This window comes from Arvicola amphibius, chromosome 7, assembly GCF_903992535.2.
Source record: "Arvicola amphibius chromosome 7, mArvAmp1.2, whole genome shotgun sequence".
NCBI lineage: Eukaryota > Metazoa > Chordata > Mammalia > Rodentia > Cricetidae > Arvicola > Arvicola amphibius.
The window spans coordinates 134,569,392-134,633,859 of record NC_052053.1 but is presented as its reverse complement, the minus strand read 5'-3'; the positions used below and the strand labels follow the sequence as shown (position 1 = coordinate 134,633,859).

Here is a 64,468-nt window from a genome sequence, read left to right as displayed (position 1 = left end):
TTCAGAAATCCTCAGCAGCTTTCACAGTTTCCTTTCCCGTCATCGGTATCTGGAAGTCATTAGGTCCAGTTTCCTAAGGAAATCTGAGTGCAAACTTTATACATTCAGAACCTGAGATGATAAAGAAAATAGAGTACAGATCTGAGTGCAAACTTTATACATTGAGAACCTGAGATGATAAAGAAAATAGAATACAGATAGACAATGGAATTCTACACAGCCACAGGAAAATTGAAATCAAGATTTATAGGTAAATTGATGCAACTGGAGGTCATTACATTAAGCAAAATAAGGCAGACTCAGGAAGATGAATACTATACATGTTTTCTCTTAAATGCAGAATCTAAATTTAAAACTTTGCATATATGCATATATAGGCATGCACACACATAGCACAGGTGTGTGTTCTTACATGTGTATGGTTGCTAGTCATGGAATTAGGGATCATGAGAGGCAAAGATGAGATCTTACAGGACGTAGGAAGCAGAGAAAGTATTGAAGTACATGTAACAGGGAAGTAGATAAAAATCTGTGTATTTGTTTAGAATATTAAAATCAAATCTCATGCTAATAGTTTGTTGATTAAAATAACAGAAATCATGTTGTTAGTGCTCATTCTTATATTTTTAAAAGAGCTCAATTATTTCATATGGAAAAATTTTATAGAAAATCTACATTTTGTGCCGTTGAAGTAATCAATTATATTGGTGGTCTTAGAAAGCTATCTAATTCAACAAATTTCTTAGCATTTACAGTAATTAGTAGAATTACTTGCCTTTCATCTGGCAACACAACGTAAGACGGGAACAATGGAAAACTGACTTAACTGTAATGAAGAGCCAGTTCTAAAATGACATCCTAAATGTCCCCTGGTTGAGACTCCTTCTCCTCCATCATGCAGTCTAGAGGACAAGGGTAACAAGCAAATGGAACATCTTCCTATACAGTGAACAGAAAGCTCAGTCTCGAAATGATGACGAGTCCTAAAGAAAGTGAATGTGAGAAGTTCTGTTTGCTTTCTGGGCTGGCCAAGCGCTGAGGACAGAGCTAGGCTATTACGGGTGACTCACAGAAACAGGCAGACAGGAGCACGCTGAGGAACACAGACGTGTTACTCTTTCATTGGTATTCAACATCGGGGATAAACTTGGACAGAAAAAGAGTTCTGAAAAGATCAAGTTGTGAATAAAGGAGTATATTTCTTTTAAAATTAATTTAACTGATACATAAAAATCACACATACACACACATATATGGTACCTACCATGTGATGTTTTGGGCATATGCATGCATTATACAATCAGATTGAATATCTGTCTTAAGTATTTATTACTTATGACAGCAACATTCAAAATTCTTTCTTCTAGTTTTTTGGTACACTCACCAGTGGGGTCACTATAGATTGTGGTTGTTCACTGAGCACACCAGACCTAATTGCACACACATGGTAAAATATTAATTTTTAAAAAGCAGCCAAAACCTATTACCCATTGGTCAACCTTGCAATTTTTGTTGTTGTTATTGCTAGCCATTTAATCCAAAAGTTATCCAAGCTCAATTTTTTAAGCCAGTTCTCTCACTTGCAGAATCAGCAGAGATAAACATATCAGAAAAACAGAATCAGAGATAAACATAAATACACGCCATGGAAACAAATTTAGAATCATGGGTTCCTGAAAAGTTAGTTTGTTCTTCTAAGAAATATTATGCACACAGATAATGAGGTCTTGAAAAATTACTTATACCCATATCACAGACAACAAAAAATACTTCCATGCATGGCATGGTGTCACACACCTTTACTACCTTGGGAAGTAGATGCAATGGGATAAGTAATTCAAGGTCATCCTGTGCTACATGGTAAGTTTGATATTAGCATGGGTTACATAAGACCCTGTCTCAAAGAGAAGAAAAAAAGACTTCAAACAACAAATATATACTACATAACATCTTATTTCGTATGTTATATTTGTCCAGGTAGCATTGATATATGATACACCTGTCATTTCCATCCTAGGTTGGTATTCATTTACCAATATTTGATGGTACATGGCATTTTGCTATACGGGACTAGAGGATAATACAGAAAACATCAGTCATAACCACAAGACAATCACATAATACTGGATAGGAAAATTATGACATCTTTTAAAGAAACAAGGTGGATGGGTGGATGGATGGACGGACAGATGGACGGACGGACGGACGGACGGATGGACACACAGACAGGCAGACAAATGGGTAGATAGGTGGGAAACCTCATAAAACTAAGTCAAAGCAGGGCTACAGCACAGGCAGTACTGCTCTTTCCACAGTCACTGCAGGCAGGAAGGAGTGAGAGTCCCTGACAGCCGCTCTGCTTGCTCAGCGCCCCACCCTAAGGAGTGTATTTGTCTGCTCACAATGTCAACTCCAGGGCCGACTCCAACTGCTAAGGACACGTTGCCTTAATGTGCATTGTGCTGCCTCTCATCTGCAGCCAAGGTCATTAGCAGACCCAGATTCAAATCTGCTGGGCTTCATTAGGAGCACAGCGCTCCTAGCATTCCAAGCATCTGCTGGATGCTTTCAAATTCTAAAAGATGCTACCTGTCTTTCTTACAAATGCTCAGAGACTTGGGAAGCAGTGAGAAGAGGGTCCCTTCCAGATCAGGACAAGGCGTAAAAGTTCTGGGATAGCCAAGAATAAATATTAGATTATTCTATAAGTCAAGAGAAGAGAGCTGAGTGTCAAACTCTAACGTTGTGGCCTCCCTGAGAACTTCAACATGAGAACATGGCCGGGGTCCTGGACTGGATTCAGAATGAGACAGAACCCAGTGGGATAATTGTTAAACCATCTTTCTACAAAAATAAGGACAGTTCTCCTAGCAAGCCTACAGATTCCAGGCCATCAAGGTTGGGTGTTCGGGTAAATGTGTTTGCTGCCAAGTCTAAAAACCTGAGTTTGACCCTTGGAACGCACAAAATTGAAAGAGAACAGACTCTCCCAAGCTGTCTTCTGACCTCCAAGGTCATGTCGTGGTACATGCTTCTGCACACACACCACAATGCATAAATAGCTTAAGTTTACAGATTTGATCAAGACTATATTATTTATTGTTGAAATCATGGTACTTTTCAGAAAGAAAGACAATGTTCTCGGTGATTACAGTCAAGAACAGGCTTCCCCGCAGGCCATCCTCAGCAGCCATCCTGACACCCAGAAACACACTGCTCCACATGATTTGGTCTTCCATGACTTCAGCCCACACAGCATGCATCGATTAGGACTTAAGGCAACTGATTTTTACCTAGCCGAAGATAGTCTCACGTGTCTGGCTCTGAGCTACCTATCCCTGCATCTTACTGGTTCCTGATCTGTGCCTCTCCAGTCCTTTGAAGCTGGGACTTGGAGCCATAGCACATTCTGTGGTCTTTCTATCCATTTCTGTATCGGTGCTCTGGAAATAGCCCCTTTCTCTGTCTCTCGAGTGAGGGGTTACTGCCACAGTTTAACACTGGACCTTCTGTTCCACATTTTGCCACAAGAAACTCATCTGTTTGTGTGACATGAATGTCAGCCATTGACTGTCATTATGGTCCCAAATCACAACAGTGCATGGAGCGGTATATTACTGGGGGTCAAAAAGAAGGTCACGTCCAAATCAAGGAACCTTGACTCAACACAGAAGTAACCCTGTTCCTCTCTAGATTGTTACAGGTGTGAAAGGGATGATGGGTGACATTGCATCTATAAATGGGGACGTCCTACTAAGCTTTGAAAACACTGCAGTAACTTCAACGCATCTACAATCCTGGCATTGAAAGGTGGCTGGACTGAAAGAAACATCGGGTTTCTCAGCAGCAGCAACAAGGAACTGTGGGTCCTCTCTCCACTTGTTAGCTCTGCCTTTGGCCTACTTGTGACTAGTTATCTGATCAACTTTATTTTTAGGAAAATTATGAAGTCTAGTGACGTCGTTACTGTGGCAAATAATGATGTGTTGAACATTTAAGCCTTGAGACACGCCTCAACCCTAAAGTGGCTGAGAGTCTGCAAGGGAAGCTCCTGGATTGAGAGAGCTCTTGCTGCTTTTCCAGCGGTTCCAAGTTCAGTTCCCAGCACCCACATCAGGTGGCTCATGACTAGCTGTATCTCCGGTTCCAGGAGATTCACTACTGAAAATACCCACACATACATACACACTCAACCAACCAATGACAGTAATACCAGTAGTAACACAATAATACCAGTAGAAACACAATAATACCAGTAGTAACACAATAATACCAGTAGTAACACAATAATACCAGTAGTAATACAATAATACCAGTAGTAACAATCATTTTAAAGTAAGTAAGATTCTTGAGTCCTGGAGCTGACAGTCTGGAAGTGAATTATACATTATTTATTAATAATTAATATATTGATTACCTACTCTATGCTATTGATTTTATTTCCTTTTGTAAATATGCCTTTATTTCATTGTATTTGTATGGATGCTTTTCTTGTGTGTATGTCTGTGTCCCACATGTGTACCTGGCACCAATGGAGGCTGGAAGAGGACGCTGGATCTCCTGGAACTGAAGTTGCAGATGGTTGGGAGCTGCCGTGTGCAGCAAATGCTGTTAAAGTCTGAGCACTGCGAGCAGCACCAAATTTATCTCTTTACAACCTTTTACATATCCTATAAAGTATGACCTGCTAGCTCATTTCCCAGACTGGATGACCAGAGCACAAAGATTCCATCATGCCCCTTGGTTAATACGGTGTGCGATGCCATCCAGCTAGGTCTGAACTCCAATCAAATCACACTGACAGCTTGCTTTTCAACCACCACACAATTCCTCATGGGAAGTCTGAATAATATAATAATATGAACAAATATGAACAAATGTTCATAGTATTATACATTAATAGTATAGTAAAAGGTCTCACTCAGGCAAATAGCCCTAAGACATCTTTCTGTCTGAGCTACTCAGATGGGCTCTCTCCAGCCAAACTCATCCAGTAAATATCCCATGCAAATTTTCAACACCGTTTCATAGAAAAATCTTGTGCACTAATTTGCACTCCTAATAGATGGCTTTATGTCCCCTGAAAGGTAATTCCTGAAGTCTGCACCACTTCCTGGTCCTTCTTCATGCTCATCTTATGTGGATGGTTAATATTTCATGTGGTTCTATCCTTTTCCTTCAATCAGATTATTAGTGACTGAAGGCAGGGGCAATATCATAAGCTTCCATTTGCTCTCCCCAGGGCATGCTGGTGGAATCCCCCCTGAATTTCAACTATCTATGCCTGTCCCTGTCTAACTCCCTAACAGACCATAACGTCTCTACCTTTATATTTTAATGTCTGGCATAGGATTTGCTGCTTAGTATTGTTGATTCTATGATGAAGGCTAAAAACGTAGGCTGGGGTGATGGGTTAGTGGATCAAATGTTGGTCACACAAGCCTAACACTTGCGTTTCCAGAACCTGCACAGAAATTGATGCTGTTCCACAGATGCCTGTAATCCAGCTCATCTAAAACCAGATGGGGGTAGAGGCAGGGGGATTCCCTAGTTTATTCAGCTGTGAACAAAACAGACCTTATCTCAAATAAAGTAGAAGGGGAGGAGGCCTCTCCACAGGCCATGACACACACATACAATAAATAATAAATGAAACAATACACTAGACACTCAATAATGGCTGGTTGTTACGCGTTTTCAGCTTTTATCCAAAATAAGAAATAACCTACTTAGAAATACGGTTGTGGGTGAGGAAGCTGACTTTCTCCCTCACCAATTGCAGCATCGGGAAAGTGGACCCTTGCGTGGGTAGCACAGTTAGGGCTGACCCTACTGACCGGGGTTTGGGTGCAACAGGTTGACAGGTGAGAGATGCCCTCTCCTTCCTGCCCCCTCATGCCCCTCATGGCCCAGAACCAGGGTTATGAGTTGTGCCACCACATCTGTGATCTGCTGGAGCATGTGCAGGGGCCAGTCCTAGAACCAAAGCTGCAGGACCCTGACACAGGTTAGAACAAGATATCCAGAAGGAGTCTCAGTGAGGGCCCAGCATCAATAGTGTAGGATAGCATAGCAGAAACCAGAGACCTCAAACAAGGTCAAAGATTCTTTGCAATGAACACTTGCACGTAAAGAAATATGGATAAAGGGTTTACTGCATGACTCACTATCTCACACTAGAGCTTCCATGATGAGACCAATTTTTCCTTTTTTTTTTCCTTTTTTACCTCTTAAATTTCATTTTATTTTATTTGGGGAGGTGGGGTTGCAAGGGCAGAAGGAGGGCATGAAAGGATGGGGAAATGAGCGAGATCAGGTTACACGGTAAAACACAAAGAATAAGTGAAAAGAAAGTTAAAAAAATAATGTTCTTTCTTGAAAAAGAGAAAGATATGGTTGTATAAAAGCCTTTAAACTGACAGCACAAACATTTCAAGCATAAACACCCTCATTATGGTAGCCCTAAGCATCATTGTTATCAACCTTAGTTCTACTTATTTGGAATTATCAAGTCCCTACTCATAGAAATCCTGATATAACTCAGTTATTATCAAAACTATGTACGAAGCAATAACTTACTTTTACAACATCAGGGGATGACAAAGGGTGGCCACACAACTATGCCTTAGCATAAAAGAACAACCCTCCCCTGCCCATCTCAAAGCTACCGTAGACATTTGCTGCACTTCGGGATGGCTGCACCAAGGATGGCACAGGGTATGGAGGATGTCATGATAATTACTTCCTCCTTCCTGTACCATCACCGCCACGGCAAACACAGGTTCTTTACCAGCACGAGATTAGGCACTGTTAAATAATTACAATTAATTTTATCAAATCAGAGGTGCCTTTAATTGTCAAGAGATTTGACCGAGATGTGTCTCAGAAGAATCCATGTGTTGAAGTCCTCAGTACCTCAGAAGGTGACTGTACATAGAGGGGTCGTAGAGAGGAAGTAGGCTAAGCTCTCATGGTGTGGGAGGAACACTTGCTAAGCTTGGACGAGGCTCTCAGTTTGAGCCTAAGTAGCACAGTAAGTAAATAAAGTACAAACAGGTCATTAGACTGGATTCAGATCAAACATGACTGAAAATTAGGTCACAGACGGGGACAGAGGGTATAGGCACATGAAGATTTTGTCTATAGGCTAAGGACAGAAGTCTTAGAAGACCCCAACCCTGCTGACACACCGATGGTGACAGGGAGTCTCTAGAACCGTGAGAATCTCTGGTGCATCAGCCTCCAGGGCTGAACTGTTCCTGTCGAGTCAATCCTAAGAGTCCAACACGCCAAGTCCCTTCTCCTCCCTTAGTCCACTCTACACTCACATTGTGTATGTCACTCAGATGGGGTGTGTTCCCTCCATTGCAGACACACAGAGTGTCATTGCAGAGGCGTTCAATGCCATCTCTGACATCAACAACCAGTGAGCAGAAGCAGGATGCTGACTGAAACCTCGCCGCTCAGTCCCATCCACCTTCCAATGTCCAGGATGATGGAATCAACAAGCCCTGGCTTTGCTCCGAGCTGTACCCACAACTGGTTTCAGGGCCTTCAGAAAGCCCTTGTCTGTTTGCTCGCTTGCTTGGTGTCTTCATGGTAAAATCTGTAAAATGGAGGTTTGAATTGAACTAAGGGCTAAATAGTAAGAGCCTATGTGAGAGCAATTCCAGTCTCAAGGCTTTAGCGCAAATCATTTTTTTTTAAAATCTAACTTTAAAAAATGATCTATGTAGACTTTTGTAAAAATCAACGGCAAAGACAATTATTTTGAGAGTTGCTAGCCCACAGAGTCCAAGCCTCTGCTGAAATATTTTTAGGCATGGGAAAGTTAATTCATTTCAACTGTTACTCTGTAGACAGTTTATCCCTCGGGCTCTTTCCCGTTGAAGATTTCTCTGTTCTGAATTTGTTTTTTAAGAATTGCATACGGATTTGTGAGCAAAGCTGAATTTTTCCAAGAGAAAACTTGAATTCCAGTTTTTAATTTCTCAGTAATTAGATACTCGAAGAGGGGATGAATTCTGGACATTTGTATGAAAAACGAGGTAAGTGGCTTCCTGTTTGTCTTCCTAACAGAAAAGTTTTCCACTAAATAAAAAATATCTCTGGAGTATCTTTAAACTCCGTGGAGGAAACTTGTTGCACACACACACACACACACACACACACACACACACATCAGGAGGCCAATTATTAGCGCACAGTGTTAACCTATCTTTTTCTCTTCAATAACCTCTTAAAATCTGAACTAGTCCATGGGTAGATGATTTGTGTTTCTTTTACCTGTAGTTAAAACATTCTTTGAAAGAGGCAGGCACACTGTGGAAAACAATCTGCGTGGTAACCGAGTACAGCCAGCTCTTTGACTGTAAGCAGGGTTGGAATTGTGAATCATCATTTTTAAGCTCAATAAATGCCTTCTGCCCAAGAGAGAGGAAATGAATATCTATAAACCCCAACTTCCATCCAATCACATACAGACAAATCAACCTTCAGACAAATCAGATGTCTTCATTTAGCGCTTACCTGGACTTGGCACACTGCCCAGCTTCTCCAAAACTACTGAAAATAATACGTTCACTAACAGTACGCTTACAAAAAAAAAAAGAAAAAGAAAGCAAAAAAGAGAAAGAAAAAAGCTTGTGCTATGAATACTTTTTAAACAAGGAACTTTTTACCAGAAAAGACAATTGCTTAGGAGAAGGAATGTTTGCTTCTGAGTTAGCAGCTTGTGGAAACAGGATTAGTGGGTGGGATTGGGGTGTGCTCTGCCCATAAATAGAGGCTCAGGGCTCTGCTGGCACACTCCGAAGCTTGGACGGCAACCCGGGCAGCTCACACATCGCAGGAGGGTGGGGAGCCCAGGTAAGATAACTGACAATGGCTTTGGCAGCGCACCCGCTAGAGTAAGCTATGGCCTCTGATTGCTGTGCACAGATGCAGGCAGTCAACCGACAGGATCCAAGCAAGGTTCCCAGGGCAGGAAGCAGGCCCTGGAAGGAGTATCACCCAAGCCACAGAGGCTTGCTGAGGCCTTTCTTTGGCCAAAGTAGTGGAGTATCGTGTTCCTGCCTAGGCTCAGGGTGGTGCCTTGCCCATCAGGAAACTGGAGGTTTGTGGGTGGGTGCATGGGTGCGTGGGTGAACTGAAGAGTTTTCAAACCTGTGTTAGGGTGCAGGACATCCCGTGCCAGTTCCTACTCCTCTCCCACTAGGTAACACAAAGGCCACAGGCTCCTCCACTCTGAAGACTCAGCTCAGATTCTCCTCTGGGAATATATTATTACAAAGCAGAAAACATTTTTTTCTTTATGCTTCTGCGGTTTTTAAGGCGGTCAGAGGGGAGAGCTGGGCACTTTCTGAAGTAACAGAGACAGAGTCCCGGGAACCTCCAGCAAGGACATTCACTGACACAAGATGGGGACAGAGGGAGGGTGAAAGACACCAGTTCCAGGGAAGCAGTGGTCCAGGGTGGGGAGGGCCGCGAATTATCGAAACCTTGCAAAGACTTCAAGCATCGGGCTCTGTGCGCTTTGAGGGGCTTATGCAAATGTTTGTAGAGTAGAATCTTTGCAGAACAGACCGTTTTCATCATGAGAACTCAGTAGAGTGGATCCCAGAAAGCCGTCTCAGAGTGGGATGTTTGTACAGCAGTTATGTTAGCCCTCCTTGAAGCATCCTGTCATAAAACACACGTGACATCACTAGCACCAGCCCGTGATCCGCACGGCTACTGCAGGGAGTCCTGCGAGACATTTGCACAGCAAGAACTGGCAGTGGATTAAATGCAGCACTTGGCCACCGACTTGCTTTATATTTTCAATATATGCAAATGCTTATACAAACAATATATATTCAATATTTGTTGATAACGTCAAAGAAGTTTATCTGTACTTCTGAATCAGCTTGTATTCCAGAAATGCAATAATCCTCACATGAGGCACCTCATCCATTTTTAAATATTGAACAGAAGACACAATACTAAGAGAACTGCTGGGCACCGCTAGCTTCTAGTATGCTTGAGTTGCTATTGCAGAATTGCGGGAGACAAAAATTGTTATTAGCACTCCTGCATCCTGAGGAATGTAGAAATTGATGACCTGGTATCCCTGCTTTAGCTCGTATCTTTTCTGAGCTGCTGTGTGTCTGTACACTATGGCTCAGATAACCATTGGCCAGTTTTTAAGGCATCACTTGGGTTGGTAACAGGGACATCTTTTTAATCATCAGGTGTCTAGCAAGAGTTTCTGTTCAAGTTCACGAATGATAAGGATCTTCCCTCTTAGCAGTTAAACCGTGACCGTCTACCCTGCTTCCTTTGTTGTGTCTATTGGACTTCATCAAGAACTATCCAGATACTAGCAGGGGGCTCTGTACCTCTGCATTGCTTTCTGGGGAAACTTTATTTAGCATCAGGCTTTTCTAGAACTGAAGTCTGCTGCTGCAGCCCGTGGTGTAGCCTGTAGGTACTTGGAGTGAAAAACATCCTACGTGGCCTTCCTCCCTCCTCTCATGAAATGTGTCTGGTCATTTAGAGCCCTATTTGTGATCATCTGCTGCAGCTTTTCCTAGTAGTTAACTGTCAAATAGCAGAAGGAGAGAAAGGGGAATTTAAGAAACCCTGGGTTTTATTCTCCGTGTCGTGCACATCACAGAGCACATCCGTGCACTGGCGTGTATGCCCTCCCCTGCCACATAGGCCCAGACAAGGGCAGAGAATGTTCATTGTATGAGTCTTAGTTTGGTCATAACAAATACCATTTGTGCAGATCCCCAGTAGGGAATGGGGGTGAGTCTTCTGAGAAGCAGCAAAGCTAGCATGCTCTAAACGAAGTAAGAATGTGACTGTGTCATTCATATCCAGTCCTCAAGGACAGTGTGCCCATTTCCTCAGAAGGGCAAAGACGTCTATGCGTCGGGTGCCTGTTTCAGGGAGGGGAGATGGGAGCCGGCACTTCCACTCTGAGCTCATCCCCGAAATCTTCTCAGCTCTCTGAGAAAGAAGAACTTCAGAGTCTTCATCTACACAGTGAGAAATCAGGGAAGGGGGAAGCAGAGGTACCACCAAATTACCTACCAACAATATGCTTTTTTAGTATGACTTTAAACGTGTATTTCCTCAGCTGCAAAGTATATACATCTACCTAGTTATATATTTTCTTAAAATCTATATATCATTCTATTATAAGATAAGATACAACAAATATTGTACACCCACTGATCCGGAAAGTGGAAACTGGTGGCAGATAGACAATAAATGGGTGGACACCACGGTAAGTTTCCCCGGGAAGCTCCTGCTTTCCACTCTGGTCTCAAGTCTTATCTCGATGTAACCTGGTTCCCAGTGCTGTCCACCGCCGTGAAACACTATGCAGATTCCAATTCCTTTCTGTTTCTTTCCCGTGTAGATTTGCCATGGAGAAAATGTCAGTGTCAGCATTCCTGCTTCTTGTGGCCCTCTCCTATACTCTGGCCAAAGACACCACCGTGAAAGCTGGAGCCAAAAAGGACTCTAAGCCCAAACTGCCCCAGACCCTCTCCAGAGGTACAAGTCTAATTTTTGTTGCCTCCCACCTGCAATTTAAGTCCTAAAGACTCTCTGACTCCTGGTAATAAATGTGTACACTGAAGATAAGTGGGGGTTGGTTTTTTTTTTCTTTCTAGATTTAGCATAGTTAATAATCTGGTCTCCTTGCTCCGGAGATTTTTGTTCTTTAGTACTAAGGACATTTTATCCAGGTCTTTATCATTACTTTCAGAAGATTTGTAATGGATTTAATGATACCAACTTCTCTTATTCTAGGTTGGGGCGATCAACTCATCTGGACTCAGACTTATGAAGAAGCCCTATACAAATCCAAGACTAGGTAAGGCTGCCCGTTGCGCGGAGCGCCCTCGAGCCTCTCGTGAGCGCCATCTAGTGATGCCTATCAGATGTTCATGGCACGCTATTAAACATCCCATCTCCTTCTCTCTCTCTCTCTCTCTCTCTCTCTCTCTCTCTCTCTCTCTCTCTCTCTCTCTCTCTCTCTCTCTCTCTCTCTCGCAGCAACAGACCCTTGATGATAATTCACCACCTGGACGAATGCCCACACAGTCAAGGTAATCTGATCTTCTACATTTTCTCTAGAGGCTTTTATGTCAGGTCAGGGTTCGGATGGTTCATTGTTGCACATTCCTAGAGCCTAGCCAAGGGAGACGATTTTAAATACTTTAAAACAAGAAAGAATATTTAAAGAGAAATGTGGACGCTTCCATGTTTTGAACTAACTACTGGTGCATATTCTGAGTAAGAAATGCTGGGGTCCATGCTCAACTTCTTCCATCTTTTTCCATCCCATACATCAACAAACACCAGACAGCTTCACACACATGCAGCCTGCCTGGTTGTACAGGCTCCACATGTTTGATGTAAGGAGCTCATCACAGTCTTCACCTAATGAGTCTAGCCGGGGGCTCCTTGGCTCACTGTCCACCAGTCTCTGGGTATTAGGTAGCCCTTCTTGCCCAATTCCAGCCTTGCCTCCATGCTACCGCCGTAGTCTAAGCCCGCACCACACCTTGTCCACAAGACTACAGCTGATCACACCAGTCTGCCTTCTACACAGAAGCCAGCCTGAAGCTGTTCAACACAAATCAGACGCTTCCCTCCTGGGGCCCAGTGGCTTCTCATCACAAGCAAAATTAAAGCTGGGTTCCTGGCTGTGGCCTTCAAGGCTGGACCCCATCTGGTCAGGGCATGGTTTTCCTGTCCTGTCAGGATCACTCATTCCCACACTAATGCAGTTCATCCCTATTCACCAAGGCGATTGCTCTTACAGCGCCCTCTGCTGGCAGATAGTCTGGGCACCCTGGGCCCCAAGTAAACCTCTGTGACCTCAGTATCTAACGCCTCCTAGAAGAGATCTGCCACGAAAAACAAGCGGCTCTTCAAGCCTTTGCTTCACTTTATGTTTCCCCTATGTATGTATCCATACATGAAAATTACATATATGGTACGCACCAGTTTATGCTGTGATTCCCACATAAGCATCTGAACTCTGGAAGTTGCGTGTGCTTTTCCACTCAAGGTATTTTCCCTAGTATATAAAATCCTGCCTGCTACAATGTAGTTATTCAGTAACACCACACATCATTTGCTGGAGGGGCAACGTCGGTATTGTATTAAAAAACATTGTCCACATTAAAAGACAACAGAAAGTAAGGGCTCTCACCAAAAACGAGATAAATGCTCAAGGACCCTTTTCTTCTTCTTCTTCTTATATTACAGCTTTAAAGAAAGTGTTTGCTGAAAGTAAGGAAATCCAGAAATTGGCGGACCAGTTTGTTCTCCTCAACCTGGTTGTAAGTGTCCCCTCACCACCACCTGCATCTCTGGGTTCCATGTCTGATTCACTTTTTCCTGTGCATCTCAGTCTTGCTGCATTAACGAGCATCTCTTCCAAGTACCTATCTCCCAGATGAGAAACCTAGAATCCTCTACTTCGTTAATAATCTGTTTTTGAAACCTTTGCTTTTCTGGAATTGAGGCCAGCACCTGGCACATGCTGAGGAATGCTCTACCACTGAGCCATGTCCGCAGCCTGTTTCTTAGCATGGCACACTTACATTTTAATGTGGTAGTTAATAATCTTATCTGAAAAATATACTCAGTGGTCCAGATTTCTGTGCTGGCTTTTAGTAACTGGTTTTTCTGTTCTGCCCATCTTCTCCAGTCCTGGCTCACTGGTTCCTGTCACTTCTTTCTCTCCATGGGAGACAGCTCTGGTTGCCCAGATCTACCCACATGTCCCGGGTGTCAGCTCCATGCCTCCTGTCTCATTTCCTCCTCACCAGCCCTCCTGCCTTAGCCACATTCCTCCTCTGTAACAACGGCCTCCTACCCATCCAGTCACAGCTCCCCCGAGTCTTCCCCTAGGCTTGCTGTGTTCTCTGAGCAGCACATCTGTTAGCTGCCTGCCTCCGGTCCTGTATCACACACATACAGCTCTTTGTACTCTGTGATGCTTCTTCTAGCTTGTTGTGGAATCTTTGGAGAAGAGACTCCCTGGCAGTGCCTCAGGCCATGGTGCACCAAGAGTCATATTCTCTTTCCTGATTAGTTTTTTAAATTAGTTTAAAAAGTCATGGATTCCACTGTGACATTTTCATATGCAGTTTGTGTTTGTGCCCCCACCCTCGTGAGCCCCTTGGCTCATCCCTAAAGCCCTCCTTCTGTTTGCCTATTCTACAGCCCTTTTCCAGATGCCCCCTCTCCCAACCCTCTCTTAATAACGGTTTCCCTGCTCACAGTGCCCTTTCTAGCTCCAGGAAAATCTAACAAACACATTTTTGCATTGGCAAGTTCGAAAATACCTAAAGAATAAACAAGCAGCTGTGTTTTGTTTTGTTTTTTGACCACAGTATGAAACGACAGACAAGCACCTCTCTCCCGATGGCCAGTATGTCCCCAGAATTCTGTTTGTGGGTAAGTGGGGGTCCCAGTGACATAAGACACACTGAAGATCGCGCAACTACAACCACATCCTCTCTCCCCCACATCAGACCTCCCCATCCATGTCCCCAACCTCACCTGTCGCTCCACTAGAAGCAAGGTCACCAAGGAGCATGCCATTCTTGGCAGGATAGCGCTAAGTCTCGCAATACTACACGTTCGCCAGAAAGTGTCAATGAACTACTATCTCCACAAATTACTTCTTTCCTCCAGACAAGTAAATCTCTGATTCTGGAAATTCATTATCTGTTGGTCCTGGTCCAGCATTCTACAGGACGTCTACAGGATGAGACAGACTGCAAACACCCAGCTGGTTCTCACATGCCATCTCCCCAGGATATTCATTCGGTTACCCCTCTTTACTCAGTCTTAGGCATCCAACTCATGGCCGTGTGCACACCTGGCAAATGCTTTACCATCAAGCCAAGCCCCACCCCCCCAGCCACCCTTTTTAAAACCTACTGCCTCTGCCTGTCCACACTCCCTTTCCGTTCTTCTGGATTGGATGAACCACACCTTTAAAGTGTCTTTTCTCATTAGTTACATAGTTTCAACTTACATAAAAGAGCGACAGAATGACTGAAATTGTTTGGGGGTTTCCTCGTTGTCTTTTGTTTTTTGAGATGGTTTCATGTAGTCCAGGCTAGCCTCAAACTCTCTACATGGCCAAGAATAACCTTGAGTCTCTGATCCTCCTACCTCCAGGTACCAAGTGCTGGGATTACTGGCATGCACCACCATGCTCAGTGTGGTAGATGGATTTAAACCTGGGGGAATATTTAAAGAGAGATAAAAGAAAAAATTCAGCTGGGCGGTGGTGGCACATGCCTTTAATCCCAGCACTCGGGAGGCAGAGGCAGGCGGATCTCTGTGAGTTCGAGACCAGCCTGGTCTACAAGAGCTAGCTCCAGGACAGGCTCTAAAGCTGCAGAGAAACCCTGTCTCGAAAAACAAACAAACAAACAAAAAAACAAAAAAAAAAGAAATAAAATAAAATAAATAAAAAAAGAAAAAATTCATACCTCTATTTTTAAAATGCAGCTGATTAACCCCAAATATTAAAAGAAAATAAAAGTGTAAGGCGCGATGTGGTTATCTGATCCTGCCGTACTTAGGGACTTTCATTATTTTTGTCTAAAGAAGGAAAAGGACTGGGGATGCAGCGCAGTAGGCAGGTGCCTATCCAGGATGCACAAGCCTTGGGTTTCATTGTATAAACTGTGCATGGTGACACAGACCCAAAATTCCAGCACTCGGGAGGCTGAGTCAGGAAAATTGTAATGATTTGGTGCCAACCTGGTGTACGTAGTGGATTTCTTGCTAGCCTGGGCTACAGAGTGGAGACACTGTCCAAAACAAACAAGCAAACAAAAAATTAATGAAGATAAACAAATAAAAAGAGAATCAATCTGATCCAGGCTAACCTTTTATGTCCCCATCACCCATCACCACCACCCCCTCCTGAGCAAATCGCAGGCTTTATTGCAGCCCTCTCTTTCAAATGCGTCCATGGAGGATAAGCGTACCCAGATACCAGCATTAGAAGTATCCAATTACCAAGCAACGAAACCCTTTAAAATTCTCACGGTAGTTCTATAATACAGAATACGACGTTTTCACCAAGAAAACCCACAAAAACAAGCACTCTCCTTATTTTCGGGGCACCGAGGAAGGCAGGGCCGGACACCTTTTCCATAAACGGCACCGTGCAGCTGTTGAATGTTCCCTGCAGTGTTCTATAGTGCTAGGGTGAAAACTCCCGGGGAGGGTAGCAAAATGGACGAGCGGGGCGCCACACTGCAGGGCATGAGCACACAATATAGGCTCCCTGGAAGCAAAAACGTGTTCCATCTTTGTTCTTTATCTCCGCAGACCCATCCCTGACAGTGAGGGCAGACATCACTGGAAGATACTCAAACCGTCTCTACGCTTACGAACCTTCTGACACTGCTCTGTGTAAGTCCGAGATCCCTATTGCTGTAGTGCCAGGGAGAGGCCCCGACTGAGGTGGGCTAGACCTCTGCCCAGGGGTGCGAGAGAATCAGTATGACCCAAACTTTTTGCCCTTCGGCAAACCATATTCCCCACTCCACTCACTTTGTAAACATCTCGATGAAGGATAAATCATTCAGTCGCGGTACCGGCTCCTCCAGGAGAACGTAGCAGCATGCGGTCTGCCTGTTAAACTTTTCTCCCTTCACAACCGCACATGAACCGCTCTGTCACAGACCTGACGGGAGAAGTCACAGAGGGTTTCTTCGATCCCATCCCCCCAAATAATGAAAAGGGGAATTATTTAGTCCGTGTTGCGGTGGTGAAACTGAGATCATGGGCAAATGATCCGGAGAGTGGCTTATTCACAGTGTCGGCTGTCACTAGTGAGGGGCCGGGAGAGATGAGGGAGAGGGAAAGAGGCTGATTTATGGCAGATGAGGCCGACAATTCAAGAACTGTGACACCTGACTAGTTCCTCTGGGGGGAAAAATGAATTTTGTCTTAGGATCAGTCCTAGTCTCTGGCAGGGGCTCCTAGAACTTTCCTATCTGAACCCCAGTCATCACCCACATGCTTCATGGGCTTTTGAAACTCAAAGCCTGCAACAAGTGGCAGGCCTCCAACAAGGCCACGCCTCCTAGTCCTTCCCAAACAGTTTCACCAACTGGGGACCAAGCATTCAAATAGTTGAGCCCATGGGGGCCACGCTCATTTGAACCACAATACCCTTTTTAATAGTCACTTGATTGTCCTGATTTTCCATCCCTCAGTGCTGGACAACATGAAGAAAGCACTCAAGCTGCTGAAGACAGAATTGTAGAGCCAGCTGTGCAGGGCGCCCAGCGACGGGAAGGCAGAAGCACTGTGAAGAGCTGACGACATCACAGTTGAATGTTACGACAGGTGTATTTTTTAAACACCCATACATGGGAAGATATTCTTATCTACTACAGTGAAGCGTGGTTTTCTAAAAAATAAAGTCTTGTGAGTACTCCAACCGGAGAGTTGTTTTAGTTTTTCATAGTAAAGCCATTTGGACCAGCCTGGCACAGCAGCCCGTGGCTAAGCTCCCCTTAGAGGTAGGACCACTGTACTGACCTAGAGGCAAGCTTGAACTGCAGAGACAGGTGTTGTCTCAAAATTCAAACTATTTTTTTTCAAATGAAAAAAGGAAGGAAGGGAGGGAAGGTGGGAGGGAGGGTGGGAGGGTGGCAAAAAGGGAAAGAAAGGAAAGGTTACTTGGTTTCGGTTTTACTCACTAAACAGGAACATTGAACACACACAAAATGCTCATAAAGGAACAAGAGAAAGCTAACTCAGACAACTAAGACAGAAGCCATCAAGACTGCTGCCGCCATCCTGACACATTATACGGTACTCTTGATGAGACACGAGCTCACCCGTGGAAGCATACACAGCACGTGTTTTCCTGTTAAAGATAACACAGGAAGGCACCCCTCACAGTCCCCCACAAAATGGAATCTCATGTAGAAGCAGCCATTCCCAGACTAGCTAGAAACCCCTACGACACACTTAGTAACTCAATTATAGGCAGGTTTTTCCTCCACTCGGTGATCTCAGAGAAAGCCTCCAGCACATCAGATGCTGTCTCCAGGGGCCTCTCCCACTAGAATAGTCACTAGTGGGCCTGTTCTTAGCCCGCACAATGAGACCACCTTGGAGAAGCCGAGAAGTGCCCTTGAACAGGCGCGATCTGGAGGAGCCAGAAAGCAGGTCTTGAGAGGGCTCAGACTGATTGCCGCAGCTCGTCTGCCTGTGCTGGGGAGGAAGCAAAGGGCAGTGAGAGTCAGCGGGTGCGGTTGAGGTCAGAGGTCACTACTGTCTGGAGAAGGGAGGAGGTGCAGCCTTAGGCAGTGAGGCGGCTTTGTCTGGCGTCCCTCTTACCTGGCTAGCCACACTGAATCTCACGTAGTCCTGGGGAATTCCTGCCTGTCACCGCCCTGGCCCCTGATGTGCTCAGGGTGGGTAACATCACTGCAGAGTTCCTTTTCTGACCAGATGATTGGCCTTGTTGATTTCTCCCAGAGTGCTCTCCCACCTCTTACAAGCAGGAGGCATACATGTGCTGAAACAGGGAAATTGTTGCATTTAGGAAGCTCCAGAGGGGCAGGCAAAATGGCTCAGCAGGTGACAGCACCTGCCACTAAGGGTCTAACTTCAGTCCCTGGGATCCACATGGGGGAAGGATAAAACAGCTCCTGCAAGTTGTGCCCTGACCTCCACATGTGAGCCATGGCATGCAAGTGCGTGCGTGCACACACACGCACACACAACAAACAAATAACGAAATGTTTGAGTCTAGAGAGGTGGCTCAGAGGTTAAGAGGACTTACTGCTATTGCAGAAGACCCAGGTTCGGTTCCCAGTACCATAAGATGACTCACAGGTGTCTATGACTCCAGTTCCAAGATCTCACACACTCTTTGTGTCTCTCTGGGCACTGAAAATTCTCATGGTGCCCATACATACATCATCATCATACATACATACATACATACATACATACATACATACAGGCAAAACACACACAAAAGATGAAATAAATAAATCTTTAAAATTCTTTTAAAAATAATGAGCATGGAAAACTGGAAGAGATCATATAAAAAGAACTGAAGAGTTCCTGACTTACATTTGTAACTATAGGAAATATGAAATCTGTGCAGCCAAAACCTAAAAGAGCTGGGGATGCCACTCCGAGGGCATGTGTTGTAGAACTCGCTCATGGGAACACGAGCAAGGCCACTCTTCCCACCAAATCCAACTCCCAACATTCATATTCTTCTATTTGTGCTTAAAGTTAAGGTCAAAATGGACCTAGAGTATCTGACAGATAATCACAAGACTGGAGCTGAGTGCACAGAGTTTTATGTAAAGGCTGAAGAAAAATCTCAGTAACCATGGGAACATAAAACGGCACGAAAAGCAGGCCAGTGGTACCTCAAACCGTAAGCGCGAAGTGAAGCTGGCAACGCATGTCTGTGTGGAATCAAAACTGAAAGCAGGGCACGTGCGTGTGCCCATGCTCAGCGCTATTCCCAGCAACCCACGCGTCCGTTAGTGGACAGAGGGGGAGACAAGCTGCAGCTCAGAGGTGCCATGGGGTGCTGCTGGGTGAGGAGGACAGAAATCCTGGCCTGCGTTACTCTGCAGAAGAGCAAATCTGATCATTAAAGGCCGGGGAAGAGGGAACAAAGGGGTGTTTTTACTGCCTAGTGGACTTGGCATTCCAGTTTGCAAGTCAAACGAGACTGGCCTCATAGGCTAGTGTGAATGTTCTGTCTCTAACATTAGGCGGTGTGGCCTTGTGGGAGGAGGAGCGTCACTGCGGGTGGGCTTGGAGGTTTCAGAAGCCCAGGCTCTGTCTCAGGCTTGTGGGGAGGATGTGAGTTCTGAGTTACTGCACCGTGCCTGTCTGGCGCCTTGCCCTCCACCATGACGGACATGGAACCACCCTCTGAAACTGTAAGCAAAGCCCTAAATAAATGCTTTCTTTTATATGCCACCTTGGCCACGGCATCTCTTCACAGAAATAAGAAAGTAAATAAGGCGCTGGAGAGATGGCTCAGTGGTTAAGAGCACTGGCTGCTCTTCCAGAGGACCAGTGTTCAGTTAGCAGCAACCACATGGTGGCTTACAGCCATCTGTAATAGGATCTGATGTCTTCTGGCTTGCAGGTATATATACAGAGTACTCATATAGAAAATATTAATAAATTTTAAAAAGTAAATAAACCAGATAGAGTTGTGAAACACAAATTAATTAATACCATGTAACTGTATGTTTATAATGATTAAAATGATGAATTTATATATGTGTGTGTTATCTTTATTTTTCCAGAGAGGCAGAAAGAAAACTGGCTTTAACTGACTGAGGGTAAACCTTTAATCCAGCCCATAGGAAGAAGCAAGCAAATCTTTGCAAACAGGAGGTCAGCCTGGTCTATATAGTGAGTTGCAAGGTAGCCAGGACTATATAGAAAGTTCTGGCTTAAAAAAATGTTGCTAGCATAGATCAGCCAGGGAACACACTGGGATAAGCCACCATCACCTGCTGCAGAACCAGTCCCACTCAACGATCATCTAATCTGCTTTGATTTGGGTTTTGCGTTTGTTTTTGTTTTCCCCTCGCAGTCATTTTCTGTAGCTGCTGGGGTCTTTTCATCATCACTTCTGAGAGCTGGAGACGGAGCAGGAAAGGCAGAAAAAGTTCTGAGCAAGACCAGAACTCTCCTCATTCAGTTTAAGAAGCTGTGATTGCGTCAGCTTAGTAGATGGTCCCTTGCCAAGTTATGACCTCATGTCTTCGAAAAGAATGAGATACTGAAAGCAAGCAAAGGCAGGCAGTTTTGCTCTCCACAGAAGGCAAAGTCCATCCTGTGTCACATACTTTACCTGTGGCAGCTCCCTCAGGGACTCATTCGAGAATGAATTTCCATGATAGTTGTTCCTAAGGAAAGTGGTGACAGCAGCTGGATTCAAAGCCGGGCAATCTGACTTTCCCCTTTCCAACCGTCTCAAGAACTACTGTGCCCAGGCATGACAGGACATTCAAGAAAAACTGCAGCATGGGGCTGGAGAAATGCCATGGTGGTCAAGAGCACTTGCTGCTCTTCAAGAGGATCCAAGTTCAGTTTCCAGCACCCACAATAGGCATTTCAGAACTGTCTGTGACTCCAGACCCAGGGGATCCAACACACTCTCCTGGCTTTCATGGGCTCTGTACTGACATGCACATAACCCACACACACATATACACATAATTAAAAACTAACTTCAAAAGTTAAAAGGAAAATGAAAATAGCACTAGCCTCGTCCTCTCCCATCTCTTTCCCTCAAACATTGCCTGCATAAACCCCCTCACTAGCCAGAAGCCTCGTAAAGTTGCTCTTTAATGTTGATGTCACCCCCAATAAAACCATCCCTACATAAGCAGTCAAGTCTATACAGCTCCAATGTGTTTAATGTGCTCCAGTCTCAGCATTTTCTCAGTTAAAAAGTCAAATGGCTTCACATATTTAATGTATTTACAAAGTGATGAATTAACCGAAGTAGAGTTAAACAAATATTTAGGGATACTGAAGGAGGGCTTGGCTCACAGAAACCGAGAACTGAATGCCTGGCTTCTTCTCCCTCTCTGGAAGGTTCCCTCCGGTGCTGTATTTTCAAGGTCGAGCATGCAGAACTGGTTTTCACGGCAAACACTATGCGGTCCCCAGAGCACAGAGTTTCAGAGATGAACATCACCCATGGTGAGCTCAGATGGGAGAGATTACAGTGAACCCTTTCCCCTCTGCACTAGCAGTAATTTCCTGAGCTAAAATTTCACCTTTCACACCAAGGTTGATTAAAAAATGATCTAAGGAACATTCTTCTGAAGGGAACGTGTACACAGGGCAATCAGTCATTCCTCTAAGGGGACGTGTACACAGGGAAGTCAGACATTCCTCTGAAGCAAACGTGTACACAGGGAAGTCAGACATTCCTCTAAGGGGACGTGTACACAGGGCAATCAGTCATTCCTCTAAGGGGACGTGCACACAGGGAAGTCAGACATTCTTCTAAGGGGACATGTACACAGGGAAGTCAGACATTCTTCTAAGGGGAACATGTACACAGGGAAGTCAGACAGTCCTCTAAGGGGAACATGTACACAGGGAAGTCAGACATTCCTTAAGGGGAACATGTACACAGGGAAGTCAGACACTCCTCTAAGGGGAACATGTACACAGGGAAGTCAGCCATTTCTCTAAGGGGAACATGTACACAGGGAAGTCAGCCATTCCTCTAAGGGGAACATGTACACAGGGAAGTCAGCATTCCTCTGAAGGGGACATGTACACAGGGAAGTCAGATATTCCTCTGAAGGGGACATGTACACAGGGCAATAAACCATTCCTCTGAAGGGAACGTGTACACAGGGAAGTCAGAGAACTACATACGCAGTGAGCTCCTCTGCAAGGAGATAAAAGGTTGGGAGGGAAGGGAACGGAAGGTTTGCTGCACAGTTGTTTTCTGTGACTTTATCTGCGCTGCTCTTTGGACAGCACACTTTCTGTGGCTGCAGGTGCACAGGGAGCACCCCTCCTGCAATCGGGAGCCTGGGCTCTGCAAGCCCACAGCTCAGCCACTCATGGTCTGGGAAGGAATGAATCTGTTCAGAAGGCTTCCCAGTAGATGCTGAGACACCATGAGATGGCAGATGCATGTCTTCGATCAGAAACAAACAGGGATCCCAGCAGCGTCGTAGAAGGGGGTGGATAACCACCGCCTTCAGATTCCAAGAAAAGAAAAAGTCAGATTCACTTGACAGAGAATGTTCCAACTCTTGAAAATGCACATCCGGACTGGCTAGTCATTTATTACTAACTGTTCACTTACATAATCTAGCAATTTCAAAACCCTAAAGATTCACCCGGGGTGTGGTAGCACATACGTTAGGAGAATCACCTTAGGTCTGAGGCTAGCCTGGGCTACACAGACAATTCAAAAACTGTCTGAGATATGTAGCAAGACCCTGTCTCAAAAGACAAAATCCATAATAATCAGAAATACTCACCAGGGCCAGACCCTGATTTAATAAATACAATTTATTTTTCTCATTTTGTGTGCTGTGTGTGTGTTGTGGTATGTGCATGTATGCAGGTGCGTAAAGGGTTCAAGGCATCAGATCCCCCCTGAAGCTACTGGAGTTACAAACTACCATGAGCCACTAATATGGGTGCGGGGAACAGATCCATCTGCAACCGTTTACACCAAGACAAGTATTCTAGGGTTCCAGAACTTTGTCAGATATTTTGAACTGCAGCTGAGTAAATGTAAAACAATACAGGATGATTGAAAATGAAAACAATTCAACATGCTCATTTCATGATCACATCCCCCATTTTATGGCATAAGCAGCTCGGCCCAGGCGGCCACAGTACTCAGCATGACACCCTAGAGACAGTGCGGTCTACTTCTGTACAGGACTTGCTGGAACCAGAGAATCACAGAAGAGGCAGAGCGACAAAATGCTCCAAAGCTCATTAATCTGTGGATCAGCCCTTGAGAGCCTTCTTGGTCTGAAACTTATCCGGGGGGGGGGGGAGAAAGAAAGAAAGAAAGAGAGAGAGAGAGAGAGAGAGAGAGAGAGAGAGAGAGAGAGAGAGAGAGAGAGAGAGAGAGAGGAGAAAAGAAAAGAAAAGAAAAGAAAAGAAAAGAAAAGAAAAGAAAAGAAAAGAAAGAAAAAATCACCAACAATGTATCACATGCTACTTCAAACCAAGACAGGGATTAACTGTCACTAATGGGACATAATATGTGTGTGCTCTTCCCATATAAATACCAGTGACTTCTGTTGGAGGAGGCTGCTTGTTGGTTTCAAATAAGTACAAACACCTTTCTTATCATGCAGATAATATTAATCAATTAAACAGTTCAGTAAAGCATTCAGGGACCAGGAGGTTGCTCAGTAGTAACAGTGCTTGCCACCCAGAGTGATGACCAAGTGTGATCCCTAGACCCTTAGGTAGGAGAGAACCAGTTCTTACCAACTGTCCTCTGACCTAAACACACATACACACACATAAACAGGAACACACACACACACACACACACACACACACACACACACACACACGCGCGCGCACGCGCGCACAATATTCTTTTTTAAACCTAAGAAAGAATTTGAGGATAGCTGTCAACAGACATCGTTGCTGGGGGCTCCCAAGGCTCAATCAAAGACTATTTTGGGGTACAGTAGAAGCCATCAGAGAGAGCTGACAGAGAACACTGACTTGCCTTGGTTAAACACTATTTTGGGGTACGGTAGAAGCCATCAGAGAGCAGACAGAGGACACTGACTTTACCTTGGTTGTCAGTGCTCCCAGGACCTTCTTTTGATTCAAAACCCAAACACCAAGAAAGGGTTCCAGCTTTTAATTTTTAATGTAACATACAAGCCACAAACACCATTTCTCTCTCAACTTAGGGGAGGTAGCACATTTAAATATGTTTACATTTGACAACTCGCTGTCACAATACCAAGAAATATCAAGACACGGTTATTTAAGATAATCAAATATCTTTTTGTTACAATGGCCAACGTAGCAATTGCAAGTTGCTTACAAATACAGTGTTTTGAACTTCAAATTATTTAAAACAATAGGATGTCAGATTATGCAAATATACACTGTCTTCCTCAAGCTCATCCCATTTCCAAGGCTGGCTGTCATACACCAGAACATTTACCAACGGCATCACCTCCTTTGTCCTTGAGTATAAAAGTCCAAAACTAAACTTCAGTTTCCTAAAGACACAGCTACTTCTAGACTACACAGATGTAATCAGGATGGAGTACGAGAACTAAACGATCCCTTCTATGCTAACACTTGTCTCTACAGCGTAGCTTTCCTGGAAAGACAAAAGGTACAGGGAACTAAACGCAACAGACTCTCTGCCTCGCTGGCTTCATCAGCTTCAACTGCCTTCGGTGGGAGTGACCTGCACAGCACGGCGCTCCCTGAAATTATCCAGGGGAGACCGAGATGTCGGGGTGCAGGACCACTTCCCCAGGGGTGCCATACACAAGTTTTACAGCAGGAAAGGCCACAGTGGACAGTGCCAGACACCAAGAACAGCAGATTACAGGGACCACTGAGGGTCGGGAACACCATGGATTTCAACTGCTTTTTCAGCAATGCCAACAAAACACGTTTAGAGAAATGTTAAGAGTGAAAATATTTAATTCCACTGTTGATAATGTAGTTTTCAGATACTGTTTTCTCTGTCAGATGAACAAATAGCTTAATTTAAGATTAGAGAAAGTGAGCAAGATCAACATGGGAAAACTTTTCCTTGTTTTCTCCTCAAAGGAAAGCGCTCGGGTTGGCGCGAGGGTCTTTCTGGTTCCTGTACCTGTAGGTCAGCCAAACACCCAGGATCTGGAATTAAGAGAAGAAAAAGTAAGTGTTGTATAGATTGAGTTAATCAACAGAATAACTGAAACTTCCAAATCACTTTTGCTTGCTTTTTGCTCAGAGGAGAGACTTCAGACAAATTAAAGGACAGGCCCTAATCACACTGAAATACGAGACCTGTGGTGGACTGTGTGCTGCCCAAAACACTTTCTGAGGTAAAGGGGCCTTTGACGGTGTCATTCTTTATGCTAGGAGGGATCTTCCAGGTAGGCTCAAGGGTGCAGTCACTGTGGCCCTGATAAGAGGGAGCCGATGTGGGAGATTAGACAAGAGGACAGAGTTACTGCACCTTCCACGCTGGCGGCTGGATTTGAAGCTGGAAGAGCAAGCTTGACTTTTCCATTTTGATAAATCGCCAAATGTGACCTCTGCCTGCTGTTTTACATTTATTTTATCGTCTTTAATTCTGTGTGTGTGTGCATGTGTGCCCCCAAGAGTCCAGACTAGAGCTCCCTGGAGCTTGATGACCGTCACTGCGAGTCACCTGACTCTGGTTGTGACCCTGGTTTTTCATCTCCAAGATAACTGCGCTAAGTAGCAAGCATTACTAACCCCTGAGCCGGCTCTCCAGTCTGTCAAATATGTTTAATAATAAGAATACCTAGAGTCAGTTATTAAATCAATAGTTGGTAGATTCTTCTCAGAAAAAAAACAGTTTACCAACCAATAGAGTATTTCATTTGTTTCTTTGCTTTGGTTTTGGTTTGTGTTTTGGTTTTTTGTTTGTTTTTGTTTTGTTTTGTTTTGTTTTGTTTTTTCTTTGGACAGGCTCTCATTATGTGGGCTAGGTTAGCCAGGAACTCAGAGCGCTCCAACTGCCTCTGTTTTCTGAGTGCTAGGATTAAAGGTGTGCACCACCAAACCCAGCTTATCGAGATCTCTTCTAGGATTAAAGGTGTGCACCACCAAATCCAGTTTATCGAGATCTCTTCACTCTTCCCATACTACGTTACATTTTATACCTGGAAATGCTTCCCTGGGGGAGAGCAGCATACATGAATACGATAATCCACACATAGGAGTCAATGGTGCAAATATCTACATAGTAAAGGAATTCAAGTGGTCGGGCTGACAAGATGGCAAAGCAGGCAAAGGCGCTCGCTACAGGGCCTCATGACCTGAGTCCCTCGATTATTTGATTCCCCAAGGCCCACATGAAGATAGAAGAGACTCCCAAAAGTTCTCTGCCCTCTACATATGCATCACGGCATAACTGCACCCACACCCAGGCGATTAAGTAAAAGTAAACCGGGCAGCGGTGAACGCGCACACCTTTAATGCCAGCCGCCAGCCTGGTCTATAGACTGAATTCCAGGGCAGCAGGGCTACACAGAGAAGCCCTATCTCAAAAAACCAAAAAGAAAGAAATAAGTACATTTAAGAGTACATTTCTTTAAAGAGGAGGGGAGGAGTGGTTTGGAGGTGGAGACAAAGCCTGGTAACCTGAGTTCAGTCTTCAGGAACAATATGGTGGAAGGAGAGAACCAATTCCAGAGGACTGTACTTGTGATCCTGACACACCCACTGTGGCATGTGCATGTGGCCAACACCACACACACACACACACACACACACACACACACTAAATAAATGTAATTTTTAAAAAAAGAAAAGTAAATGATCGACAGATTAAGCGATCCCATTTATAGCTAAATTCTAGCCATAAAAAAACATACTTTTTGCAACTATGTAAGGATATATGTTGCTCTCATAAGTAGCCTACTGTAGTTATACTCACAAACATTGTTAAAAGAATTATTTGATTCGCAGTCTTCTGCTATCTGTTTAGAACAGAAGTGTGTTGTGGGCATCTCATGTTTCAATAATAATGGTGCACTGTTTTTGTGTAATAGGGCGTAATGTGGTGGATATTAATACTTTATCAATGACTACGAAACACTAGCTACCCCTCATGTACCAAGCACCGCCCAGAGCACTCCGAGTTTTACATGCACTGGCTCCTTTGGTCACAACCCCAGAAGGTGACTGTCTGTGGTTGTTCTCCTTGGAGGGGGAGACACACAGCAAGGTTACGTCTCCTGCCCAGGGGCACACAAGGAGGAGGTAGGTGTGCTCAGTTTCTGGTCCCATGACTTCATCTTCTGCTCCTGTGTCACACATCTCAATTGATCTGGCATATTGTCGAAAAGCAAAAGGGGCCCAGAGATTTATCAGAATAATAAATATCGCTCGGCAGCTAAGAGAGTACATACTACTCTTGCAGAAGAGTGGAGAGTGGCTCCCACATCTACGGGCTCACAGCCATGTCTACCTCCAGATCCAGGAGATCTGGCGCCCTCTTCTGGCCTCCACTAGCATCCACAGTCTGTGCATGTACCTACACATAGATACACATTCATGTACATAATTAAAAATAAACCTGTAGAAGTTGCTTATAAATAGCTTCGTGTATTTATTTGGGTTGTTATATAATTGTTTCCCTGAAATGAAACACTACACATGGAATTTGTTTCAGTTAAAAAGTAATTTTAAAACCATCATGGTAGCTCTCGCCTCTAAGATTAGCACCCAGGAGGCTAAGACAAAGCAATTAAGACAGCAGAGGCTATTATAGCAAGACCCTGGCTCAAAAGCAAAATTACCAACTCAGCAGCATCAAAAAAAATGTTCACAGATATTGAGAATTTAGTACAGAATACAGAATTACCATTCTGGTTCTGCTTACGAATATATACGAGTTTACTAACTAGTACAAGTATATTAATGTAATGTAAACATATAAAATAATGACAGCAGCTATCTAAAGGCTTTAGAAAGGTAGTAACAGGGGAAAATGGGGGATGGTTTCTGTTAACTCCCACCAGTCTGCCTTGGCCTTGGTGGTGGCAGTTACATCACCAGCTGCAGTTACATCATCGCCTGACAGTTACATCATCGCCTGACAGTTACATCATCATCTGCCAGTTACATCATCACCTGACAGTTACATCATCATCTGCCAGTTACATCAGCACCTGACAGTTACATCATCATCTGCCAGTTACATCATCACCTGACAGTTACATCATCATCTGCCAGTTACATCAGCACCTGACAGTTACATCACCACCTGCAGTTACATCATCACCTGACAGTTACATCACCACCTGCCAGTTACATCAGCACCTGACAGTTACATCAGCACCTGACAGTTACATCACCACCTGCAGTTACATCAGCACCTGACAGTTACATCACCACCTGCAGTTACATCACCACCTGCCAGTTACATCACCACCTGCCAGTTACATCAGCACCTGACAGTTACATCAGCACCTGACAGTTACATCACCACCTGCCAGTTACATCAGCACCTGACAGTTACATCACCACCTGCCAGTTACATCAGCACCTGCCAGTTACATCACCACCTGCCAGTTACATCACCACCTGCAGTTACATCAGCACCTGACAGTTACATCACCACCTGCAGTTACATCACCACCTGCAGTTACATCATCACCTGCTGCCAGATGCAGCCGTTTCCACTGTCAGTTGGTGATGCACGTGCCCCTTAAAACTGTTGACCCTTCACCAGTCCCCTCTCACTCCTCTTTTGCCTGTTCTCGTCTGTCTGTCTGTCTGTGGGACCGCTGCCCCTCTCAAGTCCCCCACTCTGAGATGGCCTTTCGCTCCCTCTCCTCTCCTCTCCCCCTTGCCCAATAAACCTCTTGCGTTACATCTGTTTCCGGGTGTAATTTCTCAGCGGCGCAGGGCCCACCACAGGGACCACTTTCTGCCACCTTTTATCCTTTCAGTTTCAGAGGCAATTTTAAGTTGAAAGTAACACAACTTTTACACATTTTTACTTTTGAGACTATAGTACAATTACATTTCTCCCTTCCTTTCTTCTCTCCAAACCTTCCCGTATAGTCTTCCCTGCCTGATCTCCTTCACATTCATGGCCTCTTCTTTCATTAAATGTTATTGCATGCATTCGTGTGTGTGTGTGTGTGTGTGTGTGTCCATGTATGTTATTCTATGTATGTTTTCAGGGCTAATCATGTGGTACTGGGTAACCCACCAGTGAGCTCTTCTCTGGGCTGACCACGTGGTACCGGGTAACCCACCAGTGAGCTCTTCTCTGGGAAAGATCGTCTCACGACTCCCATTCCCAGATTTCTTCCAGTTTTGTTTTGTTTTTTTCAGAGACAGGGTTTTTCTGTGCAGCCCTGGCTGTTTTGGAACTCACTCAGAGATCTGCCTGTCTCTGTCTCTCAAGTGCTGGGGTTATAGGCATGTACCACCACCACCCAGCAACAGAGGCAATTCTTAAAAACAAATCTTTACATGCATATATGCATATGTGTGTATTATAACATTATATATTAACATGTATTAAGCAATACAAATATTCTACTTATGATGAAATTAAACTATAATTTATCATGTAAGTCTAGAAAGAGAAGAAAGCCCAGAGCCAACCCAGCCTAATTTCTTCATTTCTTACAGTTTGCAGGGGTAAGCAGGTAAGAATGGCACCCATCTTAAAGTCCATGCTAGGTTTGCCAGATGTCTGATTCCAAGCTGGGGGTGTTCCCTCCATACTGAGCGACCTCAGGGAAAAGGAGCTTTCTAGTGTTAGATGTTATGCTGAAGTGCAATGCTGTATCCTGACTACAAACAAGAACTCCCTAGACAAAGGGGAGGACAAACCTCTGTGAAGCTGAAGAAGAGGCCAATGCCGCCAACGAATCTCAAAACCTCTCCAGCATACGCTTCGATGATGGGGGCGCACGGTAAGCACTTGTGATCCATTTTAGCACAGCTCTGCACCAAAAGAAAAGACAGGACCTGTTACTTCATAGTGCATGCATAAGAAATAAAACACAGAAGAACTAACACTGCACAGGAACAAACTTCCGGTCTAGGGTGCTACATCCAGTCTGAGAATGGATTTTAAATTGTGTATAGATTTCCAAGATGGCCTGCACGTGCTCTGTAGGCTCCGCCCCCTTCTGGGAGCTATAAAAGGGATGGGTAGATGGCTAGACCGCACTGTGTAAGACTTCATTCCACCAGCCTAGAGATCCTCACGCTGACTCGCATGCGTGGTCAGATACCCAGCCGTGGTGACTGAAATAAGTATGACCCCCATAGGCTCATACATCAGAATGCTTGGTCACCAGGGAGTGGAACTGTTTGAAAGGATATGGGGATTAGGAGATGTGGCCTTGTTGGAGGAAGTGTGTCATTAGGGGTGGGTTTGGAGCCATGCTAAGCCCAGTTATCTTTCTCTCTCTCTCTCTCTCTCTATATATATATATATATATGTACACACATACACACATGCTCGCGCGCGCGCGCGCACACACACACACACCCGCACATCAGATTTCACTCTCACCTGCTTTTCCAGCACCATGCCTGTAGGCCACATTGTCCCCCTCCACGGTGATAATGGAAAAAGCCTCTGAAACTGTAAGCAAGCCCCCAACTAAACACTTTCTCTAGTACGGCTCTCTTGGTCATGGTGCCCCTTCACAGTGGTGACTAAGACCCCGGCTGACAGCCACCAGCAAACAGGACAATCCTGCAAGAACAATGAGCCTACAGATGTCCACCGAGCAAGGCGAGGACACCGAGTCTTGCGGGAATTCCAGTCTCCACTGTCACCCCATTTCATCACCGTGAGAGTCCGGGGTTAAGTCAGTGTGACAACTAGAGTCACCTGCAAGGGGTTGTCTTGAATATGCTATGAACATGAACATGTTAAAATGTGGCAGGAACCACCTTCGTTGTGGATGCGACCATTCTCCCTAGCCAGGGGAGGGGAGAACATGAACAGAGCGCCCACGTGTTCCTTGTTCTCCCCATGTGACAGTGGTTGCCAAGGGACCAGCTCCCCAGCTCCTACTGTGCGAGTTCCCACAATGACAGAACGGAACCTGGAACTACAGCCGAGAATAATCCCGTTCTCCCTTGAGCTGCTTTTGGCAGGTTTTTATCACAGCGTCTGGAGAACAAACTAAGACCTCTGAGCAGGGGACTCGGCTAACCATACCTGGACTCCCGTGGAAAGCGGAGAGGATAAACAGACATCTGTCCTAGGCCATAAATTTTGTGATCACATGTTTCATAACAATGCAGAGAAACAGTCTCACAGGGGATACAGACCCATCAGAGAAACAGTCTCACAAAGGCCTCCATGAAGAGAGACATACAGCTTAGGTCTTGGAGAGTTTGTAAGAGGAGTTGTTCCAAAATATAAACACACATGCTTGGTCTACTGAGCCTATCCTGCAGGACTAGGGTTGAGTTAGGTGGACCAGTCTGGTAGGAAACAGAAGGTTGGATCCCACTGGTCCTTCAGTAAGCGAGGCAGAGGAAGGGAAAGTGGGGAGGGTTTCTATGGGTCTTCCACCTTGGAGGCGTTGGGCTAGTTAAGAGAGCGATTTAATACAGACTCTTGTAAACTGCAAGGACAGAAATCTCCGAGACTGATCATGCCTCCCTCAACTTTTTATAGGAAGGAGCTGAATGAGGAAGAATTACAGGCAAGAAAATAAGTGTGGCGTGTCTCACCACACATGGAGTGGGCAAATGTGACGGTGGTACCTATGAAAAGCAGGACAGGGGCATTAGCCAGACAGTTCTGAAACATAACTCAGCTTCGGAAAGGCCTCTTCTTCTTTGCGAATCCCTATTAAACTGTAGGGAACACATCCAAGGAAAATAAACAGAACTTTGATAGTTTGGACTTACAGCCAGGCAGGTGTCATTGGGGTTGTAGCTTCGGAAGCCGCAGCAGTTCAAGTTCCTCTGGAGGTCATTTCGAGCACTCGCGGTATTGTTCCATCCGACCTCCAGCAGTTGGCCCTAGAAACAGTTCACAGATGCATGAAAACACATCATCCCGGCATAGAACGCAGACACCGAGAGCCTGCGGGTGGAAGTGGAGCGGGCATGGAACAGTTTCTACAAAACTAGCACACTTTTCAGAAGCTCATCCCTAGGTCTGCAAAACACTCCAGGCAATACTTCTATCCTACGAATGAAAAGATCCTAGGCTTTTACAAGCAATTGAGAACAACACTTGCTTCAAAGGCATAATTCTCTAAGTGTAATAATACAAAGTTTCCCTTGCTACAACTCAGAAACCCATTTTTTTTTTCTCTAAAAAAAAAAAAAGAGTTTTAAAAGAGTAATTGCTAGAAGGAAACCACGGACACTTTGGAGCACTGCACAGCCACTGGGGAAGAGGAGCCACAGCAGTTTCCACCCAGTGAGGGTTAAGTGTTCTTTAAGGACAGAAATCACCAAGACCTGAGAGCACTTCCCCAGCAACCACTTCCACTACCATGCAGGAGCAAGAACGTTAGGTAGCGGGGGTAAAATGGCACTGTTGGCAAGAAGAAATATAGTGGCGTTTCATTTGTATTTTAACAAATAAAGCTTGCCCGAAGTTCAGAGAACAAAACAGCTGCACTGGTCAGCCTTACAGACCAGGCAGTGGTGACTCACACCTTTAATCCCAATAGCTACACTAGTTGTCATAGAAACCAGGCAGTAGTGGTGCACGCCTTTAATCACAGCCCTAGAGATGATTATAAGCAGGGAGCAGACAGCTCTCAGTCTCAGTCTCATGCTGAGATTCCTGGAAGCAAGATCGCCATTTCAGACTGAGGTTAGAGGTAAGAGCCAGTGGCTGGCTGTTTTGCTTTTCTGACCTTCAGGTTGAACCCCAATTTCTGTCTCGGGGACTTTATTAATCATGCTACAAAGAAATGTTTATTCTCCAATCATTTCCTCCCATCTTTTTCATATTTGTGCTATGTTGCATAATAAAGTAAAATAAAATAAAAACTTGACTCCGTTGGGAGCAATGACGCAAACCTTTGATACCAGCACTCAGGAGGCAGAGGTAGGCAGATGTCTGTGAGTTTGAGGCCAACCTGGTCTCAGTTCTAGGACAGTCAGAGCTACACAGTGAGACCCTATCTCAAAAAAAAAAAAAAAAAAAAAAAAAAAAAAAAACCATCTTTACTTACCTGTTGGTCCTGATTCAGCGCTAAGCAAGCACAAGACACCGAGAACTGAACAATAAATACGAGCAGGAGAATGATCATATACTGAGAGTTATAAGTTAAGGACGATTTTATTTTTTGTTTATCTTTTGTTATTACCCATATCTCTACATCAGGCATGTGAGTGTGGCAGGGGTATACACACGGCATATCTGCCTGTGCCATGCTGTTCATGCAGAGGACGACTTGCAGGAGTTGGTTCTCTCCGACCACCGTGCGGGTCCCGGGGATTGAACTCTGGCCCTCAGATTTGGCAGCAAGTGCTTTTACCTCCTGCTAGGGACACTGCAAATGCTGGGAAAGATCAGAGAGCAGGCGTGTTGATGGTCCACTCTAAACAATTTACCTAGAAACTAGAACGGTGTTGCTAAAGTTCCAAGTGATACACTGTATCGTTTTCCTAACACGCTATAACTACCAATTCATTAGACAGATATAAATAATTACATACAGCAGGCATGGTAGGATCATCTTGTAATCCCACAGCCTAAGGGGCAGAGACAGGAGGGCTGCCCAAGCCCAGTCTACAGAGAGTCTGTCTCAAAAAGAAAGAGGAGAATTAGATTTTGAAAAGCTCACATTCAAAATGAAATACAAATTCTGAAACCTCTAAAAAAAAAAAAACAGATATAGACAAATGTATAAGCTTTCTCCAAACTAAATCTAGAGACTAAAACACTGTAAAATTCTCAACCCAAGATTAATGTGTTAGGAAGGCCTAGAAGTGACGACATGAGTTCAGTTCAACTCTGAACGTGTGCAGGAAAATCAGAATTATGCCCAGCTAGTAGAACTCAGAATGGCGTGATAGATAAGGGTGGGGATAACTAAACACAAGGCTTTTTCCTTACACAAATTCCTACATTGTCTTCCTAAGGGTGGCTTCGGGGAAATGAATTCCCTAATGATAATATTAAATTAGTAGCAACCATTGAAATATAACCAATAATGAGTGAGAACATCACCTGATGGAGGCAAAAATCCTGGTTTTTAAAAAGGATACGAAAAACAGCAACACCTGATGATGCTTCACGGCACCAATCAGCCCCACCAACGCAATCAGGAACAGGAAGATGCCCACGGCAATGACCACGCCCACCACTCGGAGACTGGAGATTAGCCCGAAACCAATGCCCCAAGCGGCAATCCCGATGAGCAGCAGGCTGACCAGCTACGGAGAGACGGAGAGACGGAGGTTCAGTTGTACAGCGCCAGTGCTGTCCTGGAGGCTACATCTTAGTCACGTTCATAGCACGGCCGGCTTCCCTCACGATCCCCAGGGCGCTGGTTCCAGAACCCGCCCACCACATACAGCAAATTCAAGTGTCATGGTAAAAGTTGTATAACTTGTAACCTCCTCCTTTAAGCATCAAACCACCTCGGGGTGACTCAGACTAGCTAAAGCAGTGTCAAGGCTAAGCAACGTTACTAAACTGTCAGAGGAATAGCAACAAGAAGAAAATCTATGCTCATGAAGCAATTTTTGATCCAGGTGGCTGAATCTGTGAATGTGAAACCCTTAGATACAGTAAGCTGATGGAAACACACAAGCCTCCATGGGTACTATTGTGTTAATTAATTTAATCTAACCCTCAATTATGCTTTTTAAAACCCTCAATTATACTTTTTTAAAAAGACTAACAATAACCCAGAAGGCAACAATGACGTCTCAGAGGTCACGTGATTACAAGGCTTGCACGTGAGCAACCGTAAGCTTGCTCAATACCAGCACATGTAACACTAGGCAGCAACAAATCTCAGCCCGTGATTCTGAGCTATTCGTATGAAAGTTATTTTTCTTTTCCTTCACAATCAGTGGGCCTGCAGCCCCCTCTGTCCTCCCACTCCTTCCCAAACGGCTCAGCCAGTCCTCCCTTCCCAGCAAGCTGTGCTCCTGGAATAGGAAGCTATTGTTTCCTTCCTCGCTCTACCATCTGTTCCCACATGGGTCTCTCCAGGAGCAAGGGGCATTCGCAAGGAAGGGCTCCTATGCTCCCACCTCCCTTGGAATTTACAGGCCTGAGCCCCGGAGAACACGTGAAAACTGTTTGCAGAACTACTCTGGAAGCTCATTGCAGTCAACGTCAAGTATGTTAAAATACAGAGACACATCCAGATGAAAATAGGGCAGGATAGCTTAGCTATTTAAAAAGAAATGCTATCTGGGCAAGAAGAAAGCATGACATATTCACTCATTTTATTTACAGGTTTGTCGAACACAATCAGTAGAGCAAGCACACCCGTGTGTAACAGGGATTGCAAAACTCACAGCTACAATCACTTAAAAAACAGAAACAAAAACAAATAAATAGTAAACTACATAGGGATTATAATGAACCCACAGAAGGCACTGCTAGCTTGAGCGGGTTTCAGAGAGGGGCGGAGGGGGTTTTGTAGAGCGGGGTAGAGAACCTTTGTACACGTACGGTCGGTCACTCATCTCCTGGGCTAACGTGGTAGTGTAAAGCCAACTTAGGAAAAATCAAAATTCAAAACTGGGTTTTTCCTAGCATCATATTACTAAAAGACTTGGTAAACTCTGTTTATCAATATACAAATTATCACTTGAATTTTTCTGCTAATGTGTATCATTTTTTATGTGTTAATACTAAAGATGCTTTATATGAGCTGGTTTTTAAAAAAGATATTTACGCAGTGTAGCCATACAAACAAAACTGGTAGTGTTCATCTATTTGTATTTTTATCCAATACATTTTCTTTCTAGAATCTTGGTTAAAGAGCCAAAACATAAGAACAAAAGAAATCATCTGTGGGACCACAGAACCAGTTTCTGGTGGCGGGGAACTCACGGCCTCCATCACTGTGGCTAGTACACAGGGAACAAGGCAAGCATTCCCTCAAATCCACCTCCCTCCTCTGCTGCTGCTCCTTGGCAGCTGTGTTGCTTCGTTTCTCAGTCACCTCACAATTTTAAACGATGGAGAGCTGAGAAAAGGCCCTCTGCCGCTTCACGAGGGATCTTCTTTCTGACTGTAACGCCCAAATCAAGCACACTTCCTTTCACAGGCAGTAAATGCGGGCGCGTCAGGGAGGTATGAAGGGCCTCGCTTCTTCCTGGCTTAGCATCGTCGCTGTATCTTGGGATACGGCACAGACAGCAAGCAGTCCACAAGCACACACATCGGAGTAGCTCTCTATATCTACGCATCTGTTTCTATGTATCAGAAGAAAGGGAGGCTCAGGCAGGAGAGGTTTGAAACATCTGGTCCACACATCTGTGACTGACCAGGCAGACATCTGGACAGGGCACCTTTATTCCTTGGGAAACAGCAGTTGATGCAAGGACTTCACACCCACACTCTGGAGGGTGGTCTGATTCACACCCACACTCTGGAGGGTGGTCTGATTTGTTTAATCAACCAACTGTAAATTCTGGTCATAGTTACAAAATATTTGACCAACAGCTGGTGTCCATGGTAAGTAATACAGATTCTTCACCATCCCCAGTCCCTCTGCTAACACTAAGTTATGGAGGGGGAGTCTAGTTTACTAATTCAGGTGAACTCAAGGGACAAGAAGACCAATCTGCGCTTCATTCGACATTAAAAACAAACTTCTGGGTGAGGAACGTGGTTCCTTGGGTAAAAGCACTTGCCACATGAGCCTGACACCAAGTCTGCTCCTGGAACCAGGGTTAAATGACAAATGTAGCAGCATCCGCTGTGAGCACTGCTCAGACGGGACACAAGAGAGCCGGAGCACTAGGGCCGCACAGCATGGAATACACAACCCAGCAACAGAAACCAAAGAGACACGACCTCAGCCAGGAGGAAGGCTAGGACAATCCAGAAGCTGTCCTCTGAGCCCCACACGCACCCTGGGTGGCATACATATATATAGCACATGATCCTTCCAAGATCGTGCCAAATCATTACTATTTTAATGGGATTTTTAAAAATTAAGAATATTAAAAGTCAAATATTGGTAAGATTCGTAAGCATTAAACTGAAAGATAAGTGAAAGACGTAAAGATGGGGCATACGACAGAAGTTGGATATTTCCTCTGTTCCATAGCCTGGTTGTGCAGACCACAGCCCTGCCGTGATCATTCAGTACCAATATGGTACGAGCACGCAGACATACAGTACAAACGGAAGAGCAGGGCCGTGTTGACAACACCCCCATCTTTTAGTTTTATTTAGCTGGGGTTCCAAGGTTTCGTTTTGTTTTGTTTAGGAGTTTTGTTGCTGTCTGTTTAGGTTTGGCTTCATTTTTGTTGGAAGGATTTTAGAATGGCAGAGATAAGGTCAGGTAGCTCAGGTACATGTTCGTGCCAGCTCAGCAACCATCAACACTTACTTCTCAGGCTGTCCATGAATTTTCATGTATCAAAGTATTTTTCTCCCTTTGGTTATTTTTTTCCAGATTATTTAAAAATGTGAATCCAGGCCAACAAGACGATGATCTGGCCAATCAGGGTGACTGCTGCCACGCTGGACAACTTGAGCTCAATTGCCACAGTGGGGAGAGAGAACTCCTGCCGTCCCGGTCTCTGAACTGTACATATGTGTTGGGGTGCACGTGCACACACACAAACACACACAAATGTAGTGATGCTTCATTTGTATTTTAATAAATAAAGCTTGCCTGAAGATCAGAGAGTAAAACAGCCCCACTGGTCAGTCTTACAGACCAGGCAGCAATGACACACATGTTTAATCCCAGTTTGCCATAGATACCGGGTGGTAGTGGTGCACACCCTTAATCCAAGCCCTAGAGAGGAATATAAGATGGGAGGAGACAGCTCTCAGACACAGTCTCATTCTGAGATTCCTGGAGGCGGGATCACCATTTCAGACTGAGGTAGAAGTAAGAGCCAGTGGCTGGCTGTTTTGCTTTTCTGACCTTCAGGTTGAACCCCAATATCCGTCCCTGGGTTCTTATTAATCGTGCTATACACAGAGAGAGAGAGAGATGCATATGAAACAAGCTGTTAAAATGAATAAATAGCATTTTACTGTAATGATATTTATTGATAAATTAAGATATATTTATCTATAAATATCACCACAATAAAAACGCCATGTGTGCCTGAATTAAAGTAGTTTGCAGGCTGTCATTCACTGACTTTTGCTCTAGAAGTCAGTAGGAAAACAAATAAAAGTTCACAAGAGGACAAATAATTGCTGTGTTGTACATTTTTATAGCGTGTCATACTATAGATTAAAAACACACACACCTAGGTGAATATAATAAGCCAAAGAATGCCAAAGACAAAAAAGTACATTAAAGCACATTCCTCTTTATGAGATGAGGTGTTCCCTTGATGTCCCAGCTGGCTCCCACGTCCCTCCCAGACTCAAGCAAGCCTCTGTGACTACAGGAATACACTATAATGCCCAGCTCCAAAGGCCAATGTCCACAGCACAAGGAGATTGGCCAAGAGGACTTTGAAGACAGAATTCAACTGATATCTCAAGATAGGGTTAGTCTGGATTATCTAAATAAGACTTAAATAGTTCCAGAGTCCTTGGAGGAGGAGGGAGGAGGGTTCACGTCAGAGAGGACTTTGCTGAGGGAAACAGAGTGCAGTCTGGGAGACTTGGGATGGCATGCTACTAGCGCTGAAGGCAGAGGAAGCGTTCTAGGCTGAGGTAATCAAGGACGAGACTCTAGGAAGCAGATTCTGAGGTCTGCAGACTTCTGATGTCTGCTGCGGAGAGTCCATCCTGTTGTTGTAGTCCGCTACAGGTGCAGTAGTTTGACAACAGGAAACCTTCAGTGGTTTCGAAAGTTTGCCTGATCAGAACAATGGGAAAAGACTGAGAAGCATATTACAGACACATCTGAACCCAGGATTACGCAGGGCCTTTGAGGACAAGCATTACTCGGCTTACCACGGGCAGTTCTGAAATATCATGAATCCTTCCTATGGGGCATGATGGCCACAGTTGCAATCCCAGAACTAGGAAAACTGAGGTAGGAGGAGTTCCAAGAGTTCAAGACCAATCAGACTACATAACAAGCGTCAAGCTAACAGTCAGACCTCGATTATAAGACCCTACCTCTTGGCGGGTGAGTGGGGATGGAGATGGCGGGATGGCTCAGCCATTGAGAGGACTGGCGGCTCTTCAGAGGACCCTGGTTCCACCTACAGCACCCACAAGGCAGAACACAGCCTGTAGCTCCAGTTCCAGGACACCCAATGCCCTCGGGTGCCTTCTGGGGCACCTAGTATGCATGTGTGGTGCCCACGGACAGGCAAACACGTGCAACATAAATAAATAAAAATTTTGCAGGGTGGTGGTGGTGCATGCCTTTAATCCCAGCACTCAGGAGGCAGAGGCAGGCAAATCCCTGTGAGTTCGAGGCCAGCCTGGTCTACAAGAGCTAGTTCCAGGACAGGCTTGATAGCTACAGCGAAACCCTGTCTCAAAAAGAAAAAAAATAAAAATAAAAATAAAAATAAAAAATAAAAAAATTTAAAACCTTTTTTTTTAGAGGGTACAGTAGGTGTGGGCTTGCTCAGCAGTCCTAAGCCCTTGCTTTCTCAAGCCTGAGCTTACTCCCTAGACTCCCCTGAGAGTCACGGTGAAGGAGAAAACAAGTCTCTGCAGCACAGTGGCTCTGGCCCACACCCAGCCACTCATTACAAACACATGCAAGTTAACTGATTGATTAATTAATAAAACAGCAATCCTTCCTGCCAAGCTATATTTCAAATAAATGAAAAGGTTTTTTTAACATACACAGAGAAACTACATGAAACCCCATAGACTCTCAAAGCAAGGAGAACTGAAAGTCTTCGCTGTCCTGGCCCAGCTGGTGGAGAGCAGCCCACTCGGGCATGGGGTCCAAGAAGGGTAGAGTATAAAGGAGATTCTGGGTTCAGGCCAAGCTGAACTGGGAAGTGGAACCAGTTCCCACGCACAGCTGCGAAATCCAGAAAGCTATTTTCTCAAGGTAAAGTACTGTAAAGGAAGACTGCAAAGATCTCTGGATATCTTCAAAAGCAGTGAAACAGAACAAGCCCATCTTCTAGGCCTTGAAACCCACCCTACCCCAGGCATGCAGGAACCCACGTGCCAAATGGTTCAGATGGAAGCTAATCACCAGCTGGAATGACTGAGGAGTGAGGAAAACCTCAGAGAAGCAAATCAAAGTGACTCATGAGAGACAGGGGCAGAGCCCAGCCCCCAAACGGCCCGGATCTTAAAAAGAGAAGCTTTTTATCAGTCAAAATTCTCAAAAGACCTAAGAAAAAAGAAATCTAAGAATCTATGAGAAAGACACAGTAATAGAACTCCCAAGAGGCTGATGGAAGGCCAATCAACAAACAAAATCATAAATATTAGACCAAACACAATCTCACACATACTAAATTGACAAATCCAGGGACATAGGCAAAGGAATCCGAAATTGACCTCCAGGCAGGAGGGTGGAATCAGAATTTGGCAAGAGCCCTGGGTCTCTCACCAGCCTAGCAATCCTGTGTTCAGGTTAATCCTCGAGACTTGTTTTGCCCACTAGGTCCTCACAGGACACTGCTACACCCTTGTGTAAACCAGGAAACCAATGGACTCAACCCCACACCTACGACTGGGCATCCAAAACCCTGTGTAATCACACAATAGAATACAAGTGATCTGAATCTCTTCCAATGCAATCAATAAATTTCAAAAACCAAAGATAAATCAAGTATTATAGAAATCTTGATGAAATACATCAATTTCCAAACACAAACTAGCAACCCAATTTCCTGTGGCTAAAGAGCTGTCGTCTAAGTCATAAACAGGCATGTCATGCCAGGTGTGGATTTCAAGTGACTGCTTACAGAAACGAGGTTAAAGGGGTGCAGAGTGACTGTCGGTTCCACTAACATCCCTTCTTAGCGAAGATGTCATGGCAGAACACCGGGCTTTTCTAAAATCCAGCTAAGTTCACAGGACTCCATCATGCTATGGTCTGTGTCTATGAAGTGCCTAGTTAATAAACGATAAAATGTTAAAAAGCACTTTCTTATGTGCGCACCAACTCAAAATCCTTCCACTTTGCTTTTTCCTATCAATCAGAGCATCCTGCCTCATCCGTACAGCTGCTGATCCCCACCTAGGTGTCGTCCAGTGCCATCCACAGTCCTTCCACACGTCACTCCCACTGAGGAAAAGGAAACAAACAAGGGAGACATATACCAGAAGGCCACCGGCAATAACTTACTGACCGCCCAGTGGCAGTGCTTGCCCTGTACACGTAAGGACCTAAGTTAGGTTGTCAGCACAGAGTTAAACAAATGAGGTCTCCAGGTCCATCATCCCTGAACAGTCTGAAATGTGAACCAAGACACCACCCTAGCCCCCTCTCCTGCACACACAAGCACAAACACACAGATAGTGTGTAAGGGCTATTCCCAAAAGTAAAAAGAATGTAGATTCAATCCTCAAATGCCAAACCAAATCTTCATATGAGACAGCATGACCATGAATTTATTTGAACTAATCACCTTCTCTGATTAAAATACAACAACAGGCGCTGGAGAAATGGCTCAGCAGTTAAGGAAGAACATTGTTGTTCTTGCAGAGGACTCGGGTTTGGTTCCCACATGACAGTTCACAACCATATGTAACTTCAGTTCCAAGGGACTCAACATACACGCAGCAGAACACTCATACACATAAAATAAGAATAAATGAAGAAGAAGAAGAAGAAGGAGAAGAAGGAGAAGAAGGAGAGGAAGGAGAGGAAGGAGAGGAAGGAGAGGAAGGAGAGGAAGGAGAGGAAGAAGAAGAAGAAGAAGAAGAAGAAGAAGAAGAAGAAGAAGAAGAAGAAGAAGAAGAAGAAGAAGAAGAAGAAGAAGAAGAAGAAAGAGAGGAGGAGATGGCTCAGAAGTTAAGAGTCAATACTGCTCTTTCAGAGGACCCAAGTTCAGTGTACAGCGCCGTTAGGCAGCTCACACCCTAGAGGATCCAATGTCTTCTTCTGACCTCCGTGGGCTCTACATGAATTTGTTCAAATTCACACTCAGACACTGTCACATCCATATAATTAAAAATAAAATTAAATCTTTAAAAATAATAACAAAAGAGCCGGGTAGTGGTGGTACACACCTTTAATCCCAGCACTCGGGAGGCAGAGGCAGGTGGATCTTTGTGAGGTTGAGGCCAGCCTGGTCTACATAGCTAGAAATGTTACACAGAGAAATCCTGTCTGAAAAAGCTAAAAAAAGTTTTTTAAAAAAATAAAAAAAAAAATAGGGTAGCAAAATAAAACCCCCCCCCCACAAAAAAAAAGACCTATAATATAACAATCTGAAAAGGACGTATTGGCTTGTGAGTGGTGTTTCTGACATATCAAAACGAAAACCCACCTAACAGTCACAATTAATTTCTCAGGATAGAAACAGCACTTAAAGATATTTAATGTACTTCTAAGATAGATTATCACTGTTTAACTTTTATGAAAAAGGAGCCTTTCCCATATAATAATGAAACGACTTATCTCTATCAGCCGTGATAATTAAACGTTACCATTGGCTTACAGTTTCAGAGGAATGAGGTTACGAGTCCAAGTTAGTAATCTAAAAATTACAGCCTCAAATGAAATTAACGGTAGCTGCATAATTAAAAAATCCAAGCCTGTCACCATACCTTGGGAGACAAAGCAACTGCAAAGACTCTTGTTTAAGAATAATAACAGTTTTCTTATGAAAGCAATTGTATCAGAAAGTAAATTTAGAGCCATGACAAATAGCTTCCTTCCTCTGGGAGACGGAATGCTGATAAAAACAGATTACAGCCCTGTTAACTCCTTGATGGCACTGTTTTTATGAGCAGGAAGCAGCAACCTTTCCTGTTTTCCCTTTAAAACAAAGAAAATTTGATATACAAAGAGAGCTTTAAAGAGAGTTAAAGGGTTGTGATGGGAAAAGGTCACAGCAGCAAGACTAGGAAAGTGTCTAAATGGAGCACAGCTTCCCCCACAAATCCCCAGAGGAGGATCCCCAGGTGCCACCACTGCACCCTAAGGGACACCTCGTCAGTGGAAGCTCAAGACAGCACAGCCCAGAGAACAGTGCCAACATGTCCGACCTTAACTGGAAAAGGGGCTTTCGGAAAGCAATTCGGGATAGGCGTGGTACTGAAAGTAGGGCCTCGATGATGCAGTAGAAGCTGTGGGTAACCCTATAGAAACTGTGAGGAGCCCTTTTCTCTTTATTGATTGCCTAGTCCTAATATTCTATTACAGCCACAGAAAATGGACTAAGACGCCATCACAGCTACTTTTCTCTTGTTATGAGGAGACACTGGGACCAAGGCAGCCCCTAGAAGAGTCCATGGGGGGCTTACAGTGTCAGAGGGTTAGTGAACATCATGGTGGGGGGCATGACAGTGGACAGGCAGGCATGGCACTAGGGCAGCAGCTGAAAGCTGCCATCCTTATCATAAAGTAGAAAGCAGAGAGAGAGAGAGAGAGAGAGAGAGAGAGAGAGAGAGAGAGAGAGAGAGAGAGAGGTTAACTGGGAACAGCTAGTGCTTTTGGAATCTCAATGCACGCCCCAATGACATGCCTCCTCCAACAAGGCCACACCTCCTAATCCTTCCCAAACAGTTCCACCAACTGGGGACAAAGCATTCAAATATATGAGTCTATGGGGGCCATTCTCATTCAAACCACCACAGACACTAATTGATGTTTAATTGCTCTTTGAAGGCAGACAGAATAGGTCATTCCCATGCTGGCATCATGCCTATCTTGTTTTAATATTAAGTCTGTACTCCTATGCTCTCAAAATCCCGAGATGCAAAGGTTAGTCATTACCTTCTGCTCTCCAGCCCCAGCCAGCTTTGGCATCCTTAAAGGCGCCCTAAACACTTGAGGTGGCCTGCAGTCAAAGCATATGTTTATATATATATATATATATATATATATATATATATATATATATATATATATATATATATAATGCGCTTTATATTTCCAGCACTTGGCTAAATGCCTGGAGCAGAAGAGGTGGCAGAGCAAACTGCTGGATGACACAGTTCTCACTGCTCCTCATCAGTGTACTGGGAAATGTTTATTCTTCAATCTATACACTACTGAAGGGAAAGAAACTCAGTCCAACCATGTTCCAGATTATTCTTTGTACGTGCAATACATAAAAGTACATTCTTTCATCAAATATTCACCCTGTTCAAGAACAAGATGAAGACGGGATTAGGAGTATTTCTAAGTCAGCTACTTCTTTTGATCATCAGAAATAGATTAGCTGTTGCTATTATTCAAAATGTCTTGTTAGCTCTAAAACAAAAGGGATATTCTGATGGCGAGGTGACATGTATGTACCTGTAACCCCAGCATTTCAAAGACAGAGGCAAGGTAAGTACCAGATGCTAGCCTGGCCTACCCATTGAATTCCAGGTCATCCAGCATTACATACCAAAGCTCTGTCTAAGAACAAACAAGAGACTGGAGAGATGGCTCAGGGGCTAAAGAAACTTGCTGCTCTTGCAGAGGACCAGATTTGGTTCCCAATAACCCCACCTGAAGGGTCAGGACCACCTGTAATTCCAGGACAGGGACCCTGATGCCCTTCCCAACCTCATCCTCAGACACCAGGCATGCCCATGATACACAGCCATACATGGGGGCAAAACATCAAGACACAGAAAATAAAAACAAATAATCAAAAAAATTAAAAAGTAGAGCTGGAGACGTGGCTCACTTGTTAAGAGCACGTGTTGTTCTTCCAGAGGATCCAGGTTTGATTTCTAGCACCCACATGGTGGTTCACAACCATCTGCAGCTCCAGTTCTAGGGGATCTGAGACCCTCTGGTCTCCATCTACTCCTGCACACAGTAGGTGCACACACACACACACACACACACTCAGGCATACACACACATACACACATACTCAGGCATACACACACACATACATACTCAGGCATACACACACACATACTCAGGCATACACACACACACACCCACACACACACTAAATAAGTATGGAGGGAGGGAGGGAGGGAGAGAGGGAGGGAAGGAGGGAGGTGGGAGGGAAGGAGGGAGGGAACAAAGGGTGGCTGGCTCCTCCGCTGGCTTGGTGTGGTGCATACCTTCAATCCCAACACTAGGGAGGCAAAGGCAGGCAGATCTCTGACATTTAATCCAAACTGCTCAGGCCAGCCAGAGCTACACGGTGTGAGACTTTGTCTCAAAATAAACAAAAAGCAGCCATTCTTTGTGAACTGAAGTAGCAGGCAAGAAAACTTAAAACTGTGAGAGCACAGGACCGTACTCCATCAGCAGCATACAGAGAGCTTGATGTATACATAGGCCTCAAACCACCTTCCACTAAATGCTTCGAGCATGTTGCTATGAACTTGTGATTGCACAGATCAAGCAAGCGGATGTATTTATAACCTATAACATCCGGCTGAAGAGGTGAGGGCTCATGAGTAATCCAGAGATTGCTAAATAGCCAGGCATTTAGCATGAAAGCAAAATCCCAGGGCTTTCTTCGTTGTGATTCTTTATGTGACACAAAACTGAATTGCCCCTGCACACTTCTGCAGGGCTCTAAGGTACCAACACAACACACTTGACTCCTCTAACAAAAGAGTATGAAAGAACCAAAAGTAAGGGACCCTGATTTAATCATTTTCCAAGGCCAGTTATTTTGAAATGGCACCCTTTGCTGCCAACGAAATTCCAACCCCTTTTTTTTTTCTTCCGCAGCGGTTACAAAACAGAGGTGGAGATACTGGCAAAACAGTCCCTTGTTGACCTCCGTGTTCAGTAACTAATGCTGGGGCTGCACTGTGCGGTCAGCAAAGAAATGGTGGAGACGTGGTCTTACTGTTGTTATTGTAAGAAAAGGAGGGGTGGACAGCTCTTTTCGATGACTTCTTCGTGTTAAATACAATAATTAGTGCCTGGGGCGGAGCACAGTTGGGAGAGGAGCTGTCTAGCATGTACCGCGGTTCAGACACAGCCAGCCCCGGGCTCAATCCCCAGCACCAAGTCATCCAAGGCTGGCAGGAAGGCACAAAATGACAGCTAATTTAGTTTTAGTTCCTCTCCTCGGCACCGCTCCTTGCAGCCTCTCCAGCAACCAACTCCATCACAGTCTCTTCCAGCTCTTCCTTCCCCAGCTCCTTCCCAGAGTCCACGCTCTGACAGCCTTCATCCTGTCGCGGCTCTGCTAAGGCCACTCTGATGCTCATGGTACCTGATGCTCATGGTACCTCCTGGTAGCCCTCTCTGCTGAAGTCTGGTGCTGAGTCTCAAAGGCTCGTTAACAACTGAGAATATCTGACATCACACCTAATACCGAACCTTCCCTGGTCCTGCCGATCCAAAGCCATCTTGGTAGGAGACTGGGACACAACCATTTGGCATTTGTCACTTGCCTCTTTCTCTGGTACCCCACTGTCAATCCATGAGAAATCATCTTGGTCCCACCCTCAAGACATGCCCAGAATTTATTCTTTCACTTTGGCTTAAAACATTCTATCCCAAGATTTTGTGAATTCTCTCCGTGCTTCTGTGTACACATCTGTACCCTGTTTCACACTGAGGAGACCCTGGGTGCTTCTGTGTGCACATCTGTAACCTGTTTCACATTGAGGAGATCCTCAGTGCTTCTGTGTGCACATCTGTAACCTGTTTCACATTGAGGAGACCCTCGGTGCTTCTGAGTGCACATCTGTACCCTGTTTCACACTGAGGAGACCCACGGTGATTCTGCGTGCACATCTGTAACCTGTTTCATTCAGAGGAGACTGATATAGATATGAATAATTTGCATTGGTATGGATTTTAAGGTCAATTTTTATATGTATATGTATTTCTGCTCTTGATTAAGGTATTGTGATTGTGTAGTTCATTTAAAAAATGTAATGTATAATTAGGAAATATAGGTTGTTAACGGATAATCATCAATAACAGTCAAGCTTGTAGTCATGTTAGTTAGATTTTCCATATGTGCATAGATATATTTCAGATAGGCATTCTTCATATCTTTCAAAGACTATAGAATATGGCATTTAATGTTTTAATAACTTTGGACTTTTCATGACAATGAGACACATCTGCTCCTGGCAACACCAATCTACTTCAAGAGGAAGATGGGCATTGAAGAGGCTCCTTATGGAGTTTGATAGCCATTTGGGCAAGAAACTGCTCTTGCCTGGACTATTGCATAAACTGGACAGAAAGAACCCACAAAGAGAGGACTGCTGAACTTGCCTAAAAGTGAGATGATCTTTCGGGGTTCCTGACTCATGAAAGAGTCTGTGAGACATTCTGCAGGACACAGCAGATAGTGACTGAACTGTCTTTGAAATTTCCTGCTTCATGAAAATGTCTGCTGGATACTATGGGCCTGAAAGCCAAAGATGGATGCCCCAACGGTACAAAAAAACTTTGGGTGACTGTCCAGGCAGTGAGATGTCTCTGTCATTTCTAGAGTTTGGAAGTTGCTTATTTCTTGTTTACTTAGGTAGTATTATATCCTTCTGGAGTCTTTGATGGAGTTGAAGAATAAATGGATAGTTATAGTTTTCCTTAGTTATGATAAAAGATAAAGTAGATATAAATATTGTAACTATAATTCTTGCTTGATAACTGTTTTGTTATATGTAATTTTACTATGTTAAAGTGAAAGCCTTTCTTTTTTGTTTAAACAGAAAAAGGGGAAATGATGTAGGTAGTTCATCTGTCTATGTGTTACTTCCATTGGTTAATAAAGAAACTGCCTTGGCTTTTTGATAGGACAGCAAATTAGGTAGGCAGAGTAAACAGAACAGGATGCTGGGAGGAAGAAGGCAGTGAGGCAGTCTCCATGCTTCTCCTACCCAAGATGGACGGTGGTTAGAATCTTCCAGGTAAGCCACCACTTTGTGGTGGTACACAGATTATTAGAAATGGGTTAATCAAGATGTGAGAGTTAGCCAATAAGAAGCTAAAGTTAATGGGCCAAGTAGTGTTTAAATGAATACAATTTGTGTGTTATTATTTCTGGGGCTAAGCTAGCCATGCGGGATCCAGGAGGGATGAAAAGCAGGCCTGCTCGCCTCATCACTACAAAAAGACCCTGGGTGCTTCTGCGTGTACATCTGTACCCTGTTTCACACTGAGGAGACCCTGGGTGCTTCTGTGTGCACATCTGTACCCTGTTTCACTCTGAGGAGACCCTGGGTGCTTCTGTGTGCACATCTGTACCCTGTTTCACACTGAGGAGACCCTGGGTGCTTCTGTGTGCACATCTGTACCCTGTTTCACTCTGAGGAGACCCTGGGTGCTTCTGTGTGCACATCTGTACCCTGTTTCACACTGAGGAGACCCTGGGTGCTTCTGTGTGCACATCTGTACCCTGTTTCACTCTGAGGAGACCCTGGGTGCTTCTGTGTGCACATCTGTACCCTGTTTCACTGTGAGGAGACCCTGGGTGCTTCTGTGTGCACATCTGTAACCTGTTTCACTCTGAGGAGACCCTGGGTGCTTCTGTGTGCACATCTGTACCCTGTTTCACTCTGAGGAGACCCTGGGTGCTTCTGTGTGCACATCTGTACCCTGTTTCACACTGAGGAGACCCTCTGTGCTTCTGCGTGCACATCTGTACCCTGTTTCACTCTGAGGAGACCCTTGGTGCTTCTGCATACACAGTGTAACCTGTTTCACACTGAAGAGACCCTCGGTGATTCTGCATGCACATCTGTAACCTGTTTCACACTGAGGAGACTACTGGTTCAGAAGTAGGTGGCCATGAGAAAAGAAAAGCCCTCTCTGTTCTTCTCCTGATTCTGATTGCTATTTCTGGTTGGCTGACAGCCAGGAATTTTGGCATCACTAACCAGAATACTACAAAAGAATTGCACTCCCTTTTTTCAGAAACTTCACAAACAATACGGTTACAGTGACTAATGGCCTATGCCTGAAGTCCAGTGTCCTTGTGACCTAAGGATAAATGTTCTATCTTCCTAGATCCTTAGTGTCTAAGCCTAACAAAATACCTAAAAAAAAAAACCTCAAGAACAGAATTGTGTGGGTAAGGAACATGAGTCCAAAAGAACAAACTGAACTTAGTGGCAGACTCCGTGGCCTCAAAGCCCCGAATCCACGCATAGGCGATGCACTTAGGTGCAGCCCTCTCCTAACTCACACTTAACTGTTCTCGAGTGCATCTCGCCTTTGCAATTTAATGGAGAGAGTAACTTTGCTTCACGCTGAACTGTGAACTTCTCAGTGGTGAGTGTCAAGGACCAGGTGGACCTATAGTGGTTTGAATAATAGGTTATTACTACACACATCTAATCATACATCAAAATATCAAAGTAACTTGAAGAGCTAGGTGTGGTGGCACATGAGCCAGCATGAGTGACAGAAGCCAGAAGAAATTAAATTTGAACGGCTCAAGCAAATATCAAGACCCTGATTCATAAATGAAAAATGAGGCTGGGTATGGTGATGGCGCACACCTTTAATCCCAGCACAGGGGAGTCAGAGGCAGGCGACTCTCTATGAGTTGGAAGCCAGCTTGGTCTACATAGTGAGTTGTAGGCCATCCAAGACTGCACAGTGAGACCTTTTCTCAAAATGAATAAATTAATTAAAAAGCAAAACAAAATAAACAAATTAGAGTCGTTTTAAAATAAGAATTTTGAAAAATGCTAAATGCAACCATATCAAAGCAATTTCAGTTAAGACTCTCCTTAGCTGAAGTAACAGTTTTACTTGGGCGTAAAAACTACAATTTGCCAGAATTCTAATGACTAGAATAGGACTAAAAACTATACTAAATATAAAATATATTTAAATATATTTTATATTAAATATAATTTGTATTAAATATTTAAATATATATTTAATTAAATATAGCTAAATATAAACCCCAAAAGCTGGGGGTAGAGCTCAGCTGGCAGAATACTTGCCTTGCATACATGAGGTGCACATATACACATTTAATAGAAAAAGAAAATAATCTACAAAGTGTAATTCTATGTTTATAGGCAACACATACCAGTCATTATCTTCTTACAAGTAAAAAACTATTGTTTTTATTTGAGGCTATGAATTGCTTCCCTGGAGCACACTGACTTATGTGTCAAAACCCACGGCCTTGAAAAATCCTTCGTTATAGCACACAGGTCTATAGTTCAAAAGTTTTGAATAATTCACCTTTCATACTTGAAGCTGTAAGGGCTTAATTCTATTTCTTTAGCATGTCTAAGTGTTTCACATAGTCTAGGTTATTTTACCGTCATCATGGTTCCGTGAGGGAAGAATGAAATCATCATCAATTTGCAAATGAACAGGCTATAGATAAAAAATAAAAATAAAAAAAAATAAAACCAAAAAGCGTGCTGTGTGGTTTAGGGGTAGCGCTAGACGAGCCGGCTTCCTGAATAAACCAGGTGACACTTTTCTCCTACCAGTTTATGAACTTTTTCCATTCTATTATAAAATAGATCTCAATTTTATTTCCTAATTACATCTATTCATTCATCCATCATTGTGTGGGGTGGACATAGTGCACACGTGCTGCGGAGCACACATGGTGGTCAGAGGAGGACAACGTGCAGGAATCGGTTCTCTCGCTCCACCGCAAGCGACCCAGGGACCACGCTCAGGTCTTCGGGCTCTCCTAAGCCAGCACTCATGGTAGACACGCTAAGACAATCAGCATACTGTTTGATGTGTCAAGGGAACTCTTCTCAAGATAAGCAAAGATGTAGAAGGGAAAACTGTGAAGTGGGCTACTTACCAAGGAAAGTAAGTGAAAGAACCCAGCTGGGCACGGCAAGGAACGGCGGCAATCCCACGGGAGGCTGAGGCAGGGAGATGGCGGCCAGTTGCAAGACCACCCTGAGCTAAGCAGTCAAGACTCTCAAATTAAGAAACGGTGAAAGAGAAAAACCTGGGAAGATTTTAGAAGAACACACACGCACACACACAACTTACAAAATTTCTTTCTGATTTTATCTTTATGCTACTTTCTGAAGTTAAAACCCATATATATTAAGCCATATATATATATATATATATCAAACATGCCACCTATAATTTAAATCACAATATGATTATTAACAATACTACACCATTCCTACAGACTGGCCATGCAATTCTTTTTTCTATTTGGGGTCGAGGGATAAGATATGGTCTTTCCTATACAGCTAAAGTTGTTCTCATACTTGTGGCCATCCTCCTGCCTCAGCGTCCTAAGTGCCAACTGGCATGAACCATCATCCAGAAGATGGCAGCGAAATTTTCTTCTGTTTTTTTATGAGTTATGTATCTGTGTATGGGAGGGTACGGGTCATAACAGATGCGCAAAGGTCAGCTTGTAGGAGCCGTTTCTCTCCTTCTACCATGTGCGTTCAGGGGATCAAGCTCTGGCTGTCAGATGCCTTTCTTTATCTGGTGAGGCATCTTGTCAGCACAGCAGGGCATCTCTGAAAGGCCAGAGTAAAATAAAAACACTTTTTGTCATATTTTTCTATTTGAGTCTATTTTACAAAATCATCTATCCAATTACTTAATGTTTTAAGCCCTAGGATTAGTTGCCAGTACCGTGGGGAAAAAAAATGCCAATAGGTTACGTATTTTAATACATTCACTTCGCATTTTTTACAATTTCCCACAAATAACAATGTGTAGTTTTAGAAACTGTTTTTCAACACTTACCAAAATATTTTCAGCTATAACATATTCAGAGGCTAGAGAGATGGCCTAGTGATTGAAGGCACTGGCTGCTCTTGCAGAGGATCCAGGTTCAATTCCCAGCACCCAACATGGTGGCTCCAACCACGTACAACTGCGGTTCCAGGGGACCCCATGCCTCTTCAGGCACCGAACACATACATGACACAGAGACATACATGCCCACAAACACTCAGACACATAAAGGTAAATAAATAAACGCATGAATGTAAAAGTGCATCCTATTTTAGAGCGTGGCGGTAGATTTCTACCCTGGCACTCCTGAACCCGAGTCAGTGGTTTTGAATACAAGCATTGGAGTGAGAGTTTTGGTGAGGTTCAAGTGAGATTCCCTGCCAAAATGAAGCATCAGAAAATTTAGATTCTAGGGAGTCTGAAATGGCGCTTTTCAGTGGGAAATTTGAACGGCCGGCATCACGCGTAAATACCTGAAACCTTTTCTGGTCTTGCAATGGAAACTGGAACAGTCATTTGAATCTGAGACAAAATAAGCGATACTGTTTCATAACTGAAAGCAAAACTTACCCCGCCACCCTTGAACTTTTAGAATTCTGCGTTATTAGGAGGGTATGTATTTGATTAACTATTTCATAAACAGCTAAATAATTTGAAAGGAAAAAGAAGCTGAGGCAGGAAGATTCCAAGTTTGGGAGCAGCCGGAGCTACATAGATCAAGACCAGACTGGTCAGTACCCTGTCTCAAAATAAATAAAGCAATTAACTTCCCAAACTAATTTTAATTTATAAGTATGTCCTGAAGAAATGAAAGAACTTGCAAGCTGCTTCTTCGTTTCCTCAGTTCAAATACCCCTTCTTGATCCCTAGCTCAGCAAGACTTCACTCGGTCCTAAAGTTTAAGGTGTCTCAGCTCTTACACACCATGTGACATGCCCAAATCGAGCCTTCACACAGGGCTTCTAGATCCATTTGCCAGGGGTTTTAGTGGAGCGCGAGACAGAATACCGTCCTCATCCTTATGCAGTAAGTGAAACACAGTCTTCACTGAAACCTCCTTACTGCAGAGCCCTATTTGAGCACCGCATTTCCAGGCTAATGACAACACACAGCAGGCGCACACAGCAACACTGTGGACTACAGAAACTCGTCATCTCTACATACAGGAAGTTCTGCTGCAAGGGGCCCTTGCCTTACAATACTGCTTGGGCTTCCCCTTTTCACCAACACTACAGATCGTTTACATACACCACATTAACCCTTGGTTGTCCCAGCACTGGGGAACCCCTCTAGTTAAAAGAACCATGGCAGAAAAGAACGAAACCCACCATTAGCCTTCAGAGGGTCACTGAATTCCCAAGGCAAATGAGGGACCTGCTTTCTCTTTCTGAAGTGGCCATACTGACCGAGGTCTGGCTTGCTGGATCCCTTGAGGATACACACAGCTTTGCTAGAGCCCCAGGTTCCTCAGGAAATGCTTCAGAACAACAGCAGTGACGTCTAACACAGCCAGGAACCTTCCACCTGCCTCTCCCACCGGCAGGCCTGGGTCTAACACTTTGAGAAATGACCTCATACTTAATCCCACAGCATTGAGCAGAACTTAGAGGCAGCTACCAGGGCCAGAGGCGACCCTACAAAGGATCTTTTTATTCCTGCCCTAAAAACACACCTCCCAGGGACCAAGCTCAACTCTGCCGGCTACCACATTCTTTTAAGCGTCTTAAAATGTGGAAGGAACTCAACCGATAGCTACAGGAGGTTTTTCTTCTGTTTAAGATCTCGCCCTACTCTCCCTCACATTCACCTCCCTTGAACTGCTACACTTACTGCACTATAACCTATTTGCAATGTCTACGAGACAGGCAGATAATAATTTATTTTAAGAACTGTCCCTTTGTTTAAAATAGTTAGGATTTTAAAACGCTAACCACATTTATAGTCCTATGAATTCCAATTAATTAAGTTTTACTGCATACCTGTTAAAAATCAATAAAACACATTTTGGAGGTCAATAGCTTAAGACATAGATTAAATAAATTGTAACATATCCATTTCTGGTCAGCTTTTCTTTCTCCTGGCGTTCATGACAGGACAGCTAGAAACAATGCATCTTGAAAGCAATGGCACTTGGCATTGAAAAACCCTTCCTGCTTTTAAAAATGTATATACTGCACACTGATGCACACAGGCAGCCAAAGAAGCACAGAAGCAGCCATTGCACTGCATACGCAGGCACAGGAAGATGGAGAATCAGGTAAACACATGACTGAATCACCGAAGGGGGAGGGGGATGGGGCACAAAACAGAATGTGACGTTCTAAGCAGATCGTTCATGCTAACCAGAGAAAACAGTGGAAGAATGGATGGGAATTTACTTAATAAGCAACATGGTAAGCATGCCTCACGTGAGACTTGTGGATTTTGATATGCGCCTTGACATGTATCTCCAATTACAAGGAGCTGTATCACCCCGTGTTCTAGACTCGGCGGAGTCTACCATTTGTGAACGTGTTGTCTAGATGCCTCAGAGGTAGCCAGAAAAGCTTACGCCATTGATGTCTATTTTTGGCCTACCTTCAAAGCCTTGACATCATGTTCAGACACACACCAAAAGAAGAAAGGGAAAAATGAACGGTTTTGTCTGGTCTTAACCCCAAGCAGTCAGCCTCTCTTGCCCATGGATGTAACCTAAGCAGCCCCAGATGGCCTGGCTCAGCTAACGCAGGGGAGCCGGGTTTGTTTTCAGGGTGGGTGCTGCAAGCACCAGGTGTATTTATAGAAGGGAGCAGCAAGTCTGCGACGGCGTGAGATGGCCGAGAGGAAGTTTCGTCCACGCTTTGGAGACAGCTTATGGGAAAATCGAGATTCCACAGCTCGGTTCCACTCCAGACCCACCGACTACCAGCTATGAAAATATATTTTGGTCTTTACCATTAGAAAATGCAGACACAGAAAATAACAGAATGGTAAATGTACATGAGAAGACTGGGGTGTAGACGGGTTTCAATAAACATCACCCGTCTTCCTTCTGTACAGCCAGAATTACGCCTCAAAAATCAAAACGAGCTTTCGAAGTGAAAACGGGGGGGGGGGGGGGGCATGCGCTGATAAGCAGTGGAGTGTGAGTGTGCGTGTGTGTGTGTGAGTGTGTGTGTGTGTGTGTGTGTGTACTGGAGGATTCGCCTGAAATGGAGTTTGAATATTGATAAAGAGGGAGAAGGGAAGAAGGCATGGGAAAAGCATCAAGCTGGAACCTCACTGGCAGGAACATCAACAAAGAGACTTTATGTAAGCACGAAACAAACTTCGGAAGCCACGGATATCCTGTGAACCCCCTTGGCAGACTCCATTCAAACCACAGAGCTCAGAGCTGAGCCAGAAACTCACCATCCACAGGCCGCCTGCTCCACCCCAGGCCACGTTATCCCAACCTCCCCCCCAAAAACTGTCCTCCAAGCTTGGGCTGTTCTCCAGCCTCCGATCACGCTCCAGATGGCATAGCCAGCCGGGAGCGTGTGGTTGGAGGGATGGGGATGGGATCCTGGGGAAAGATGCGTGAGTGGGAAGGGCTGCAGAGAGCCGGGCGAGGGGCGAGCGCCACAATGAAGGACGGGCGGAGACTGCGACAAGCAGGGATGGGGTCCTGGGCGGGGGCCGCGCGCGAGCCTGTGGGCGTGGGAAGCCTTCAAGGGGCGAGGGATGGGGTGCAGTTGGCAAGCCTGGCTGGGAGGAGGATGGCGGCCCCCGCAGGTGCCACTCGGGAGCGGGGCTACTCACGGTGTACAGCAGGTTGAGCGCGCACAGGCAGTTCTTGGAGCACGAGAAGCCCCCGCACACCATCGTGGCGCGTGGGTTGGTGGGCGCCTTGGGAATCGAAACGTCCTCGGCTGGGCCGGGAAGGTACCCGCTGGATCCTAGCCTCCGGGGCCTGCGGCCGGGGCTGGGTGCTGGGTTCGGGGATCGGGGTTCAGGATCGGGGCTGCAGTGCCGCGCCCGCAGCGGCTCCCACCCGCTCCGCAACCTGCGGCTGCCGCAGCTTCGCCGAGCGCACGCCCCGCCCCTCCGCCCCGCCTCGTCCCACACTCTGATTGGCCAGAACCCGTGAACAAAGGTAGAAATATGCAAATCAATGCGCTCGGCCGACCGGGATCCGGGAGGGGCGGGGCAGCTCTGCGGAGGGGGAGGGGGTCTGGACCGTCCAGGAGGGAGCCGGGCCCCGGGTTCGTGACAGTGGCCTCTGGGTCATTTCCACCCCGGGGGCAGGTGAGCAGCAGAGGGCGGGGCTCCACGCTGGCAGGAGAAATGACAGCACCTCTCTCCACGCTCGCCCGGTGGGTGACGTGGCACCATTTTGAATGAGATAATTAAAAAAAAAAAAAAAAAAAAAACCGAAGCACCTGGCATCGTTTGAATGAAAGAAGAGGGTAAGAATGAAAGATTTACAGAGAATGAGGGTGAAGCAACAAGAGGAAAAAAATAAGTGGAAGTCTAAAATGAACAAACAAAAACCTGTTTCTCTCAACGTAGGTAAGAAACGTGGCCTAGAATCGTGACAGATTTCAGGTCAAGAGGACTTATTCTTCTAGGGATCTGAGAAACAATAATGAATACATATGTGCAAAAGCAATCAAGAATCATTCGTTATTCGTGTGGTAGCATCCTGAATTTTAAAACGCTTTTTGCATAAATAAGAGCTGGGGAAGGCTTTCAATACCAGACGCAGTTAGTTTATTTTTACGTTATTTGCAGCATCTTGAATTCTGATTCCTTGCCTCTAACTAGAATATTAAAAGTATAGCAAGCACTTTTTGACAGACCATTGTACAGAATAAAATGTCACGTAAGATGCTCTCGGTTCACAGCTAATGTGTTTTAAGCACAGCTGCTGTGTTCTTGCTGTTAACGTAGGTGATAGTAAAGGCTTGGCTATTTCATAGTGCTTTCTACCAATAGAAGATTTCATAAACGGACTTTCAAGGGCCTTAAAAGTTGGCTCAGCGGTTAAGAGCAGCATTTAGTGCTCTTGCAGGGACCCCAGCACCCAAATATCACTCCCATCTGTAACTCCAGTCCAAGGGGATCCAATGCCCTCTTTTGACCTCAGCGGGCATCAGGCATGCTCGTGGTACACATACACACATGCAGACAAAACACTCAAACATAAAATCCTCAAATAAATATAAAAAATGAAAGATTTTCAAATTTACTGTACATTTTGAGCCTAAAGCTTCACACCATTACATGAACGTATGGGTCAAAAAACACTGATTTAAACAAGTTAATGAAAATAGCTTCCCTCTGCTCCCTCTTCTAGCCTCTTCACATGGCCTTCAGCCCCATATACAGACCTCATGGGTTCCTTGTCTTCTGTAATCCTTCTCAATCTTGTATATACTCCCAGAAATGTTTTGTTTAATTAGTATGGGAAGTGACCCTCAACTCCAAACTATACTTTTAATTCCACTTTCTTTTTAATCTGGAAGTTTAAGCCTTGTGTGGTGGCGTGTGTCTGTGTGGTGGCGTGTGTCTTAAATTCCAGGACTCCTGAGGCAGAGGCAAGCAGATCTCTGTGAGTTCCAGGACAGTCAAAGCTGTTTAGGGAGACCCTGTTTTAAGAGAGAGAGAGAGAGAGAGAGAGAGAGAGAGAGAGAGAGAGAGAGAGAGAGAGAGAGAGAGAGAGAGAGAGAGAGAGAGAGAGAGAGAGAGAGGAGAAAGAGAGAGAGAGAATTCAGAAGTTTACAAAGAAGTATCAAGAAAATCTGAGACACCAATCAAAATAAAGGGTAAACAATTTTCAAGGCATAAATATCTACTTCAGTCTCAATCTTCTCTACATATTTCACACATAATTTAAAAATTAGGAAAGATTTGTATGATCCAGAACATTGTATTTAGAAACCAGTCTTGGGAGTACATACCTGTAATCTCAGCTCTGGGGAAGCAAAGTCAGGGGCATTATGACTTGGAGACTACCCTAAGTAACAGAATTGATCTCCACAAAGAAAGAAGACAGACGTGGAGAGGTTGACTCAGCAGTGAAGAATGCGTAAGACTCTTGCAGAGAACAAGATCAGGTTCCCAGCACTTATAACCACCTGAAGCTCTAGCTCCAGGGATCCACTGCCGCTGTCTTCTGTGGACACCTGCGTTCAAGTGCACATGCTTATACATACATATACACATTCACATAGCTAAAATTAACACAGTTCAAAAATTGTACTAAAAGGAAATTCGCCTTGGCACTGAGCAGGTAGAAACAGGCAGATGGATTCCTGGGCTCACTGGTCAGCCAGTCTGCCTTCATAACAAATGGGGTCACTAAGGCTCAGGAGATGAATGGTGTGAGGAGAATACCTGAGGTTGTCCTCTGGCCTCCACACGCACGCACACTCGTGTGTGAGCACCTGCACACACACATGCTCCAGCACACCACCGTGCATGCACACTCACACAAAAAGTACACATACACAAAAAAGAAAACCTGTTTTAAGTCATCGTTTGGCTACTGTTTAAAACTGGCATGCTTTATGTCAGCTGAGTTGTTAAGCGAAACCGAAGGCAGGCTTTGAAAATGTGTTTCGGTAGGAAGCACATGAGCCTTTCATGAAGAACTGAATGAGCCGAATGTTTATGCCACTCTCAGTAGAGCAGTGAAACCCTGCGTTGGCAGGGCCCCCTACCCCGTAGATCTGATCCCAGATATTCTTCTGTAGCATGGCTCGGCTTAGTCTGTTACAGAATCAGAACTGGTAGGAAGTATTAGAAGATAACTGTTTTGTTAACAGGATAAAAAGAAGACAAACAATTGAGATTGCTAAACTCACATCTACGCTGTCTCTGCTCTCCTCTGCCTCCTTCCTGCCCTCATTTCCTTCCTCACTTTCTTCTTTGTCTTTTACCTCCTCTTTGTTCTTCCTTCCTGTCTAGTTTTTGTCATTATTGTTATTATTTTTCTTTGTTTTTCTAACAGAACATATATAGAGGAGATAGAGAGAGACAGAGAGAGAGATGTGTATGTATGTTTATCCCTCTCTGTGTATAAACACACAATACACACACACACACACACACACACACCCCCATATTGTCCAAGCTAATTCCATGCTGGATCTGCCTGCCTCAGCTTCCAGGTGTTGCAAATGCAGACATGGGCCACAATACCCAGCTGTTTGTAATGTAGCTCTAAGCCATAGCAAAGGCAAAGTCTTGTGACTCTTTCCAGACCTCCTAAGAGTCTAAATGCCAGGACCAAGTGGGTTAAATGTGCAGGATGTTCATGGGAGAAGAAAACCTCAGTGTGGGACCCAGGAAGCGAGAGGAGTCTGGAAATTCTAGTCGACCACCATGCAAGTGAGCCTGTGCAAGAGCAGGGAGAAGAGGAGAAGGGGGTGGGACAGAAAGGACAGAGACAAAAGACATCTGAGTGTGGCACAATTCAAAGATCTGCAAAGGCAGCTGCAATTTATATACACTTTAGTGTCTCCCCTATATGTCATGCATCTAAACTGATTCTCCATTGTGAGGTATGAAGAAGACAGAAACATAATGTGACATCACTTTTGGGATATGATTCAGATTAGATAGCATCATTGCGGTGGGGCCCCCGTGATTAATAATAGGCATTATTAAAAGAGTGAGACACTTTGGTTGCAGGACATAGAGAACTCAAGTTCAATGGACCAGTCATCTTTCTGCTGGATAGCTTCCATGGAGCCAGAAAGTGCTATGCTGGTTCCTGGGGAAGAAAGGGCATCAGTGATCTTACATAGCTGTGACCAACCTGCCAGGCAGGATGGCCTGCGTGCCCACAGGTGTAGTGGTGGTATGACTGTTGAGGCTGTTTGGATTTGGGGCCCGCTCTCCATAGGAGGGAATGTGTGCCTTGTGTTATATACCTGAGGCTGTGGAGATCATAGGTCCCGGAGGGGAGATGCCCTGCAGCTGTAGCTTTGTGAAACGGACACAAGATCGAATGCCTTTACAGTTCATACCCATAGAGCACGCTGCTCTGAGGTTGGTCAGAGAAGCTGCTTTCTGTCATGCTTGACAGTTACTGCAGAGATCGGTAACTGGTCAAAGGTGTGAGAAGAAGTGACGGTTGAGTTCTCAGCCCCTAAAGGAAAACATGTCACCCACTTCTAGGCTCAGAGAATGTCACAGAAGAGGGGGCAGAAAGAATGTAAGAGCCAGAAGATGGTGGGTGGTGTCTGGATATGACATGGCTGTAGCACTCACTCGCAACAGCGGCTGTGACCCCTACTCTAGCTGGGGCCCCCATCAACATTCCTCCACTGGTGGGGGAGTGCTCCCTAAGGAGCTGTTGGCAGTTAATAGTTGCTGGGGGAGGGAAAATCATAATATTCAATGGCAAATGCCTTGATCCAGTAAACACATGCACACACTACTTACTCATGCTTGTGCAAGCAACTCTAAATTAAAGTCAACTGAAACAAAATAAATAATAATAATAACAAATAAAATGAACTCAGTGGGTACAACATCAGCAACAAAACAACATGAATGTAGGAGGGGACTTATTTAAAGAAATGAGGGGCTCAGCGGGAGAAGTGAGAACGGCGGGCGGGGAGGGGAACAGTACGGGGAAGGGGAAAACCAGAATGCATTATATACTTTATGTACATACATGCACGTGTGTGCACAAGTACACACACGCACACACACACACACACACACACACACTTTAGTCAATAAATAAATGCTAAGAAAACAGTACCCGTAGACCCTTCCAGCAGTGGTACCCATGGCACAGCAATGCTTTCTGGGCTTCTCAGTCTCAACACAAAATTAGGTAAGCATAAAATGATTCACACACAGTTTGTAGTCACGCAAGGTGTCAATGCATTAGTAACTCCAGATTGTTTCACCTAAAGTCTGTTGTGCTAAGCCTAAATCCCAGTGTGCTAGTTCCATAATCCATAAAACATTATTAATAAGTAAATTACCAACCTTTACATTTTCAATGTTTTAAGTACAATTGATACAGTTAAATTATTTCTAATAACAATTTCATTACAATGTGGAGGCCATTATTCCTCTGACAGTCTAATAAGCAAACAAAGAGAATATGAAACTTTGCAAGCTTTTTTTCTTTCTTTTTCTCTTTCTTCCTTTTCTCCCTCTCCTCTCTCTTTTATTCATTCATTCATTCATTCATTCATTTTATTGCTATTTTGTGGGGTACCCCCAACTGTCCTGGAACTCTCCCTGTACAGGCTGGCCTTGAACTCACAGAGACCTGTTTGTCTCTGCCTCCCAAGTGCTGGGATTAAAGGTGTGTGCCACTACCCAACTTCTTTCATATTGAATGAAACACCAGTGGGGGCTTTCTTGCCCGACACTGAAGCACAAACCTAACCAGCAGTAGCCACCCCTCCTCCCCACATCTTGTCTAATTTCAGGAATCCTATCTCTTTTTTAAAAAGTTTGTCTTATTTTTATTATAGTTGTGCCTGTGTACAGATGACTGGAAACTCCAGAAGAAAGCATTGTATTCTCTATAGCTGGCATAACAGGAGATTATGAGCCACCAGATGTGGGTACTAGGAATCTTATTTATTATTTATGTGTGTTTTATTTCATTGTATGTGTAGGAATGCATATAACTCATCCACATACATGGGATCCCTTCGAATTGGAGTTGCAGATGGTTATGGGCACCATGTGGGTGCAGGGAATCAAACCCAGGTCCTCTGCAAGAGCAGCACAAGTTCTTACTGCTGAGCCGGCTCTCCAGCCTCAGGGGGACTAGGAATCTTACTCTGGTCTTCTACAGAGCAGAAAGTGCTCTTGCCCACCGAGCTCTCTCTCCAGTCCAGCAGCCTATTCTTTCTGGTGTGTGCCAGTTTCAGCAATTAGATGTGAACTATTCCCCATCCCCACAATAATGTTCTGTCTCCTGTTGCTACACAAGATGGTTCATTATTCATGCCAGAATGCTTCAATCCTGAACTTTGTTTTTTAAAAACGTTTTTTTCTTCCAATCACAAATTAAATGTCAAGAGTTTTTTTTTCTTCTTGCACATTTTGTCATATGTAAATGGCTCTCTTTTTGCCAGTGGAACTAAATCCATTATGTATGACTATCTTGCTGTGTGGTGTCAGTATGAACATCTCACTTCTGAATTTTGGGGTGGGAAGTTTTAGTGGCATCCTAACTGCTGAAGCACTACTTGCAATTTGAGGGGTCAGTGGGCAAGTGGAGCTTCATGAACAGACAAAGGCAGCCAGGTCACTGATCTGGAGCCTTTGATGAGGGGAGCAGCTTGAATATCAAACAGGTAAATCCTTGTATACCTTTTATCTCGTCTCTGCATCGTCCCTTCCCAAAGGGGAAGTTCTCTGTTCATGCCAACAGTGCACTCATGAGATTACTAGCTAAAGTGAACTGAGAATATTCTCAATATTTCCTACAAACCTACCCCGTTTGAATTCTGAGACCTAAGTCTGTTTCCATTTATTGATATGTTTTCCTAACTTATTATGTTTCAAGAATTTAATCTTGGGCCTCATGTATGCTAGCCAAATTCTCTACCACTGCCTCCATCCCCAGAACTTGCCTGGAAGTTGCTCTATAGACCAGGCTAGCTTAAAACTCTTAGAAATCTTCTTGTACTGTCTCTTGAGTACTAGAATTACAAGCATGTACCACCTTGCCCAGATCTTATGCTATTTTTGATATTGTAGGATAATATTTATTAAATTCCTTTATCCAATAGAAATTTCAGAAAATACCTAGATTCTTTAATCACAAGCTTCATTCACATATATCAGAGAGAAATAAAACATTATTTGGAATTGGGTATGTGGCTCTGTGATAGAATGTATGCTTAGCATGTACAAGGTCCCAAGTTCAGTCTTCAGCGCCACATAAACCAAGTGTCATAGTGCAAGCCTGTAATTCCAGCCTTCTGGAGGCCAAAGCAGAAGGATGTAAAACCTCAAAGGCGTTTGTGCTGACTAGCCCTGTGTCAGCCTGACACACAAACTAAAGGTCTCTGAAAGGAGTTACTGATGGCAGAGAGCCCAGCTTATCGTGAGCTGTTCTATACCTGGAGGAATGGTTCTGCGTTCTATAAGAAAGCAGGCTGAGCAATGTAGAAGGAACGGCGGGGCTGTGTCCCGCCACTCGGCTAGCTTTATCCAAAATAATTACACGGAAACTGTATTCTTTTAAAACACTGCCTGGCCCATAGTTTCAGCCTCTTATTGGCTAATTCTCACATCTTCCTTTAACCCATATTTAGTAATCTGGGTAGCACCATGAGGTGTGGCTTACCAGGAGAGATCTTAACCTGCGTCCATCTCGGAGAGGAGCAGCATGGAGACTCACTATGGCGACTGCCTGAAGCAGCTCCCCAACTCTTTCCCAGAATTCTGTTCTGTCTACTCCGCCTACCTAATTTTCTGTTCTCTTAAAGGGCCATGGCAGTATCTTTATTAATAATGAAATTAACACATAGACACGCCTCCATCAGAGCAAGCTATGGGGAGCAAGGCAGTAAGCAACACCCCTGCATGTCCCATGCATCAGCCCCCACTTCCAGGTTGCTGCCTGTTGGAGTTCCTGTCCTGACTTGCTTCAGTGATGAACATCGAAATGGACATGTGAGCCAAAGAAACCCTTTCCTCCCCATCTTACCTTTTGGTCTTGGTGTTTCATCGCAGCCATGGAAATGCTAAGACATCATCCCTGACTACTCGGTGCATTCCAGGCCAGCCTGGGCTACATGAGACTCTCGCTGCTTTTAAAAGGAAAATGAGGGGGAAATGCAGTCAAGTTCCCTGTGATCCCTGTGAGGTCCTGTTTAAATGAGCCTGGCACTTGTTAAAAATGATTAAACGCTTAAAATTTCTTTTAAAAAAAATTTAAAAATTTAAGAAAGATACATTTTTAAAAGAAAATTTAAAATGTATCTTTCTGCCTGTTATCTCTGAACAACTGAAACATTCCAAAAGCCAGACGGGTGCAGTCTGATTCAGCTCCGGGAATGCTGGTAATCTTCCAACCTAGAAACAGCTCAAATATCCATCAACAGCAGAACTCACTAGCCAAATCCTGGTACATCCACCCGATGAAAACCTACACAGGACCTGGATGAAGAACATTGGCGACCTCACCAGCTTTCTTACAAGGCATGACGGTGAATAAAAGGATCCAGAGATAAAAAAAACATGTATTGTATGATCTTGTTTCTTGTAAAGCTAGACACATTAGATGTCAACATCAGTATCTAGAGATGAAACTACACACAACCATGAGGAGCTGATAACCGTTCGAGTCTGGATGTGCAGTGCATACTGGGGGGGGGGGGGGGGGG

General features: G+C 44.5%; 2 protein-coding genes across 2 annotated transcripts; one reads left to right on the top strand and one right to left on the bottom strand.

Moving 5' to 3' along the window:
• The first annotated feature begins 11,417 nt into the window (after nucleotides 1-11,417).
• Nucleotides 11,418-17,311, top strand: Agr2 (anterior gradient 2, protein disulphide isomerase family member). The gene is made up of 7 exons (XM_038338216.1): nucleotides 11,418-11,547; nucleotides 11,806-11,869; nucleotides 12,052-12,104; nucleotides 13,273-13,346; nucleotides 14,406-14,469; nucleotides 16,369-16,452; nucleotides 17,262-17,311. The coding sequence occupies exons 1-7, from the start codon at nucleotides 11,418-11,420 to the stop codon at nucleotides 17,309-17,311; spliced, it is 519 nt and encodes a 172-aa protein (XP_038194144.1).
• A 7,106-nt stretch (nucleotides 17,312-24,417) lies between these two features.
• Nucleotides 24,418-56,136, bottom strand: Tspan13 (tetraspanin 13). The gene is made up of 6 exons (XM_038337234.2): nucleotides 55,908-56,136; nucleotides 34,498-34,665; nucleotides 33,459-33,539; nucleotides 32,173-32,286; nucleotides 30,124-30,237; nucleotides 24,418-25,431 (listed from the first exon to the last, which is right to left on the bottom strand). Exons 1-6 carry the CDS (start codon nucleotides 55,968-55,970, stop codon nucleotides 25,357-25,359), a joined length of 615 nt encoding a protein of 204 aa, XP_038193162.1. The 5' UTR covers nucleotides 55,971-56,136; the 3' UTR covers nucleotides 24,418-25,356.
• Nucleotides 56,137-64,468: the final 8,332 nt, after the last annotated feature.

Coding starts and splice junctions, on each gene's coding strand:
- Agr2 (XM_038338216.1), top strand. CDS start 11,418: ATGGAGAAAATGTCAGTGTCAGCATTCCTGCTTCTTGTGGCCCTCTCC. Junction 12,105..13,272: donor CGAATGCCCACACAGTCAAG/GTAATCTGATCT, acceptor CTTATATTACAG/CTTTAAAGAAAGTGTTTGCT. Junction 13,347..14,405: donor TTGTTCTCCTCAACCTGGTT/GTAAGTGTCCCC, acceptor TTTTGACCACAG/TATGAAACGACAGACAAGCA.
- Tspan13 (XM_038337234.2), bottom strand. CDS start 55,970: ATGGTGTGCGGGGGCTTCTCGTGCTCCAAGAACTGCCTGTGCGCGCTC. Junction 30,238..32,172: donor CCAATGACACCTGCCTGGCT/GTAAGTCCAAAC, acceptor CTTTTGGTGCAG/AGCTGTGCTAAAATGGATCA. Junction 25,432..30,123: donor TCTTCTTCAGCTTCACAGAG/GTTTGTCCTCCC, acceptor TCTTAATTCCAG/ATCCTGGGTGTTTGGCTGAC.